Here is a 71,801-nt window from a genome sequence, read left to right as displayed (position 1 = left end):
GCCGGGTAATTACAAAGCAAACGGCACACAGGCCGTGAAAAAAAAAATACTTAAAGCTTAAGAAGGGGGCAGTTCAGTATCAGCAGCTGCCGCCTGGTCAGCACTCTTCTTGCTGGACTCGGCCTTAGCTGCACCCTCTTTTGATGCCTTACCCCCAAGTGGCACAAGCGCCACGACCGGCTCTTCCTCCTCCAACGCACCTTCCAATGCCTCTTCTTCAGCAGCCGCCAGGATCTGTTGATTATATGTTTCCGAAACACTGGCGGTACGTTCTTTCCCATGAGGCAAAGTCGGCACTGGGGAACAGTCGTTCCCAGGTCATGCGCTGGATTTGAGCGGAGTCTTCCACCATCTCCCGGACGAGCTCTTTCTTCTCTTGCTCGGCCTTTTCCGAGAGCTCTTGGGTAAGACTCTTCTCTTGGTTCACCAGGCGTTCTTTTACGTTGGCCAAAGATTTCTCCATGGCTTCGTAAGAGTGCATTTTTTGGCGAAGAGGTTTCAGCTCGGCCTTAAGGTTGGTGACGGTCGCCTCCAGCTCGTCAACCTTCTTTTGGGCCGCCTCTAACTGAGCCCGAACAGCGGCGGTAGCCTGCGCCTGATAATAAAGAAGATCAATGGTCAGTACTTCATTTTGGGCAATTTGAAACATTGCCTTATCACAGCTGGAGGCGGCCATAGCCTTTGCGGCCTTTACCTCTTTGTTTTTCCGATCAATCGGCTTGCGAAGGCTGTTGACTCGGAGCAGGGCCTAAGTACAAAGAAAAACAGGCGTCAGTTTCCAAACAAAAAAGATAACAGGCGTCCCGGAACTCAAAAGCTCAAAAATATGCTAAGTATACCTCAGCAAGGACCCCTGAAATCCCATCAAGGTCAAGGGTGCCGGCACCCCTGACCGCCTCCCTTTCAGATGGAGGAACTACTTTAACCATGGACTTGGCTACCTCAACCAAGTTAAGCCCCTGAGGGCCGGCTGCATTAAGTGAAAGGAAAAAACAAGTTAGACCTAGTCAAGAAGGAAGCAAGGGTGAGTGTCCATACATCTAGGCGGCCCCGCCGGGGTTTTAGAAGAAGTGGCCGGCTGCTTCTCAGCCGCCACTGTTTTCCTGGAAGACCCAGGAGAGCTTGCAACAGTCGTCCTCCGGGCCTTGGGGTCCGGCTGTTGCGAGGAAGAAGCCCTTGGAGTGCCAGACTGAAAACAAAAAGAGTTAGTATATGCATAAGACAACTAAAAGAGGAAGAGTTTTCGAAGCTTACCAAGGGTGCCTCCTTGTTGGGGGAGTCGGCATACGACTGTTTCATGAGCGAGGCCCGCAACATGGCCGCCGCAGTCTTGGATGCTGTTATTTTACTCATGGCGTCAGCTGCAAGAAATAAACAGCAAAGTTAGTAAAAATCCCAAGTAAACAAGGCGTGAAAAAACAGAGTATTTGTCAGGCCGGCTACCTCTAGAGCACCGACTGCTGAGGCCACAGGCGGCCAAAAAGTACTCGTCATAGAGCCACTTGAAGCTCGGGACGCAGTTTAGGGGTACTTGCTCTCGTACCCCTGAAGTAGATTTCACCCTAGTCTCTACTTTGAAGAGTCCTTTGTCTAGGATCTCTCTTTTAGCCTTTGGGGGAACAGGCGGCATGCTGCGGCCGCCTGCGAGAAGAGGCGGATCCCTATTCCACTTGTTAAAACGTTGGTTCAGCTCCGTGTCTGAACCCTCAATGATAAGGAAGGTGTTCCGCCAATCCTTCCATTTGTTCGCCTTACCTCTCGTCATGAGGTAACCCCTATGGCTTGTTAGTTGATACCAGCCGGTACCTCCCGACTTAGGGGTCCGGCTGAGATAGTTCATGTGGGCGAAAGCCTCAAAGCTTGGCTCCACCCCGTACATTTCGCACCCGGCCACATAGCCGAGTACGTTTACCCAAGAGTTGGGGGCTAACTGCCATAACCCCAGATCATACCCATCTAAAATCCGCTGAACAGCCGGATGTAATGGGAAGCGCAGTCCAGCTTTGATGGCCGCCACATAGCAGCCAAAGCAGCCGTCACCATAGCTGGTACCAGTCGGCCAGACGACAGTGTCTTCTGGATCCGGCACGAACAGTAAAAATTCCGGGCCCATTCTGTGGTTGGCAATAAAGCTCGCCACGTTGTCTTGCATGGTTGCGATCCGGCCCCGGGGTACCATGCAGTAGTAGGGGGCGTTTTCCTCTCTGTAAGAGGCGGACGGCTCCGCCCACTTGTCCCCCTTCTCAACTGCATGAGAAAGTCTCGCCTCTTGTAGGCGGCTATGTCTTTCTTCTGAGCCTGGAGAACTGTGGCCAGAAGAGCTGGACTCGGACTCGTCCTCTGACGAGTCCGAAGAGGACGACTCCTCCCCTCTCCCAGAGGGGCCCGCCTCCTCTCCCTTAGAAGGAGCAGGAGGAAAATTAGACATGTCAACGGTAAGATGGGAAGGGACCACCTTGGCCCCTCTCTCAGAACTGTCGGCTTGACAGTCGCCTCGTTTCAATTCTACATCTGGCGCCTGGTCAGATGTTTCACTAAGGAGCACCCTTTGGGAGGAGCCGTCTGAGTTTGATATCATAGCAGTCTGTTTCGTTCTGGCCATCACGTTCTGCATAGACACAGATACAGTCGGACTTTGTATAAAGGGCAAAGATGGGTCCAGAAAAGGGCAGGCGGCACTCCTAGTCCTAGATTCAGCCGTCCCCGGTGACCGGCTGATCACTAACTTAGGTCGTGTCGTGTGCTTCCGTGGTGCCATTTCAAAAAATAAAAAGAAAATTAAGAGTAAGAGAACTGAGTTACCTGAACGAGTGACGGTTGATGAAGTCCTGGAAGTCCGGTGCAGTCGGCTTGTCAGAACAGGCGGTAGGCAGAAAAGGTCCGAAATGTCAGAGCAAGTTCAGGGGTCGGAATGTTCTCGCAAAGTTCTCAAATGTGAAAATGACCGAAGTCAGCACTTCCTTATATAGGCAAGGTGAGAAGGCGAAAGGTCGCTTCCAAATTCAAAATTTGGGCGGGAAAATCTCTCGGCCGTTTGCAAGGTGACACCTGTAACAGGCCGTCGCCTGTCACCGTGCGACACCTGTCACAGGCGACACGTGACCAGTCACGTGCCACCTGTGAGGGGCAAATGATTAGGGGATTTTTATCCACCAATCACCGTCTGACAAGTGGACCAACCAGGTTCCGACACGTGTCCTTCACGAAGGCCAACAGGAGCCTGCCACGTGTCAATCACGGATACGTCCTCTACGGACCACTTTAGACACGCCACGTGTCCACCCATGCCAAATGGGAAAACCGGCCATCAAGGCCCAATCCAGTCTAGAGGCCCGATCAGCCCTAGGTTTACCTTAAACCTAGAGAGTGGCACGCTTCTCAAGGCTATAAATACTTAATTAATCCTCATTAGTTAGGTAATCGGAGAAATCAAGAAATCAAGCAGAGAAGAACAGAGTTATTACGGAACACCAACAATCGGCTAATCTCGCTAACGACGCAGATTACCAACACTAAGCACTCTCACCTAGAGAGATCTTATTACTTTAATTTCCGTATTAATTACTCCTTAATCAGGTACTAACTTGACCGTTGGAGGCGGAGCTCTCAGGAGTCTCCGTTATTTTGCAGGTACAGGCGTCCGGTTCCAGTCTCGGAATTGTAACTCTCCCGCAGGACATCAGAAAACCCCGAAACAGTTCTCATATAAGTCTTGGTTCTCACATGATCCCACCCCTATATATATATATATATATATATATATATATATATATATATATTAATGAGAATTAAGTCATGAGTTCATACAAATTCTACATAGTTATTACAACTTATATGTCAATTTTAACTTTTGAGACAATTAAATGATAAGAATTTATCTTTCTTTTTATTTGTTTGAGATTTTTGTTTGAGCTTACTTCATTTTTTTTTGCCAATAATCTTAGGTGTTAGGTGAATGAGCTTTGAGGAGAGAATTATTTGTCATTAAATGAGTATTATCATAAACAACAAATTTTCAAAAATTAAAACTAAAATAATAATTAAGCACTTGCTCCGACAAGAAAATAAAAATGATTAAATGTCACATTTGTTAATTTTTATACCAAATTATCGCCGATATTAATTTTTATGCCAACATGTCATTATGGTGCTAACTTTTATACCAATGTGGTTAATTGACCATTTTTCTCATATGAGGTACGAGTACATATACAATATATTTATTTTAAAGAAATTTTTTATATCGTGCATTGTACATGGCTAATCCAGTAATGGTATAATGTGAAATCCAGATAGAAATAGGATATCAAATGAAAAAACCCAAATTACAATAGTACCAAATCCAAAATCAATATCTAAAATGTCTTCCTATGTAAATTCACACTTATTACTCATTTCAAAACTCCGTATGAATCAAAGCTCTGTAAATATTCTCTTTCTTTTATCTCACTCACTCACCCCTACAAACTCCACAATTCCCACCTCGACCCCTGTGCAGCTCCTCTGAATCTGACTGCCATTCTCTTCTACGGCCGTCGCAACTCGCAAACCAACGGATCGAAGGTTGCTCTTAGCCGTCATTGATTTGCGAGTTTTCAACACTAGCATCCGTGTTCGTGATGTATAATGTATGTCAATTTTTTTAAACCTAAATACTTTATTTCTCTCAATGTTAATTCATCACTTGTTTTGTTATTATTAGTAGTAGTATAAAGTGTATGGAAGGATAAAATGTTCTTGAATTTTTATTGAATTTAATAAATTTTTACTTCCTGAATAGTCGGCTACATTCTTAATTTTTTTACTATATTAATTGTTACAAAATAATAGCCTGTTTTCTAAATATAGTTTAGGATACTTGTTGATACTAGAGTGAATTCGTGCATAATATACTGTTGATCAAATGTGAAAGTTATGGAAAGTGGGTTTTTATTTTATGTTAAATCTTGTAAAAGAAAGTTATCAACTTATCAAGGATTGTGGTTTGAAGTTGAAAAATTATTTGTTAAATTATTATATCTCATTCGTTTCAAACTAGTTGACATGTTTCTTTCATCCCGTTTGTCAACCAATCGTATATATTTCTAATTAGCAATACACGTAAATAAAAATCATAAGTTGATAATTTGAAAATACAGAATGAAAGGGATCTTGTTTTTACTGCATCGCTTTGATTATGCAATTCTACTTTGACTAGGTTTGATGATTTATACTATAGGAAATGTGTATTTATGTGGGATTATGTTAAATTTGTCTCACTGTATGCTTTCATTGATTCAACTTTATAGAATAATTATTGACAATTATAGATATTAATGATTGAAATAATGGATTGTAAAACATAAAACCAATATGATACAAGTAAATAAAAACAGAGAAATTACTCAACTACTTATAATGAAAATATACATTGTGACAAATCTGAAAATAATTTACATGATATCATTTATTTTTAAATATTTTATTATAAATATATATGGTCAGCTCGAAATTTACTACTTTAACAACCAGGCCCTTAGCTGCTAGTGATATGACTTGGCTGCCGTGTGGTGCTTATTTCAGATATTAGTTGTTAATTGCTGAGAGACTCTGGGCTTGCAAAAATAGTTTTGTATGAATATGGGTCGTCTTAAGCTGCAATCTTTTGTGAAGACAATTGAAGAAGAACCTGAAGAGCCTGAAATTACATCATCAAACAAAGCTGCTATATCATGTATGATCAACTCAGAGATTGGTGCTGTATTGGCAATCATGAGAAGAAATGTGAGATGGGGTGGTCGATATATGTCGGGGGATGACCAATTAGAACATTCTCTTATCCAGTCAATGAAAGCGTTACGAAAGCAAGTCTTTATGTGGCAGCAGCAGTGGTATAACATCAGTCCTATTTTGTACCTCCAGCCATTTTTAGATGTTATTCGGTCTGATGAAACTGGTGCCTCCATTACTAGTGTTGCCTTGTCATCTGTTTATAAGATCTTAGTACTTGATGTGCTTGATATAAACACTGAAAATATTGAAGATGCGATGCATTCTGTTGTTGATGCTGTCACCAGCTGCCGGTTTGAGGTGACTGATCCTGCATCAGAAGAGGTGGTACTGACAAAGATTCTTCAGGTTCTACTGGCTTGTATGGAAAGTAAAGCATCTGTTGTATTGAGTAATCAACATGTCTGCACTATAGTTAATACTTGTTTCCGGATTGTTCATCAAGCCACAACAAAAGGTGAATTGCTGTATAGAATGGCAGTGCACACAATGCGTGAACTTGTCAGGTGTATCTTCTCACATCTTCCCAAAGTTGAGGGCTTGGAGGATTTTGTGGCCAACAGAGTTTCAGTAAAATCAGAGGTATAGCCGTATATCCCATCTTTTATTCACTGTCTTGCTAACCTAATTGCTTTTGATAGGAAAAGGGTGCTTTTTATTTAAACTCAAAAATATTATCATTTTGTGGAACATAATGTGCTTATATTCATTTTCTATAAAATTGAACATTATTATCAACTCAGAAATCAAATATGCACATTCAAGTGAAAAAGTATGCCTATTCTAAAAAGTTGCGCATCAATCCTTTTCTTTAAGAAACATAGGCCCTAAGATCTTTGTAATTGGACAATCTTGGTGCTACCTTTGTCATTAATGACATTTTTGTATTTTGCGACTTTCACCTTTTTCTAACCTTTTTTCAATGCTTTGGTTCAAAATGTACAACAATGGTTTTGGAAAGCTTGTGGATTAGTTTGTACCAACTTTTAGAAAAGGTCTACTAAATTTTACCAGAACAGAATTTAATCTGAACACCATTCTTTAAGATAAAGATAGGTCTCACTTGAACCTAGGAAATGGGGTACACCATGCTCAGCAAAATGAAACAGGAAACATTTTTCTTTACTATATACAATAAAAAGTAAACCCAAAAGTACAATCATCTATAATAGGAAGCTGTTAAGTCTGTTAGACTAAAATTAGTAATTCTGTTAGAAATTCTGTAAATACGGAATTTGGCGGGAAAAAGCTGTAAGCTGTTAGTTCTGATCAGTTTTTTTGTAGCTCACAGTTTTGCAATCTTTAATTCACATGTAAAAGGGTATCAATAGAAGTATAGAACTATTATCACTTCCTCCGTCTATCTCTTTCCCTCTGTTACTTGAGTTGCTCAAGATTATCAAATCTGATTTCAAGCTTCTGTTACATCATTTCCACAATTTCTTTGGCCTTGCCAGCATACTTATAGTCTACAAAGATACTATATACACTTCCAGATATTTTTTTTTAGAAAAAAAAAATTTCTGCTGGAAGGAAAGAGTTAAATTAATTACTATAGAAAATAAGTTACAAGAGTTTCTAGAGATGGGACATAGTAGTACACTAGTACCTAAGTTATAACGTATATCCTTTCGAATTCATACATCTATGAGGTTCAACTAAATATAAACTAGCACAACAAAAGTTAGGGCTATGGAAAAGAATGGGTATGATATCAGATTCCTTTTCTTCTCTTCTTGCCAAAGCATCTGTTGCCATATTTGAACTCCTACCCTCAAATTGCAGTTGAATCCCTGCGAAGAGAGCTTTGAGTGCCCTGCAGTCCATAATCATATTAATAAGATCAGTCCCTGTTGAAAATCTCCATAAAATAATTCCACTTCTTTACAATATGATATCGTCCAAGCAACACTTGCTCTGCTGCAATTCAAGATTTCTTAAATATGAGGCATCAGGGAGTGGAGGGGGAGGGGGGGGGGGAGGAAGGACAATAAGCATCATGCCCAAGATATGCCACCCTTTCCTTTCCAATCACGCTTCATATTAGCATATAATTGGTGTAATGCTAAAGTTAGCAAGACTTGCTGTAAATGAGAGTAATGCTGGAACTGTCAGGACTACCCCCCCCCCCCTCCCAGGGAGATTGAGACGTTGACCATGAGTCTAGATCGGTAATTTGGGTATGGGGTTTTCCAAGTGGGTAAGCTTCCACTTGATTTGGGCCTTGCGCTGAGCTTCAATTTTTCTTCAACCCGCATAGATAGCTCCATGGCCTGGTCCAAAGTAACCGGATCTAAGATCCGAACCTCGACCCGTATTTCCTCCTTCAAACCATTTATATACTGCCCCTTCGCAATTTCCTCTAGCACCCCATCAATCGGAGCTAGTAGCTCAATGAAGCAGCGTCGAAATTCGACCACCGTGCCGGTCTGCTGGTGGGCTAGCCACTGCTCATGCAGCGCGCCGGTTGCGGTGGTCCTGAATCGCCGGAGTATCAGCTTCCTCAGCGCGGATGACGACGGTGCTCCCATTGATACCAGAGCAGCACGTCACCATCAAGTGCAACAATGGCGGCTTCCAATTGATCTTCCTCGCTAAGCCGATAGAAATGGAAGAATCGCTCACCATTTGGGTTAGTACCGTCAAAGAGAGGTAAGTCGAGCTTCCGCAATTTCTAGTTCGACTGCCCTCCTTGGAAACCACCTTCACCATAGTCCAGATGCGGTTGCACGGAGAATGGGTTGTCCCACTGATGCGGTGGCCCATTCAACATTGACGAGCAATTCTCTGATCGGAATTTCTTCTGCCTAGCAGCGAGCTGAGCAGTGAGGTCCGTTTTGAACGCCGCCAGTGCCGGTGTTCTCTTGAGCTACACGTGTAGGCACCTCAGCAATCTCCTGCTCAAGCAAATCCAGACGTTGACCATGAGTCAGGCGAGCCATGTCTTCTCCGGAGAGGATCGTGACGGCTCTAATACCACTTTGCTAGGATCTGGGATCAAAACAGAGAAAACACACAAGCACAATAGAGGGAAGATAGCCAAACTGATGATATGATGTATTGTTAATTAGTGTAATCAACAATACAACTCTCCTTCTTTTGAGAGGAAGGAAACTCTTCAAAACTTCTTACTACAACTTTCTGGATAATCCTCACCTCCTACCATCCTCCTCTTTATAATCCGTTCGCTAACAAACTTCTACAGCTAAGAAGGAATAACAAACTAATTCCAATAATTACTACATTACCCCAAAACCCACTAACAACCTCATAACAGAATTCCACCTCAGCATCAAGTTGCTGGAGAATTCTTTTTGGCCTTCCTGCAACCATAAGTAATTATGGGCCTGGGCTGATTCCTTGCAGGTTAATATGGGCTACCCAAGTTAAAATATACAACTAAAATAAGCTCTAATATGATCACATAAGTTTAGTAATCAATGCATGTGTAATATCCTCTTGGCCCTTTGAAGTAACTGTATGGTTCTTTAGTTCTGTTAGAGAGGCATGGTCAGTAATGTACTCTCTTTAACACCTGCCCTGCTCAGGTGTCAAGTAACTTTTCGATTGGAATTTTTCATGTTACATATATCAATTTGGGATTTGGATAAAGTTTTAATCTAGATGAAATTTCAATCATTTAAGTTATTGCTTTTCAATTTTTAATACAAAAAGGGTGCTGCAATTTATTTATATTCCAAATGATAATTTAAGGTGGATAGCAGACGATATCACTTTGCATAAATTTAATCTACCCATATTGTAACTATTTCCAACTTTTACTAGTAAGTCATTGCAATTGAACTCTTCTATCCTGATGCAGATCGGTAGCCTTGATAACGAATTCAATTTCTCCGTGAAGCAGCTCAGTAATGGAAACAGTAATTCTGAATGTGATGGTCAGTTGCCTTCTGGTAATTTTGGCACGACTGCTCCTACGAGTATGAATGCTGATGTGGTGGATGAAAATGGTGGTGGGAGTGGGAAGGAGTCAAGGCCATATGATTTGCATGTGATGACAGAGCCATATGGAGTACCCTCTATGTTTGAGATATTTCATTTCCTGTGTTCATTGCTGGTTGTCGACCACATTGGAATCAGTCCTAGATCTAATGGCATGGCAATTGATGAGGATGCACCACTCTTTGCCTTGGGTCTTATAAATTCAGCTATTGAGTTAGGTGGGGCTTCTTTTCTTAGGCATCCCAGCTTACTAAATTTGATACAGGATGAGCTCTTCCGCAATTTAATGCTTTTTGGTCTGTCACCGAGTCCTCTGATTCTCTCTATGGTATGTAGTATAGCTCTAAATCTATATCATCATTTACGAATGGAGCTTAAACTACAACTTGAGGCTTTCTTTTCTTGCGTGATATTAAGACTTGCACAGAGCAGATACGGTGCTTCTTATCAGCAGCAAGAGGCTGCAATGGAGGCCCTTGTTGATTTCTGCCGACAAAAAACATTTATGGTAGAGATGTATGCTAACCTAGATTGTGACATAACATGCAGCAATGTTTTTGAAGATCTTGCTAACTTGTTGTCAAAGAGTGCTTTTCCTGTTAACTCTCCATTGTCTTCTATGCACATTCTTGCTCTTGATGGGCTGATAGCTGTTATCCAGGGGATGGCTGAAAGGATCGGCAACGGATCTCATGGTTCAGAGCAGGCCCCTGTCAGTCTTGAGGAGTATGCTCCATTTTGGATGGTCAAATGTGACAATTATAGTGATCCTAATCATTGGGTTCCATATGTTCGTCGTAGGAAATATATTAAGAGAAGATTGATGATTGGTGCTGATCATTTCAATCGGGATCCAAAAAAGGGGTTAGAGTTTCTTCAAGGGACACACTTGTTGCCTGATAAACTTGATCCACAAAGTGTGGCTTGCTTCTTCAGATATACTGCTGGGTTAGATAAGAATCTTGTGGGTGACTTTCTAGGGAATCATGATGAATTTTGTGTTCAAGTTCTTCATGAGTTTGCTCAGACTTTTGATTTCCAAGACATGAATCTAGACATAGCTCTGAGGCTTTTTTTGGAAACTTTCAGACTTCCTGGAGAATCACAAAAGATACAAAGGGTACTCGAGGCATTCGCAGAGAGATACTACGAGCAGTCTTCTCTTATTTTAGCCAACAAGGATGTTGCCTTTATACTATCATATTCCCTTATAATGCTGAACACAGATTTGCACAATGTACAAGTTAAGAAAAAGATGACTGAAGATGACTTTATTCGCAATAATAGGCGCATTAATGGAGGCGAGGATCTCCCACGTGAATATCTGTTGGAATTATACCATTCTATCTGCAAAAATGAGATTCGCACGACACCTGAACAGGGTGCTGGTTTTGCGGAGATGAATCCCAGCCGGTGGATTGATCTAATGCACAAATGCAAGAAGACTGCCCCTTATATTGTGACGGATTCTAGGGCTTATCTTGATCATGATATGTTTGCCATAATGTCTGGTCCAACAATTGCTGCCATTTCTGTGGTATTTGATCATGCAGAGCAGGAAGACGTCTACCGAACTTGCATTGATGGCTTCTTAGCTGTTGCAAAAATATCAGCCTGCCACCATCTTGAAGATGTTCTTGATGATCTGGTTGTTTCTCTTTGCAAGTTCACTACTCTTTTGAATCCATCTTCTATCGAAGAACCTGTTTTGGCTTTTGGTGATGACATGAAAGCAAGGATGGCCACTGTTACGGTTTTCACCATTGCAAATCGATATGGTAACTATATTCGCGCAGGATGGAGAAATATCCTGGACTGTATCTTAAGGCTGCACAAGCTTGGTCTTCTTCCTGCTCGTGTGGCCAGTGACGCTGCAGATGACTCAGAATTAACTTCTGATCCTGGGCAAGGGAAGCCCCTTACAAATTCATTATCTGCATCTCATTTGCCATCCATGGGTACTCCTAGAAGGTCTTCCGGACTGATGGGACGGTTCAGCCAACTCTTATCTCTAGAGACAGAGGAGCCAAGGTCACAGCCCACTGAGCAACAACTTGCTGCTCATCAGCGTACACTACAGACAATTCAAAAGTGTCACATTGACACTATCTTTACAGAGAGCAAGTTTCTTCAAGCTGAATCTTTATTGCAGCTTGCTCGAGCACTTATATGGGCTGCTGGTAGGCCTCAGAAAGGGGCTGGTTCGCCAGAGGATGAAGACACTGCAGTTTTCTGCCTTGAATTATTAATTGCAATTACATTAAACAATCGGGATAGGATTGTTCTTCTCTGGCAGGGTGTCTATGAGCATATTGCAAATATTGTACAGTCTACTGTCATGCCTTGTGCCTTGGTGGAGAAGGCTGTCTTTGGACTTCTTCGAATTTGCCAGCGGCTGCTTCCTTATAAAGAGAACTTAGCTGATGAGCTTCTTAAATCTTTGCAGTTGGTGCTAAAGCTTGATGCTCGAGTAGCTGATGCTTACTGTGAGCAAGTCACCCAAGAAGTGACTCGTTTGGTCAAAGCAAATTCCACTCACATCCGATCACAAATGGGTTGGCGCACCATTACTTCTCTTCTTTCTGTCACAGCCCGACACCCAGAAGCTTCTGAACCAGGATTTGATGCTCTGGTTTTTATAATGTCTGAAGGGGCCCATATGCAGCCTTCTAATTTCATTCTCTGTGTAGATGCTGCTAGACAATTTGCTGAGTCTCGTGTTGGACAATCGGACCGATCCATTCGTGCTTTGGATCTTATGGCTGGTTCTGTGGGTTGTCTGGTGAAGTGGGTTCATCAGACTAAGGAAGCTGGGGAGGATGCTGTAAAGATGTCTCAAGATATTGGGGAGATGTGGCTGAGACTTGTGCAGGCCCTAAGAAAAGTTTGTTTGGACCAGAGGGAAGAGGTCAGAAACCATGCTGTTTCGTCTTTGCAAAAGTGTTTGACCGAAGTAGATGAAGTCCATCATGCACACACACTCTGGTTGCAGTGTTTCGACATGGTTATATTTACTATGCTTGATGATTTGCTTGAAATTGCCCAGGGGCATTCTCAGAAGGACTATCGTAATATGGAAGGGACACTTACATTTGCCGTGAAGCTCCTACCTAAGGTATTTTTGCAATTACTTCCTGAACTTTCTCAATTGACGACATTCTGCAAACTGTGGTTGGGTGTTCTTAGTCGGATGGAAAAGTACATGAAGGTTAAAATTCGAGGGAAGAAAAGTGAGAAGCTCCAGAATCTAGTGTTAGAACTCTTGAAGAAAACACTAGTAGAAATGAAGAACAGGGGAGTTCTTGTTCAAAGGAGTGCTTTAGGTGGAGATAGCTTATGGGAATTGACATGGTTACATGTTAACAATATCTCTCCATCGTTGCAGTCTGAAATATACCCAAGTGCAGAAGTTGATGGGAATAATAATGCAACCCCTCCCGAACCTGTGGTCTCCGAAGGTTGATATCATGATATATGCTCTCAAGCTTATCTTCATGCATTGAATGAGAGGCTGAAGTAGTGAAGTTCTATCTAACTACTGAAGTGTGTGGCTAATTGCTGGTTTAGATAAGGGAGGATGGTTGATGTGTTGGGGAGAGTGAGAAAACACAGTACGTAGTTTTGTCATGTGTATTAAAGATGGGATTTTCTTGTAGTACTGCAGTTTTTCTAGGTATATCAGACTATCAGCAAGTCTATATATAAGTGTATCTATGGATTATAAATCCGTGTATTAGACTACTAAGTATTAGCCGAGTCCTCAGTGAGACTTGGAGCTTATAAATCCGTGTTACTCATAGATGTGCAGATAGATATTCACCTTACAGTATCTAACCCTTAAATGTGAAATTACCATCTTGCATTTGGTAAATTGGTTTCGTATGTTAGCTACTATATTAACAAGGTAACTGTGGATTTTGTGTATTATTGTATTAGTTGAGTTATTTACCTGAAGCTTACAGTATATTCAGTAGCAATTTTACTGTGGAGCTTGATTTTAAGTTATTGATAAACATTTCTGTTTATAGGAATCAGATTAGTGTTAAAATTGCTGTAGTACAATATCTTCTGACTTTATTCAAAAAAAAATATTAATATTGAGTTTATGCTGGAAGAACAAGGGTTTTGGAAGATGTTGAAGAACTGCAAGAGTTGACCATGACTAACCCGCGGCTACAAAGGCAATCCGCAGCCTGGCCGTGGAGTACGCTGCCCCATGGTAGCTGCAAAATTCTTTACTCATATTAACTTGGTTGGGAAAAATTGCATTACATGCAAAGTATTTTTTTCTTAATATATAAGATACAAAAGATTTGAAATTATTTTTTAATTTAATATATATCGAAGAAACATAATGGTAAAATAGGAACATATAATAATGGATTAAATATTTTATAAGAAAATTTGCTTGACAAAGTAAATTTTTGGTTGAAATTTTTTTAATATTATAATGCATGGTGATAAATTTGCGAACATAAGTTTTTAGATGTATGTTGTTATATGCATCGGGTACATTAACCATTTTAAACTCTATGTAATTGGGAATTTTTACCAAATTAAGTCAACTTGGCAAATTAATTTGCAAAGTAGACTCGTGGCAATAGTATTTCCCAAACTAAGCTTCTGGGGTAAAACGCTATCTCGGACAGCGTTTTATAACCAGAGTTTTTAAAAAAAAAAATCCAAGACATAAAACGTTGTCTCAGACAACGTTTTATGGTAGTTGACTTTTATACAAAAAGTTCGTATTTTCTGGTTAAAGAAAAAAAAACAACTCAAATACAGTAAAACGCTGCCTCAGGCTGCGTTTATACCATTTAATGAAACGCTGCCTGAGGCTGCGTTTATTGTTCAAAAGAAAACGCTGCCTCAGGCAGCGTTTTTTGCGAGGAATATACTCATTTTGCATTCTTACTCTCATTCTCACAAACATATTCGTTCTCACTCTTACTCTTGTTCTCACTCTAACTCTCCTTCGCAACTCCTGCCACCGCCGCTGCCGGTACTGCCTCTGCCCCACTGTCACACTTACTCTCTCTCGCTCACTCAATTCGGGTAAACCCTAAATTCATAGTATAATGTTGAAATTTGCTTTGAATTGTTGTATATTGTAGCAATTTGTCATGTACATTGTATTAATTTGTTGGTTATTAGTAATGAAAATGTGGTAAATTGTTGATAATTATTGATGGTAATGTGGTAGATTGTTGATGAAAATGTAGACGAAACTGTTGATGAAATTGTTCATGGTAATGTGGTTTATTTTTGTGAAAATAATGATGAAATTGTTGATGGTAATGCGGTACTTGAATGTGAAATTTTATGATGAAATTGGTTATAGTAATCATTTTGCATTGCAACCTATACTAAGAGTTAATGAAATTGGTGATGAAATTGTTGATAGTGAAAATGGCCTTGTTTCATTGCTATGTATGTTATGTATGGTTCAATTAGGCCTTTTTTTACGTTGTTTTAGAGTTCGATTATCCTTAAATGTGATTTGGTTGTTATGTAGAATATGGCTACACAAAATGTAGTGTTGTTATGCCGGTGGGGAGGTGAAATTTTGTTCGATGGACCAAGTGTCGAGTACATTGGAGGAAATATGGAACCTATAACACTTGAACCTAACATGACAGTCATTGATTTGATGAATGAGGTTCATAGCAATATTGGTTCAAACCCAATGAATGTTGAACTGAACATTAAAATGAGGTTTAGGACTGGTCATGGGGTTCAAGTGTTACCTATCTCTACAAACAAACATTTGAAAGCTTTGAGGAGCATTGTTGCAATGAAGGGTGTTCCCCATGAGATATATGTAGAAACGGTGTCTAATGTACCCAACAAAGTACTCGGGCAGAACAACATGCTACATATGTCTCTGATTTCAACACCGCGTCCTTCCAAGTGCCCTCAAACCACATTCCATCGAATGAATATGGGATGGGAACTTTTAGTCGAATGGTGCATGACGATCAATTTCACATGCCGTTTAGTTCTCATATAGCATCACCTGTACAGGTGAGGGGATGTGTGACAATGTTCGGCCAATCTGGTCCTTCGACATAAAACATCGTGGCTCTTTCATCGATGCAAGATGAGGTGCAACCATCACCGTCTCGAGAAGAGCCAACTCATTTTGATAATATTATGAACAACGAATTGTCGGTCTACGATGTGTATGCGGATACAAATGATGAGGACGACAACGGGGAGGAGGATAATGGACTTGAGCTCATGGATGTTGAACCTGGCCAGATGGAAATTGATGAGCCCATGGTTAGAACTCCAGTACCTTGGTTTAGTCAAATAAACGAGAATTATGAAGTTGATGAGTATTGGTCCGATTCGGGTAGCCATACATCATTTGTTCCATGGGGAGAATTTGAGAAGGGCATGTACTTTGAAAGTAAGAAAGTGCTTCAAGAAATGGTGAAGATGTAATCTATACAGAGAAATCAATTCTACACCACAGTCACCTCAAATGAGAGTTTCCTTCATCTGCGTTGCAAGAAGAAATGTGGTTGGTCTTTACGGGGTACGAGGACAAGTGAGCACTCGCGTGGCTTCACCCTAGTCACATACAAAGGGCCGCACCAGGAGAACTGTGTTACCGAAGTACTATCTACTGATCACCCACACTTGGATTCGATTATAATATCTGAGTATGTGAAGTCCTTTGTGTAGAAAGATCCGACCCTAAAAGTTGAATTCATACAGGAACTCATCTCCAAGCAATTCCATTTTGAAATTCCGTATCGAAGAGCATGGTATGCCAAGGACAAAGCCATCACTCAAATATTTGGGGATTGGGAGAGTTCTTACAGTAGACTTCCTCAGTTCATGCAAGCATTGCAACAGTCAAACCCGGGAACCGCAGTCGTATGGAAACACAAAGCTCTAGTAGAGGGTAGGTATACCAGCAACATGGAAGTGTTTGAACGAGTGTTTTGGGCATTTGGTCCTTGTATCGATGGTTTTAAACATTGTATGCCTGTTATCTGTATCGATGGGACGCACTTGTACGGGAAGTATAAAGGAACACTTTTGGTTGCTACATGTGTGGATGCAAGCTTCCAAGTATTTCCGCTAGCATTTGCGTTGGTTGAGGGGGAAAACACTTCCAGCTGGTCTTGGTTTATGAGCTGCATTTGGGAAAGAGTTACTGTAATCCCCCATATTTTTTTTAATAATTGTATTTTTTTTTATATACCAATATTTTGAAATAATTTTATACTCGTATAAATATTTTCTTTTGAAAAGATTTGACAAAATAAAACCAAGGAAAAAATAAAAATAAAAATCTTTAAACCATATTTTTACTCCTAATTAAGTAAACTTACCTTATTTCTCCTTGTTTTTTTTAAAGTAAACCCCTCCCAAAAACCCTCCTAAATAGCTTCCCCCTTATTACTCCCTCATTCACTGTTTCCCCTCATTCACGAAACACACACACACAATAATAATAATAAAAAAATTTGCTGCTTCCTCCCCTTCGCTGCTGCCTCAACCGAAAACCACCACCGGCGACCTCGCTGCAGCCCCGTACCACCACAGCCGGTTCCTCTCATCTCCCTTCTCTTCTATCTTCCTCTCTTTTCTTGTTTAAATTCTTCAAAGCTTTAATCTTTACATGAATTTTTCGTTGATTAACAATTATTATAGTTTGATTATATTTTTGAGTTGTGAAAGATTGCAAATTTATCGAGTTTATGATATGTTAAGCATATAATTAATTTTTAGATTTCATAATTTGTGAGATTAGGGTTTAAAACCTGATTTCATGGTTTTAGGGCTTAATAACGTGTTGCTAAAGTTATTTAATTTGAGCATGATTTTGTTGTGATTTTGCTATGACTATGATAATTCTTAATTCAACAGCAAGTTCTTAATTTTTCGTAACTAATTTCTGAATTTCCGTTCGTAAAATTTCTTAATCACGTTTTAATCGCATTTTGACTGTAACTCGTCTGATTTTCGCAAATAAAATAGCGTTTTCGTGTGTAAATGACGTTCTAATCATAACTCACTACCTTTGGTAGTGAGCACCACCCTCTCGTGGCCAAATTCAGCTTTTAAGTATGGTTTTTGTGCAGTTTTTGATTTTTATCGAAGGTTTAATTGAGTTTTCATGAAACTAATTAAATTATAATTATATATTTCAAGTTTAGATTGTTGTAGTCCTATATTCTACTATTAAACTAAAATTTCAGATTTTAATCTTAACTTTAAATAGCTTTAAGTCATGGTTTTATGATGGGTTTTCAAGTTCTCAACATACTAACGTACTATATAACGATTATTTCAAATAAAAACGTTTATGCGGTTGTTTTATAATTTTAAACTAAATTTTCAGATTTATAATGTTACTTTAAAATGCTGAAATCTTATGCTATAAGCTATACTTTTATGATTTTAGCATATAAACTCATGGTTCAAGTACTAAATATTAACTCTGGCTATTGGGAATAATTTAAGAGCATTATTTCAATGATTTAAAGAATTTTAAAGTAGTTGGTATTGCTGTAAAATATATTGCTTGGGTGATTGATTGAATTACTGTAGTTTTGTTTAGGAGAGGACTTCGTAGAAGGTGACTTCTAGCTTTAAGGTGGCCAATCAATTTGTTTACTCAAGGTACGTACAAGAATACGAGGAACCTTGATTTTAGGAGCATGTTTAGGGACTTGGAAAAACCTAGAATCATGCTAGGGAACTTGTGGATTGGTTGGAATTGTTTGGTAATGAGTTGTTTGATGATGAATGTGATGGTTAGTTTAATTCATGCTTGAGAATGTGCATTGATTTTTCCTTATGAGCAGTATTTATGTAATAATGTTCAAAGTGAGCTTAGAAGCAAAGATATAATGAATTATTTTGATTACTTTTTCGTTTGTATTCGTTCTCAAATGCTATATTTCGGGGGCTTCGAAATGGAATGAGTAAAGGGAGAATTAAAGTCTTATAAGACAAAGTTGAGAATTTGTGGTGCCTTATGCACTTAAGGTGTTTATACACCGAGGTAGTTAAAGGATGCAATAATAAATGTTGTTTGTCACTGATAAATTGAGAATTTAATTGGAAACTTGAATGATTGATTGATTGGTTGAGTTGTTTGCCTATGAGTTATCACCAAATTTTAAACTGGTAAATCACGTAAAGTGCAAGAAGGATGAGCAATAAAACTCTGGATTTGTGCACATCTAGAGTAATGACAAACATGGGTTGGGGTTCATGGGGTATTAGCCGTGCACTTTTTCAGAGGTCGTCTGATCTACGAGTCTCTTGTTTTAAATTCTTTTAAAGTATAATGAGTTAGATGAGATCTCATACTAGCTATGGCCACGGAGTCGCGCCCGTCTTCCATTGGATGTTTATTAATGTCTTCCAAAAGGAGGCATAGGGTTTTCTTATTTATTGTTCCGGAACGGAGCACAGGGGGACAACCCGGTCTATTGCTTAATCCAATCAATTAATGAAGTGATCAATGCTATTTAAATAAAAACTTAATAATGAGTAACTATTGAGTCATGTGTTCGAGTCAATGACAATATTGTGAGTGTATGGAATGCTTGTTAGAATCATGCTAGGACTTTTTACTATATTTCGTAGCTTGTATGTACTCAACGTTGCTGATTGCGTGCTTTTGTGTGTTTTCTTTGGTCATGGCCTTCGCCTTCAATGACCCTGTAATGATCCAATTATTACACTTGTAATATTGGGGAGCAAATTCATCACAGGTTTTTGCATAAACTGTCTTGCATCAGGGTGATGGGATTTGAGTGGAGAGTTGGTTAACCAGATAGCTAATTTCATAACACAGATTGAATTTTATTTTGGTGTTGGTTCCATTACTTCCTATTTTACTGGATTTGAATAAGGGTCGTTATGGTTCCAACTTGTAAGACTTTGAGTTTTGACTTCCAGTTTTGAAGCTTATATTCTTTTTAAAAATAAGTTAGTTTCCGCTGCTGATTTCTGATACTAGCCTTAACGTTTGAACACGTGGCGGTAACACTCCAATAATTCTCTTACAGGTCTTACAGGTTATACAGGTCTTACAGGTCTTACAGGTTTTACAGGTTATACAGGCTTTACAGGTTATCACAGGTTTTTACAAGTTTTCTTTTAAAGAGAATTATTGGGGTGTTACAGTTACGCAACGAGATGGCCTATGTGTTATATCTGATCGACATGTAGGGATCATTGCAGCAATGAATATTCCTAACATTGGATACAGGTTTTGTGTTCGCCACTTGGCTTCAAACTTGAAATCTCATGTGCAAAGCAACAACACGAGAGATACGTTCAAGGCTGCTGCGTACCAAAGGCAAGAAAGAAAACTACAAGCTATTTTATATTCGATCGGTCAGGCATGTATCAAGTCGTTGGAGTATATTGCCCAAGTGTCGTTTCATATGTGGTCGTTGTTTCATGACGCTGGTCGCAGACATGGGATATGTACAATAAACTTTTCTGAGACATTTAACAATGTTTTGAAGGGAGCTCGGTTCATGCCAGTTATGTCCCTCGTCGAGTTAACTTTCCACAGAGTCAACAAGTACTTCACCTTAAGAAGGGAATCTGCTGAGTCAAGGGCTGAACAGGGACTAGCATACCCCCCTAAGGTCACTGCTAATCTGGAGAAGAACACAGCAAAAGCAAGATACCACAGGGTGGATGCTTATAACCGCCGATTGCACATTTACCAAGTTACAACATAAAGGGGAGAGCGAGTTGGTAGAAAGGGAGGCCATAGACACATTGTTAACTTTCAGTTGAGAACCTGTACATGCAACAAACCCCTCATATTCCACCTCCCATGCTCTCATGTTCTAGCGGTCTGTGCGACGTACTCACTATCAGAGAAGCCGTGGGTGGACCCTTTCCTGCAATCGGATGCCTATACGAACACGTACGCACCACAGTTCTAGCCTATCCCCTGTGAGACGACGTGGACATAGTGCACTGGTCCTAAACTCATCCCGGACGGCAGCATGGTAAGAGGAAAAGGTCGGCCAAAGTCAAAGTGCATATGCAATGAGATGGACAAGACCAACCGCCCTCGGACTAAATGCAGCCGCTGCCAACAGCAAGGTCACAACCGCACAACGTGTCCTTCTCGACCGACCGAGACCTAAGCTTGTATTTGTTATTTGTTGTAGTGGTGGAATAGTAGATTCATTTAGGATATGATTGTGTAGATTTTTCAACATATGTAATGCTACGATCATATGTATCTTATATTTTGGTTTTGATTACAAATTTTCCATCGTTGCCTTTTACTTGTCCAAATGATGTCAATTTCATAATCTAGTAATTGTGTTGTATAATTGGGGCGTTCATATAGATTTTAATGAACAAATATCATGGACGGACACGATAGGACACCCGAACCTCTTGACCGTTCTGTCCTTACACTGCAGGACAGCCATCGGAGCGTTGACATATGGGAGCAGACGGTAATATTTCATCTGGCATTATGTACTAATTTGTGTTGTTTTGATGTATTATCCAATATTATTTACGGTCATTCAATGATTTAACAGGTGGACGTAGCGGGGATGCTGGTTTGCAGGCACTTCACGACCATGGTTTTGGACAACTGGGTTCTCCATCCACGCGTTCTTCAGTATGTCGACTGGGCTGGCTTCGGTGGTATTCATCGTATGACTTACAGAGAAATCGATCAGGGGCTTATCACTACACTAGTTGAGAGATGGAGACAGGAGACGCACTCCTTCCATCTACCTGTTAGGGAGGCGACCGTCATGCTGCGAGACGTCGCGATACTCACGCGCCTTCCCATCCATGGGACTGCAGTGACAGGGGGTGTGTTGGTCGACCCCGCAGGTTTGGTAGCTCGGGTTCTAGGGGTTCAGCCAGATCCCAGTGAGATCAGGGGCACCAAGTGTTGAGGATCGGCTGGCTACGCAACACTTTTCGTGACCTACCTGGACACGCTGACGACGCCACAGTGCAGAGATACGCTAGAGCTTACTTGTTTCTGCTCATCTCTGGCGTGTTGTTTGGAAACAAGAGCGAAAGCCATCTACAGCTTATTTACCTGCAGCTGTTAGACCACGACTGGGATCAGATCCGTGGATATAGTTGGGGTAGTGCTTGTTTGGCGATCTTGTATCGCCAGCTGTGTAGAGCATCCCGCCATGGAGCAGCTGAGATCGGAGGTCCTTTGATTGTGCTACAGGTAACCTCATGATTATTCACAACCTAGTTTGGCAATGACTTACGTAATTTATACTTAACCTAGTTTTTAATATTTTAAATTCTAGTTATGGGCTTGGGAGCACATCCATGTGGGGAGACCAGGTAGGCCTGCTGTACATCGTGCTAGGAAGCAGGACCAGGACGAGCAGTACGCGTCGTACGATGCTCAACCGCTTCCTGCACCTGATGAGACGTACAGTTGTAGGTTCGTAACATTACACTTTTTTGCCTCATATTGTTCTAAATTGTTGGTTGAAACATTATACAATTTGTTGCCATAGGTGGGTGGTCCCCAGACTGACACATGCGCATGGAGCGAGGGGTCTTCCGTACTATCGAGACGTGCTCGATCGCACTGAGGAGCAGGTGGTATCTTAAAATAAATTTTTAACCATTTTTTTACTCCATTGCACTAACCTATTTATGATATTATTTTTGATGCCTTATTGCAGATGACATGGGATCCGTATGTTGCTCATTTGGTAGAGGCGATGCCTCCAGATTTGCTCGATCATCACGTAGAGTGGCGTGTCGGGACCCCCATGATCTGTTTCGAGGTCGTGGAGAGTCACCTACCGGACCGAGTGATGCGACAGTTTAGGCTACACCAGCCTATCCCCCTGGAGTGTGACACTAGTATTCGCCTCCACGGCATTGACCGTCGGGGAAAGGCGGAGACAAACTGGTCGCAGGAGCATTGGCGTTTCATTGAGCTTTGGGACCGGGTTGGAGTCCGTCGTCGCCGGTCATCCGTTTGAGGGTGTTATGGATCCTCGTGATCCTTACATGGTATGGTACAGGCAGATTACACGGTGTTTCATCAACCCTAGCTACACGCCACCATCCACACATTACCATCCAGCTTATGACGTTATTTGCGGCGTTGTGAGTTTATTTAATTTTCTTGTTTCCAAAAATATATGAATTTCTGTATCATATTAATAAGTGATAGATGATTAATGCAGGCGGGGGATGTGAGTGCGATGGTTGATGCACTATCAGATGCCTTAGCAGGCATACCCACCAGAGCCCAGGTGGAGCGGGTGCGAGATATGGGCATGGATACCATGTAGAGATTTGGCCATGGCCATCTCATCCAGCTGCGGGACGATCATAGACTCTAGTCGTTCCATTCACAGTTTGAGTTAGGACAGAGTAGTGGTGGAGGTGATACTACGGCCTCCACATAGGCAGAGGATTACATCATCCATGATACCGCTCCCGGCCATACCCAGGATGACCCATCGTCTAGCCAGCTGACTCCATCGCCCCGAGACCCACTCAACCCCATTCAGCATTACACGAGGCGTCTTCGTAGACGGAGGGAGGACACACAAGATGGAGATCAGTTACCTCCAATAAATGAGTCGGGATAGTATTAGTTGATTTATTTGTGGTACTCTTATTTTCTACAATGTTGTATATAACACTTACATTATTAATACAAGAAATGTTTTTTAAATGAATCTCTGTACAGTTTGATTTTTAATTTCCTTATTTGTCCGAATCAGACTTATGTCAGTAAAACTAGATCTTTTTTGGCCGATATATATCAAACAACATATATTTGGGCTCCATAATAAGAAACAGAGTTGAACTAATGGTCTGCTGTAGTTAATGTGATGTTTCACGGTGGTTGTAGTGCTATTGGGGTTGTTTCGAGTGTTTGATGGTTGTTGGTGGTGGTCGGTGATGGTGGAAAGGTTTAGGCTGGTGGTAGGAATGCTCGTGTATTGTTCGGGGTGTTTTGAAGTGCATAAGGGTGGTCGACAGTGGCGGCCGGTGGTGATCGGCGGTGGGGGCTGGTGGTTGAGGGTGCTGGTTGAGGCTGGTGGGTGAGGGTGCTGGTTGAGGGTGGTGTGTAGGGGGCAGAATTTGGACAGGAAGAGGAGCTGGCTGCTGGTGATGCAGTCCAGCAGAAAGACGTTGCCTCAGGTAGCGTTTTATGGTATACATACATTTGCTACAAATTTTTTTACAAAATACATACAAAAAAGTCAACTACCATAAAACGCTGTTTGAGACAGCGTTTTATGTCTTGGATTTTTTTTTTAAGAAACTCGGGTATAAAACACTGTCCGAGACAGCGTTTTACCCCAAAAGCTTAGTTTGGGAAATACTTTTGCCACGAGTCTACTTTGCAAATTAGTTTGCCAAGTTGGCTTAATTTGGTAAAAAGTCCATGTAATTGCACAGTAATGTACACTTTACATTGAAAGTAATTATATCTATAATCACATACCTATGTTTGTTTATTCCTTAAATACTAATTTTCTAGATTCAATACCAATCAAACAATAATTTATTAATTTATTATGTAAAGTAAAACGAATAAAAACCAACATTCATTAATCTTATTCTTTTGTTTCTGTAACTCATACGCCAATTCAAAGCAAATGCATGTTCAAAGTTTGTTTTTGATACTTATTTTACCCTTATAGTAGGGGTGTCCATAATAAGGATTAGGAAAAATTTTGTGTAGAAAGACTTGAGAACCCAAATCGATATCTATTTCCATAAGCTTCTTCCTCGATCTGCTTCATCTTCTTTTGCTTCGTCTTCTTCGTCAATTGACTTCGTCTTCTTCACCGTCGTCTTCTTCCTCATATCCATCAAAATCGAATCGACGAGAAGCTTCAAGAGCAAGGAGGGGTTTATATGGTTTGCGATTGGTGGCTGCTTTTTGGATGGCGAGGGTGGAGCAGCGATTGGTGGCTGCTTTGGGTGGCGAGGGTGGAGCGGCGATTGGTGGAGGACTGGAGGCTGAGCTCACAAGTGGTGCGCGGAGCAGGGGACTCAATTGCGTTAGCTGTGAATTTTAATTGCGTAAATATTAGAATTTTAATTGCGTAAATATTAGAGGTAGGAAGTGTGACGCCGCCATTGTGAACTTGCTCTCTTGTTTTTTGTTCCTAAAAATATTAATGTCAGAAATTAGAATATTATTGTCATATATTAAAATATTATTGTCATATATTAGAACATTATATTATTATTGTCAAATATTAAAATATTAATGTCATATTTTAGAATATTATTGTTAGATATTAGAATATTATTGTCATATATTAAAACATTTGATTATTAGAACACTAGGTTATTCTCGTGCGATACACGATTTAAACAATAAATTTGTTTTGCTTATTTGTATGTAATACGGAGTACATATTTAAGAAAAACATAATAAATCACGTGTCTTCTTACGAAGGATTAGATTTTTTTTTTTTTTTTAGGAAATGATGGAGAAATCTCCGTAGAACAATGATTGACCCACACTTGTTCTACTCCAAAATGCACTAACTTAGCAAGATGGTGAGCAACAGTATTACCCCCTTATTTTAAGATGAGACCAATTAAAAGACACAAAACTACTACTCAAAAACAAAATGTCTTCTAGCACACTATCAAAATCTGTAAAGAAAACTGTTGCCTTTGTGAGCCGATTAATGAGAACCTGGCAATCAGACTCGAGTATGATGTTTTCATAACCATATCGCTTTGCCAACTTGACTGCAAAAAGAAGAGCTCTCTCTTCTGCAACCTCAGCAAGCCATAGAGCACGTACCCTTTTGGTTGCTGCAAACTTTACTTCTCCCTTGTAGTCATGAACTACAACCCCCACACCAATCCATCCATCTACAGCTAAACAGGCATCAACATTTATTTTCAAGATTCCAGCAGGGGGGCAGCCCAAGAAGAGTAACTACGCTGTACAGGGGCAACATGTCCTTTGTAGATCATTTGGTTTTATTTACCAAATTCCTTTACTAGCCTGTGAACTCGAGCTATGAGCACCGAATTAGCAGTCTGTTTTCCTTCAAAAACCCACTTGTTGCGCTCAGACCAAATCACCCATGCGAGGTAGACAACCTTTTGCTTTAGCTTAGCACTAGAACCCCTCCAACGTACTAATAAATCACACATACTACCCTCCCTATCATGCAGCAGCTCAGCACATCCACATTCCTCCCATAAGTCACGAACTCGCAAACAATCAAAAAGAGCACGTTCACTTGTTTCATCCTCACTCCTACACCACAGGCATATTGCACTTTCCAGCATGTGTCTCGAATGAAGTAAAGCACAGGTAGGCAAAGTATTAGTGCATAGTCGCCATAGAAAATGTCTCACCTTTGGTGAAGCCTCCACTCTCCAAATTTCAACCCAGGCTAGATGGAAAGCATCAATTTTGCACCCCTTACCAAGCATGTAAGAGGTCTTGGTGGTATACAAGCCATCTTTCGAGAATGCCCATGTGATAACATCATTCGGAGCTCTCTCACTCAACGGGATGGACAATATACACTATTGATCTCTTTCATTAAAATTTTCTGCAATGATGTTATGATCCCTTTCCATAGTTTCCAAACTCACCATGCCTAAGCCCTCCACTTCCTCACTCGAAACAAACCTCCCTTCGGCATTAGCAAGCCAAGGGTCATGCCAAATGTTCACCTTCAATCCATTCCCAATCCGCCATATAAGTCCTTCTTTGACAAGAGCTTTTGCACTCCATATACTCCACCATGAATAACTCCCTGATACCCCCAAATAAGAGTCTTGAAAAGAGCTATTCGGGTAGTACTTTGCCTTCATAACTCTTCCCAAAAGAGAGTCATCAAAATGGATAAGTCTCCATGCTTGCTTTCCAAGGAGCGCATCATTGAAAACCTCAAGATCTTTGAATCCCATCCCACCTAAGCACTTCGAGGTGCACATATAATGCAAAGCTTTCTAGTGGACTTTTCGTTTTTGATCACTATGACCCCAATAAAATCGAGCCATGGCTGACCGAATGCTATGAATAATTGAGCTTGGAAATTTATACACCCCATCAAATATGTAGGGATTGCTTGAATCACTGCTTTGATAAGCACCTCCTTTCTAACTCTCGATAAAAGTTTTCCTTCCAACCCTGCAGTTTCTTCCAAATTCTGTTAGTTAAAGCACTAAAAATCGTCTTTTTTTTATCTCCCTGCTAAAGTCGGGATTCCCAAATATTTCCCGTGTCTGTCCACTTGACGCATATATAAAACACCCATCAACTCACTTTTTTGCTCGGCGCTTACTCCACTACTAAAAGAAACCTCAGACTTTTCATAATTAATTTTCTGACCAGATGCTACTTCATATTTGTTGACTATATCAACTATCACTTCGCATTCCCGTCTGTTTGCTCTAGCAAAAAGTAAGCTATCATCTGCGAACAATAAGTGAGAAACAATTAGGCCACTCCGAGATGCTTTTGCCCCATGAATATCTCCAGTCTGCACTTTATTAATCAACATATGAGAAAAAGCATCCGCTACTAGAATGAACATATACGGAGAAAGAGGGTCACCCTGGCGAAGCCCCCGAGAAGGAGACACCGCCCCATAAACTCTTCCATTTAATATGAAAGAATAAGAAACTGTCAAACACATCTCATGACAAGATTCACCCACCTACCTTCAAAGCCCATATTTAACAATAATTTCCGCAAGAAACCCCATTCAACACGGTCATAAACTTTACTCATGTCAAGCTTGAGAGCAATGGTGCCATTCTTTCCCTTACTCCTATTTTTCATCGTATGAAAAAGCTCCAGAGCTACTAAAGCATTATCAGTGATAAGTCTTCCGGGAACGAAAGCACTTTGATTTCTAGTCACCAAATCAGGAAGAATAGGTTTTAATCTAAGCACAATCGCTTTAAAGACAAGCTTATAGATCACATTACACAAACTAATAGGTCTAAATTCCGACATCAAAGTTGGATTTTTAACTTTCGGAATCAGGGCAATATTAGTGTTATTAATACATTCAGGCGACAAATTACCATGTATAATAGCACTAACAAAATTATAAACATCATCACTTACAATATGTCAAAATCTTTGATAAAAAAATTGGCATGCATACCGTCGGGACCCGGAGCCTTACAAGGATGCATTTGTTGCAAAGCCGTAAGAATTTCATCTTTAGAGTATAGGCAAAGCAACTCAACATTTTTCTCCTTCGACACCAAAGAAGTAACGTGTTGTAATACCTCCTGCACTTCAGAATCCAAAGCCTCCATCGAAGAAAAAATCCATGAATAGCAATTGCTCACAACTTCCTCAATCTTTTTCTCATCATCCTGCCACTGACCATCATCATCAAAGAGACCATCAATTGTGTTTTTATTTTTTCTTTGAGTTGCTTTATGATGAAAGTAACTTGCGCTCTTGTCTCCATCTCTGACTTCCAAGGCTCTCGAGCGAAGAAACCAATACGCGCTCATGTTTGCTATGAAGATCATCAAGGTCTTCTCAAGTTCAACTCGCTTGTCACAACTTGCCTGGGAAATGTCTTGTTGCTGAACCTCCTTTAAGGCTTGCTCAGTAGCTTCAATTTTTATCCCGAGATCATCAAAAATTTTCCTGCTCCATTGTAACAAGCTGCTGCCCATGGTGGTTAGTTTCCCCACCATGTCTAGACCACAAGCTGCACCCCACAACCTTTTTACCTCAGCTTCAAACTTCTCGTCCAGCAGCCAAGAGGTTTCAAATTTGAACCGTCTAGTCGCTTTCTTTTTCCTTCTTTCCGTATCCTTTGACCTGATCACAATGGGAGTGTGATAAGATCTCTATCTCAGAAAATGTTCAATGTATGTTTGCGGGAAGAGACGGAGCCAAGAAGGTGATGCAACAAAACGATCAAGCCTCTCTCGAACACAAGTATTTTCCGAGTTTTCACGCTCCTAAGTCCGCCACTGACCTTCAAACCCCAAATCTCGAAGTTCACAAACATCCAAGGTTTCCCGAAAATTTGTTAACTCGCCCTTCTCCCTATCCGCACCTCTCTCCTTCTCCTCATATGAAAGAATTTCATTGAAATCCCCACAAAATAAAATTGGTAAAGATGTCTCAGCACATAAATGCTTTATAAGAGCCCAAGTTTGAGGTTTATTACCTGTGTTCGGCCACCCATGAATTCCCACGAACCTCCACTTCACCTCCCCCTTCTTAATATCACCACATATATGATTCTGAGAGAAAGAGACAAGGGTGAAATCGATCACATCTTCATTCCAATATCATCATAAGCCTCTAGATTTACCTCGACTAGCCACCCCAAACGCATTGGTAAAACCAATTCTTTCCTTCAAATTCTCCACCACATCCTTACTGATCATGGTCTCCGAGATAAAGACAAGATTAGGAGCTATTTTATTCCTCCACTTACGGAGGCGACGAACTAACTCGGGGTTGCCCATCCTCTGGCAATTCCAGCATAAAGTACTCATGATGATTGACGGGGTTGGTCAAAGCCAACCTCCGTCGAAAATTTAGTAAAATGATCAGATAGGGAGTTTTTCTTGCTCTTCTTTCCCTCACCCATTCCCACAGTCCCCATAATCCCCACCATCTCCTCTGAACTCCTCTTTTTTATTCCCACTAGCAAATTTTCTCCCTCATCATTTACTTCCATTCCCACCTCAGGTTCTCTAGCTTTTCGTTTCCATTTCCTAGTCCCACCTTATTCTTCATAGCGTTAAAAACAAAAGGCAAAGCCTCTGGTAACTCTCCAGTCTCCTTTAGAAGAAGCCCTCTTTTCTCTCCCCTATCTCCCTCTTCTCCCTCCCCATTCCCTGCTGCAACAATAGTAAGAGCTAAAGGCTCAACTGTAGCCTCCTAAGTCTCATGCCCTTCCCCTGCCTCCCTTACATAGGATACCTCCCCTTCCTTCGTACTCTCTAGCATTGCACAATCCTTCACTGACTAGTCAGATTGCTTAGCCACAAAGAGCTGCTTGCGGGCGGATTTTATGCGGGCTAATTCTTCTATCTCCTTCACAAACTCCCTTCGTGGAGATGCTCTCAAGAACATCCCCACCCCATCCTCCTACTTTTCTCTTCCTTTGGTACCACCACACAGTCCTTCTCCGAGTGCCCTATCACTCCACACGCAAAGCAGAAGAAAGGTAGTCTCTCATATTTGTACTACATTTTCACCTTATTTCCATTTTTATCTTTGACCCATTGATGTCTTCGAAGAGGTTTGCGAATGTCCAACATTTTACGAACTCTGCGATATCGTTCCAGTCCCAATTGATCCTCCTCTAGGTCAATTAATTCTCCAAGGTTTGCAGTTAAGGCTTTAATGTAATCGTCAGATCGACAATTAAAGGGTAAATTGCAAACCCTAATCCAGAACGGTGATTGGTCTAATTGGACATTCTCTGGTTGTTCATCACCAGAAATTTCTTTCAAGAGCAAAAGGTTATTCTCCAAGCACCACGGTCTCCCTTTCAGAATTTTTCTTTGTCTTTCCAATGGAAAAATTGGAAGGCAAACAAATTTAGTCCAATTGCTCTGATTAATAGATTTGGGATCGCCCAAACCTTCATCATAGCTCTCTTGAAAGCTTCGAAATTGAAGGTTCTGTTCGTCAAAAGTTTCCCTACAAACATCAAGGTTATTTTTCCTTTAGTATCTGCAGTATCCGTACCTCCTTGATCCACCAATTCATTCTCGTCATCTTCCAGGCAGAGACATGAGCACTTATCAGCAAGATCATCGGCCATAGCCAGAAAAATGCGTTCGAGACGGAGCGGCGGCTTTTCTTTCAAAGTAGCGGAAACCCTCTCTTTCAAGGGAGTTTTTCTATGGAGTATTAGATAAGTTGAGTTATAACGAAAAATATGATGTTAAATACGGAGTATTATAATCATATATTATACTATATACTTTGTACTTCATAATTTAAATAAAGTTTAAAACTTATTTCTAATATGTTAGCATAAATTTACTTGTTTATCTTTCATTATTTTTTTTGAAGAACTAATATAGAATGAAAATCCGAAAAACATACAATCACTATAAATGTATAGAGTGGTTTCTCAAAAAATGAAATAGTTCAGCCACCAAATTTTTATTTTATTTTTTAACCCATGAAAAAAATGTGTAGTTAGTCAATTCAATTTAATCATAGAATATTTAGGAAATATGCAATTAATCTACTAATTTTAAACCTTTATTATCTTGAAAAAAAAATTGATGTTACCAAAGTTTTGGAGGGAATTTTTTTTTGAGAAGTTGACACTTGGACAGTGATGATGTCAGCAGTTATTACTTTAATTATATTTATTATAGATTAGATCATTATTGTCATATATTAGAATATTATTGTCAAATATTAGAATATTAATGTCATATATTAGAATATTATTGTCGGATATTAGAATATTATTGTCAGACTTATTGGACTCATGGTGAGTCCGATCTCACGCAAATCGTTTCCATAGGATTAAAACCGAAAATCCAATCAAACCCAAACCATCTAAATTTAATTTGTACTAATTTATATCCAAATAAGAAAGCTTAGATTTTATGGTCTAAAATTAATCAATAGCGTAAGTATTTAGCATGCATAGATTGAACCCCAAAGTTTTGGTTGTCAAAGAAATTTTTTTGATGAATACTTATAATACCATGTCTTTAGAAACTACAAGAATAACATTTTCAACTCATCACAATACAAGTCCCACAAGAAAATCATTTCTTCTTCATTAAGTAATCTCTTCTAGAGCAATTCAATGCTAAAATAATTTCCTTGATCATAATTCAAGCCTTCAAAAATGCTGACTAGTTACAATTTAAAAAATTACTAGAAGATATCATTCAAAAATTAAAAAATATAGCTAAAAATCCATTATAAAATTTGTACAGTATAAAAAAGGAAACCAACGTAGGCAAGAAATCCATTATTCCAAATTTATAAAATTTGTAAAATATGCTAAAAATTACCTAAAAATCTCACATGCAAATCTAACTAAACTACTACTTCCTTTGTCCTCTTTTCTTCTTCTACTCTCTTTTCACATGGAAAAAAATAAGCATTTTTGATTTGGGATTTTGAGTAAAAACAGAATATGCTCTTTTCTTGTTTTTTGCAGACATTCTCAAATACCAAGTTGGTTTCTTTTCTTTGATTTATTCAAAAATATTTTAAAAAAAATTAAGAACACCCACCGCCATTTTTTTCTGTGTTATATACTTTTTCTTCATCCAATTCCAAATGTTTCTCTCTGCATTGAGGTAATCATCTCTCCTATAATCTTGTTATTTCTATTCTGGGTTAAGAATTTGATCATTTCATATGATAATTGCGTTATTTTTTTTATTGATTTTTGAAGTATTATTGATTTGTGATTCTGGGTTTTTGCTGTTTTATTGGTTTATATGAGAAATTTGGTGGGTATCCTTTTGTTTAATTTTGATTTAGGAGTATGATCATGAATCTGGGTATTTTAGTTTTGATTTGGTTTGCGTTTTGTAACCCTAATTTGTGTTGAAATTGGGATTGAACTTTGTTATCTCAATTGGAATAGCGAATAGGTCATTAGAGAGTGTTTGTTACACAACAAAGAAGCTGAATCTATTAGAGGTTTTTCACTTGTGCGCTGCGTTGCTGCACCCATCCCTCTCTCTCTCTCCCCTCCATTGAACCGCACTCCAAATTCGCCGTTGAAGCGGCTTGTGAGCTTTCTCTTTTCCACTGAAGCAGCTTCTGAGGTAAGATGTTTTATCTTTTTTTTTAAAGTCGTCTAATATCAATTTGTTAATTTATTTATTTGTACAGTCAATTTTACGGAATTTCTAAGGTGAATTACTGAACTATTCAATCAATCAATCAAAACCTTAATACTATAAGTGGGGTCGGCTACATGATTTACTGAACTATTGATTATAATAATTGAAAGATTATAACGACAAATTTTATTGAACTATTAGTAATTTAACGTGATTTTTTGAGCCTAGTCTAGTAATTGAGTGAAATTTTGTTGCTAATGTGTTGTAGGCTTTTGTTTATATAACCCTTTAATTGTTAGAATGGAATTATGAAAATGGAATTATTCTCCCTGGGCCTAGAATGACCGCCCTTTCTGCCCTCTGGCTAAGGGACTGCCTGGGGCTACACAGGTAATAGAAGTGGAACATGCATTCACTTTGCTGCTGAACTTAAAAACATATAGATTCCTTTAACAAGCTTTACTTTTATGGATTTGTTTGCTGCATATGGGTATTATATATACTCCCTCCATTCCAATTTAAGTTAATTTATAATAATTGCACTATTTGCATAATATTTTTAGAAATTGAAAAAGTAGAGCGGAAAAATTGGCTGGTGGGTGTAGGCCAACTTACAGGAAAACTTGCATATAAATAGATTTAAACTTTTTTGTATTATCTCAAAATGGAATAGTTTACTTAAATCTTGGGACAAAGAATATTTTATAGGGTCAAGCATTGTTTTTAGATGCAGCGTTTAACTGTCATATGTTCCAGTAGTGATGCCTTCACCTGAGTTGTCCTATTTTAGTAATAATGGAAATCCATTATCAAAACTCCTCTGATGGCCAAAGCATAATGGCTTAAACATCCATTATTATTATTATTATTATTATTATTTTTTTTATTTTTATTTTTTCTTTTTCTTGTCAGCTCTGTTCAAGCATTTGTGGACATACTTCTTATGATTAACTCATTACTCAGCTCATTATCCTTTTATATATGAAAACTTTGATTTTGATATCTCAATTTGAATAGGTCAGTTGAGAAAGTTGGTTCCACAAGAAAGAAGCTGAAGCTATTATACAAACAAGTCCTGGTTTCTATTGCAGATGGGCTCTAACAGGTCGGCTGCTGGATTACTGGATACAATTAGAATGGAAAACTTCAGGACTATACTGCCTCATAGTTATCCTTATCCACATGAACATTCCCGTCATGCCATCATTGCAGTTGTCCTGGGATGCCTTTTTTTCATATCATTTGACAATATGAATACTTTCATACAAGGGTTTGACAACAACATTAAGTGGTGGTCTATGTATCTTTGTTTGTTTGGATTTTTCTATTTTTTCTCATCACCATTCATTGGGAAAACAATTAAACCAAGTTATTCAAATTTTAGTAAATGGTAAGTAGTGTGTACATTCTGCAATTATCTTTTTAGATGTTTGTTTTTCGTGTCCATAACTAATATTTAGTTCATTGTATGACTATACAGGTATATTGCCTGGATTTTTGTGGCAGCTGTATATCATCTCCCAAGTTTTCAATCAATGGGAGTTGATTTGAGGATGAACCTTTCTTTATTTATCACAATATATATATCCTCAATTTTGTTTCTTCTTGTTTTCCATCTTATTTTCTATGTGCTTTGGTACCTTGGTCTTGTTGCCCGTGTGGCTGGAAAGAGGCCGGAGTTCTGGACCATCCTTCAAAATTGTGCTGTAAGTTTGACACGCTGCTTGAGTACATTGTATGCCTTTGGTTCTTTTTATAATTCTGATGATTTGCAGGTAATTAGTGTTGCTTGCTGTGTATTCTATAGTCACTGTGGAAATCAAGCTATCGTGAAAGAGAGAAAGAACTTCAGCTGGTTTCCCTTTTGGAAGAAGGAGGAGAGGAATACGTGGCTTGCAAAATTTTTGCAAATGAATGAATTCAAGGACCAAGTGTGCTCTTCTTGGTTTGCTCCTGTAGGCTCTGCAAGTGACTATCCTTTATTGTCAAAGTGGGTGATTTATGGTGAGGTATGTGATCAATGTTTTAACTTTCTTGGTGAATTTATCTGTAAATTACCATAATTTTTGGCCTAATCTTTTGTTCATGGCAGCTAGCTTGCAGTGGCACATGTGCAGAGTCACCTGATGAAATTTCCCCTATATACTCCTTATGGGCAACATTTATAGGTCTATACATAGCTAATTATGTAGTTGAAAGGTCAACAGGGTGAGTTACTACTCTCTCATTCCCATTTTTGTTGCTAAGACTTCATTTTGCCTGTCCCATTTGTATTACTGTTAATTGTGAATTTTATCACCTTATGTCTGAACATTGTTTTTTTATCTCAAATATATATATGAAACTTGGGTTTAGTTCTGCGTGCTATTAATTTGGAGAAACATTTATCTTTCATTGGAAACATTGTTTAGTGTCATATGCTATACCAATATTAAGAATCTAACATGGCTTTCATTCAAAGCTTTAAATTCCCTTAGTAGTATGCGATACCCCAAATGAATTGGCTGTTGGCATGTGTGTGTGTGTGTGTGTGTGTTTTTTTATTTATTTATTTTTTTTCAGAAAACCAGAAGGTGATCTTTGCCAATTATTGCCTTTGGGAAAAAACACTTTTGCCACTTATTACCTTTTTAGGAAATAAAAATAAAAATTACAACCTTTTCTTATCATTTACATAGATAATGCTACCCTTATTGGGTTTTGTCTGGTTAGATCTGTGAAATTATTAAATTTTCAGGTTCCGGAATTTGAAATGTTTGTGATGAAAATAACCATTAAAAGTTGGCCAAAGGTAGATTCGCTGACTTTAGAGGTTATCTGCAAAAAAGACTACAAGTCACAAAGTAATTAGTAAATTTTCCAAACTAAAAAGGCATATGAAGAATACCCCTATCTGCAATAGTGATTGGTATCCAATGATCTAGCACTTAGCATCAATCTTCTTACTTTGTGGCGCTTTCATTGAAAATTTATATCCACTGAAAATATCAGATATTATATACGGAATACATCATAGTATGAGAAATGCATCACAGTAGCCAAAAATGGATGCTGATACATATAATTCTTTGCTAATGTTTGGTAAGTATTTGAGGATTTCTGATTTTTTTTTCTTTAATATTTCTTCCTATTCTGTTGACTACAAACAGATGGGCTCTTACTCACCCTTTGTCATTGAAAGAATACGAGAAATTGAAGAAGAAGCAGATGAAGCCTGAGTTCCTGGATATGGTTCCTTGGTATTCTGGGTATTAGTCCTTGCCTCATTTTATGTGTCACAGTTTGTTGAATTCTCTCTCTCTCTCTCTCTCTCTCTCTCTGGGGACTTCTGAAATTTATTTGACAGAAGTTATAATTTCAATATTTCAGGACATCAGCTGATTTATTTAAAACTGTATTTGACCTTCTGGTGTCTGTAACGGTGTTTCTTGGGCGATTTGACATGCGTATGATGCAGGTATATATTATATCCAAAACTTGATTCCTTAAATTTATGTTTTTTTTTTCCTGCTCACTTTCCGTTTGTGGTTGGGTTTTTTTTTTTGTTCTACTCACTTGACTTTATTTCATTTTTGGCATACCTTTATATTCATTTGTGTGTCTCTGTGTGTGTGTGTGAAACAATTATATCCTGTTTTGGCAAGAAAACTAGGTATTGGCCATGCCCCGGATCTTTATAAATTTGTTTTGATCAAAATGAAATTAAAAAAGGTTAATGTTCAACAATATTAATAAGTGAATGAAAATATCTATCTATCTATCTATATATATATATATATATATATATTTTTTCCAACAATAGGCTGAATCATATTGTTATTATTTTAATAATTATACTACTAAATAATACTCTATAACTATAATTATATTACGTATGATAAAATGCACAAATGAAAATGATTTAATTTTTGGTAAAAGATAATGAGTGAATATTATTCCCTCCGTTTTTTTAATTTGCATCACTTAAGGATGCGCGGAGTTTTAGGAGAGTGAATTTGCTACTTCCTCTGTTCTTTTTTACTTGACCTCTTTCATTAATCACGCTTGCCAATGCAAAACTTTAGTCATTAGTAACTTTAATTCTCCATAAGTAAAAATTATAAAATTTATATATTATGATAGTACTTATTTTGACTATTCCAATAAGATCCCACATGAATATATTTTTTCTTGCAAATAATTCACAAAAGACGGTCAAAGGAAAAGTGGTGAATAGTGTAAAAGTCAAAGCGGGTCAAGTAAAAAAGAACGGAGGAAGTATAATATAAAATTGTGAGTGGATTAATAATTTATTATAGTAAAAGTGATGTAAGGACCATGAAAGTGAAAATATGTGAGAGAGTAATGGGGACCATGAGAGAGAAATGATAAATTAATTTGAGTGGGGTTTAAAGTAAGAAAGAGAAATGATAAAATATAGTATAAAGTTACTATATATAGAAGTGATGCAATTAAAAAAAAACACCCATAAAAGGCAAGTGATGCAAATAAAAAAAAGAAAAAAAAAGGGAGTATTAGTAACTTATAGTGAAATTTTAATTGAATGTGCAATGTACCACGTAAGAATATTACCTGCATTATTAGAGATGAGAATAATCGAAACTTACTACCTTCATAGTATAAAACTATAAAAGTATAAACGAGAATTTTATGTTACGAAATCAAATAATAAATAATGAAATATTACTCTATGTAATTGCTTGATGGTTATTGAATCTAGAATATTAATATCCAAGGGATCACTACTGGCGTGATTAATTTCTTTCTAATTAAATTTTATTTTATTGTGCAATTACCAAGAGTTAAAAAAAATAAAATTGGAGGTTATATAAATATGAAGAGGTTTCTATTAGACTAAACATTATTATAGAGAGGTTACGCTTATGAAAAGTTTTCAAGTAGGTTAAATATTATTAGCCTCCCTGTCAGCTTTGTTTTTATAAGAAGGCTTAATGTAGCGCTATGTCATGCCAATACAAGGATGCCACATGTCATCGTAGCATGTAGTGGCTTGGGTTTTAATAATATTATAGATAGATTATAGATAGAAGATAGATAGATTTATATATTATAGATAGATTATAGATAGAAGATAGATAGATTTGTATCTAACCTTGTAATTCTTGTGAAATTTAACACACCTAAATAAATTCAATTATAGATACTTTTGTCATTAAGACTCAAGCAATCAAAAGTCTTTTAAATGAAATTCAAGAACCCTTAGGAAATTACTTCAACGTACATTATGATGAACATTAACCACCGAACAGTTTCTTTTCAAGATGCATGAACTTCTCCCTTTCTCCTTATCAATAACTTTTATTCTTCCTTTCTCTCACCCATGTGATACTTCTCTCAAGTGGATAGGTCTTCACTTTCTCTCACCTCTATCAAAAACATAGAAAAAAAACCACTACGTTTCTAATTCACCTTTAATCAATCAAATTTATCATATTTTTGCTCTCCTAAGATCGTAACAAAGTGGCTAAAGGGAATTTTAATTTAAGGACAAAAGGAGTATTAAAATTCAGGGGGGAGGAAGAAGATTGGGGATCTAAAAGGATATTTTAGGGATGATCCTAGAGAAAAAATCTGTGCAAGTCATGATGGGAATAATGAAAACAAGAATGTTGGTTTGAGCAATTTAAACAATTGTGAGATAGTTTGACCAAGTATAGTTTTGCTGCTCATCTTTGGCCTTTGCATGCTTGAAGAATAGTCGATTTTTAATAGTTGTCTTTCTAAAAGATCTCAGATTTTCTTTGGTGGAGCTGTTATGCACTTTTCTTTTTTTTTCGACTATTTTTTTTCTTTTCCCAAATAGATAGAAGTTATAAAATGTATTTAGTTGAGGAATAAATCCAACCTTATATCTTTTAGCTCTTTTCCAATCGCTTATAAAAATCCCTGCTTATATCCCTTCTTGTAACCCTTTTCCCCATTCCCACCTTCATTTAAAAACTCAGTTTTAAAGAAGTTAAAAGCTTTGCTTGGATAATTAAATTAGTTTGGTTTTGCACCATGATAAGATTTTTTTCTTTTTTTTTTTTTTACATGTGCTTATGTTTGCATCAAAGTTCTAACGTGTGTGATGAGAGGCTTGCATTTGAGGGATCCGGTGAGGATATGTCCATATGTGAGAACTCATACCTATATGAGAACTGATCTAAAATTTAGAACAAAAAAATTTAGAACACATGATTTAAAGCTTAGAACATATGAGTAAAATTTAGAACATCTACTTGAGTAATAATTTAGAACATCTTATTTTAGATTTAGAACGCGTGAGTAAATTTTTAAAAACCTGATTAAATTTTGAACATGTGATTAAAAATTTAGAACATGTGATTAAAAATTTAGAACATCTGTTTAAGATTTGAACATGTGAGTAAAAATTTAGAACATACGAGTAAAAATATAGAACACCTGATTTAAAATTTAGACCATATAAGTAAAATTTAGAACATGTGAATAAAAATTTGGAACATATGAGTAATAATTTAGAACATTTGATTTAATATCAGGAACATATGATAAAAAATCTTATAACACAATTTAGAACATACGAGTAAAAATTTTAGAACATAAGAGTGTTCTCACATATGAAAGACTTCTCACATATAGGAGTGGTTCTCACGAGAGCCTTATATATATATATATATATATATATATATATATATATATATATATATATATATATATATATATATATATCTTACATTGTGTGATTATTTATAAGTTTGTGGCAGATAAAGAATTGTAAGTTATGGAGGTTGGCGTGCATGTTGTACTTTGCTATATGGCCTTTTCTTTAAAAGAAAAAAATGGGTGTTATAATGGCCACAACTTGCAGTCTGGCACAATTTTGTTAGCTAGGAGGAGATAGGGAAGCCCAAATCATAAGGATCATTCATCGTTCAAACTAGAACACATTCCCACAAAGTAACCACCACATATCCCTTCCTACAAAAGTTGGGATGATAAGAAACATACTCCTACAGTCCTACCTCACGGTTGGGAGGTGGGGGCTCTACTATTGAGCTCCCACTTAATTCTCTTTTGGTTGTGGACTATAGAAAAGTGTTGCCTTTTATAATCTAAAGTTCTAAACATGCTAATTATTTATTTATTATATCTAATGAAGTTATTATAATTATTTTTGTTGCTTAACTTTAGTTTCAATGATCAGGCAGCAATGAACACTGCTCAAGAGACAGAGCAAGGGGATCCTTTTTATGATCATTTCAAAGAAAAGGATGACTTTTGGTTCGATTTCATGGCAGATACTGGTGATGGGGGGAACTCTTCATATTCTATCGCACGACTACTTGCTCAACCTAATTTATATCTGAAAGATGGCGACTCTGTACGACCTCTTCCACGTGGAAATTTACTCCTCATTGGAGGAGATCTCGCGTAAGCTCATGTCTCTGCATGTGTTATTTGATATCTGCCCATATAGTAAGCTATACAAAATTGGCTCTTGTACTTCCCTAATATGTTATGGGTACATGTGACTACAAGCTATATAAACATATTTGTTGGTAAAGGGTGTTTTTGTCATGGTTTCATTTAATATAAGAAATATATTGTGTGAGAACATTTTTAGTGAGTACAAAATGTGGTGAGATGAGAAAACTCATATGAGTGAACTCAGAGATGATTACTTCTAACTTGATCTTCTCACTTAGCAATAATCCAAAGCAGAAATGACCTGGTTCAAGTGTTCAATTCTTTTTTCATTAGCCTAACTAGGTTTTTGAGTGAAAGTAGCATAACTTATCTGATTAGTGAATACAGCTAGTAGAGTGTATTGTCTTCTGTGTAGTTGCCTCTTGCCATTGGCCCAACCCTAGCTTTTCTTAACTAATACCTACAAAAACCAACATGACAATGACTTGAACTGTAGCTTGCCTGACTTGAACTTGACTAGATGAGTTGTTCTTGTTCTCACACAGTCATACAGCAATGACCCATAGCAGAGAGCCAGAGATGATCTGATTCTGCTCATTTTGGCTTGATCTGCGGTGTTTCTGAGAAAAACTAGCACCTCTTTCAGATTAGAGTGTATTATCTGGAATGTAGCTGACTTATTCATTCAATGCCTGCTACTAAATCATTTTAGTCTGCATTATTGGTGCAAATTGAATTTGTAGTGTGATTGGACTACATACACACATCTGCTCATTTGCAAAAAGTTCATGCATAGTTTGTTATCATCATTTTGATCTGATGGCCTTTTCCTTTCTTTACATCCTTTGCTTATGAACTGATTCAATGCAGTGGTAGTCATTCCATATTTGGCAAGATGCTGAACACTTTATACATTCTCTCTACCCGCTTTTCACTCAAACCTCTTCATCACCATGCCTATACCTTTTCTAGACAGATCCACATCTAATTATTCTTTTTATGAGTAGTTTGGTGCAATTTAAAATAACTAACGGATGTTAACTACAATTCTAACTTGTTTGTTGTAGGTACCCCAACCCATCTGAATTCACATATGAGAGCCGCTTCTTTCGCCCCTTTGAATACGCACTCCAGCCTCCTTCCTGGTATAAAGAAGAGCATATAGCTGTAAAGAAGCCAGAACTACCCTGTGATGTGCCTGATTTGAAACATTATGATGGACCTCAATGTTTCATTATCCCTGGAAATCATGGTTTGTGCTGATTTCTCTTAGAAACTACGTATTCTTTATATATATATATAGATTTCTTGTAGTTTTTATGGTGCAATATCATTCCAAGTCTTTTTCACATTCTGATATTAATTAATGGCTATGGCAAGTAGGATGATTTTGTCCTTTTTTATCACTCACAGATTGGTTTGATGGCCTCAACACCTTTATGAGATACATATGCCATAAGAGTTGGTTTGGTGGTTGGCTTATGCCTCAGAAGAAGAGTTACTTTGCTTTGCAGCTTCCTAAAGGATGGTGGGTATTTGGTCTTGATTTAGCACTCCATGGTGATATTGATGTTTATCAGTTTAAGTTCTTTTCAGAACTAATAAAGGAAAAGGTACCTATCTCCTATTTTGGTTTATATTTATGTGTATCTTATCTGGGCCTTTTAGTTTGCAACTCTGATGCTTTGAATTACTTTTCATGTACATGATGAAATTCATGGAGATACTTTCTTAAAGATAATTATTTATGCAACTTCTTTAATATGCATGTTTTCGTTGATGACTTCAAATGGCTGAGATTCTTGAGATAGTGCGCGTTACATGCATGATTAATGCAAATTAAAGAGCATTTGATTTACATGTATTGCTCCTGTTGTTATTTATATGTGGTTTCTAAATGAGTTTGCTGTAAATAGAAAGGGTTGAGTAGTGAGTTGCTTTCTAGATAGCTATATATGGCTGTGTGCCTGTGTGTCACGAGATGAGTACATATTCCACGTGTGACGCTTAACTCTTGGAGGCTTGATCTAGGCTAGCACATGACAAACTTCTTCTTATAAGCAAAAAAACATTCTTGTTATGGCGCTTAGAGGCCTCTTGTGAGCGCAACTAGTGGACTACACATTACTTGAGCCGCTTTCGTACAACATAAGTGACATGTCTATAACACGCTCACCAAACACGGAAGCTACTCGCCAGCACAATGCATCCCCTTTCTTAGCACCACAACCCGAATCGTGAATCCTCTTTGACACACTGCTTCACCATTTTTCAGTGCCTCGTCCATTCTTGATCGGCTCAACATGTAACCTTAAATTAGGATCCGCCATGTACGTATTCCTCGTCAAGAGCGCTCCCTCCCCATGGTTAGTGCACCAACCACAATGATTTGATGCCACACCAAGTATCGAATTTTTAGTTGCCCTTTATACCTGTGCCAAACCAGGTTGTGGTGTCTTCCTCTGTGTTGGTGCGTCACAATTCAAGATGGTGGTCCTTTATGATTTCGAATGTGAATGGAATCTCGTCCTCTTGAAAGATATTCTGATGCCATTTGTCATGGGATGAGCGCAAACACACTAACCTGCAACAAGATCCATGCATTGATATAGCCACATAGATGTAGGGAGTTGCCTCATATAGGGTTTGTTGTACTATGTGTAGAGAGGTATGAGAACAGAATGGAAGAATTGGAGGAAAAATAAGAGATAAATTGGAAAGAAAATTCATTGAAGTTAAAAGGTTATTTTATTCATTTAATTGTTGTATTTTAGTTGTTTGAATTTAGTAGTTTTTATTGGGAGGCTAACTCCTTAATATGTTTCCCATTTTTAAAAAGTGTACTAGAATTTTTGAAAAAGTTTCTTTCGCAAAAAATAATCATATCATTATCATAATATTAGAGCTTTTCAACTTTTCAAGTGTAAAATGACAGAAAGGACATTAGAAATTTTGAAAAGGGTGGAACAGATTCCTTTGCAAATAATTTGAATGGAATTGAAATTAAAATTTTTCGTTCTTGCTAGTATTTAATTTAAGTGAGCCGGAATAAATTTGTTTCACCATATATCTTTGGTATGGGTTTTGATTTTGGTCGGTCAATAAGAAACACCTATCATATTACACCCACATTATGGTGTAGTTTATGATATTATGACTTAGCAAGTTAGTATACTTAGTTATACATAGGTTGTAGCTGAACTTGATATCTTTTTTATTTTTCCACTTATATAGGATATGGCATCATAGTTGAATTCGTTCTTAATTGCGGGTATGTAAATGATCATTCCCATCTACTACATATTGTTCTTTTTTTCTCAACCTCTTGAGCATTCATTACCAAATCTTTTATTCGAAGCAACTAAATTGATATTCATATGCTATTTTCATCCTTTCAATTCACAATGCATGTGCATAATTATGTGTATAGGTATGTGTGCGAGTTTGTGTGTATGTCTTGCTTGCATGCGTGTAAATATCATAATTGATGAATTTATTTATTTGCATGCGTTTGTGCTGTCCCTTTTATGCTTAACATTTTGTTAGTATATATCTAGACTACACCCTCACCAACCTTTTGTTGTTGGCGTTTTTCACTTATCTCTTAGGTTGGCCTAAGAATTTTTTACTATTGCACACATGTATTACTTGATGACGGAGTCGTCCCAGAACTGTCTCCCTTTTATATTTGCATTACCATAGCAGACTAACAGAGAAGAACCTCAAGCCTCATATAAGACTGATTTTTTCAACTTGGCCCCCCTTCCAGTTTAGCCCTAGGCAGTTGAACTCCCCGCCCAGGGCAGGGCCTGTTTGTATTCTTACGTGATTTCTTTACTGGTGCTTTTTTCTGCAAGCTATAGAGATTGAGCTGTAAGTTGAGTGCATAACTAATTATAGAAAGTCATTAGTTTATGGCACTATAATTGCCTATAATTATTATTATTATTTTTTATTCTTTGATTTTGATAGAAAGTATCTAGTACTACCCTTCTGGAGTCTCTTTACTTTATTGCTGACTAAATGTTCTCTCCTTGCTGCCACTGGTTTAGGTCGAAGAAAATGATAATGTAATTATCATGACACATGAACCAAATTGGCTACTGGATTGGTATTGGAATCATTCTTCTGGAAAGAATGTGGCACACCTAATCCGTGACCATCTAAAAGGAAGGTGCAAGCTCCGTATGGCTGGTGATTTGCATCATTATATGCGTCATTCCTATGTCCCATCTGATAAACCTGTTTATGTGCATCACCTCCTAGTAAATGGCTGTGGTGGGGCTTTTTTGCATCCCACCCACACCTTCAGTAATTTTAGAAAATTTTATGGTACCCTGTATGAAATGAAAGCTGCATATCCTTCATATGAAGATTCAAGCAAGGTAAGACTAAACTTCCAGAGTCCGTTTATTACTTGTTATTGACTAATAACTACTCTAAGCTGTCTACTTGCAACACATTGGCAGATAGCTTTAGGAAATATATTGAAGTTCAGAAAGAAGAATTGGCAATTTGACTTCATTGGTGGAATCATCTATTTTGTTCTAGCCTTTTCTATGTTTCCACAGGTAACTATCACCTTCTATTACTTACACACGACATGATGATGTATTGATTAATTCCTACCCCTCTATACTTCAAACTTCTTCTTTGGGTTGAATTCTCCTACAAACTTACAGTATAAGCTGTATAACTAGGCTGCCTGCTTTCCACACTGTATAGATTTGTCTGGCCAACTTCCAGAATCTTGGTTCTGATACTTTATTATTCTTATATAGTGTCAGCTTAATCATATCTTGCGAGAAGATTCCTATTCTGGTCATCTGAGAAGTTTCTTTTCTACCGTGCTGGATTTATTATCATATGTGCTGGAACACTCTTACGTGTCTTTCATAGGGACTATGCTGCTGTTAATAACAGCAATATCTTTTGTCCCAACAAAATTCTCACGTAAAAGGCGGGTAGTCATAGGAATCCTCCATGTATCAGCACATGTGTTTTCTGCTCTGATCTTAATGTTGCTGCTGGAGCTGGGTGTTGAGATGTGTATTCGGCATCAGCTGCTGGCAACCTCTGGTAGGTTTATTCTTATTGGTTCCTATGATAGTTTTATAATTGTAATGTAAAGTAAAATGTTCCTACTTATTTTTTTTCTAAGTAACTTTTTTGAAATGCACAATAATATAAAATGTTCAGTAGGGGACTTTTTTTTGCTCAGCTTTGAGTCATAAGGTGGTCTAGCTGTGGTGTGGTTAATATGCCACTATTGGCACTCCTGTGCTGATTTTCAAAAGCCTGGTTATGTTTTATGCATTAAACTGCATTCCTTACAGGCTATCACACTTTATACGAGTGGTATAGACAAATGGAGAGAGAGCACTTTCCTGACCCAACTGGCCTTCGAGCACGTATTGAACAGTGGACTTTTGGGCTTTATCCTGCATGCATCAAGTATTTAATGTTTGCCTTTGATGTCCCTGAGGTACATAGCTTTGAATAATCGAATACAAATGTCACTCTCTTTCTTTTGTTTTATTCTTTTTTTGTTTTGTATACCTAGTCTAAAACTGTGGGAAAAAATAGGTCATGGCTGTCACAAGGAGCAACATCTGCAAGATTGGGATGCAGTCACTGTCTAGAGGCTATGCTGTAATATATTATGCCTCTGTTTTCCTCTATTACTGGGTATTCTCAACCCCAATTGTGTCTTTGGTATTTGGAAGTTATCTGTATGTTTGCATCAATTGGCTTCACATCCATTTTGATGAAGCCTTCTCCTCCTTGCGTATTGCAAACTACAAGTCATTCACTCGCTTCCACATCGACCGTAATGGTGACTTGGAAGTCTTTACCCTAGCTGTTGATAAGGTATGCCGCGTAATGTTTCATCCTATTTTCAACTTATATTTTTGCCTGTAATTTTACTGCATTGTGGCTTGTGAGAGATTATTTTTAGATCCCATTATAAGTTAGGACTTTTTCAATTTTGCTACCACCAAAAGGCAGGCACCTCAGTTTTGCTACCCCTCCAATTTTTTATTTTATTTTACTACCACCTATATCACAGTTGTTAAAAATTGCTACCACTTAACGGAATGGGTTAGGATTCTGTTAAGTTTATTAAAAAAAAAAAAAAAGTAAATTAAATTAAATTAAAAAAAAGATAAATAAAAAACAATAACCCAGATTTCCGGCAGCCCCTACCACCCGCCCCCTACCCCATTCCAGCCACGATTTCCGGCCACCAACTCCCTTCCCTTCCCGATTCCGGCCATCCCCTCCATTCCCCACCCCGTTTCCGGCCACCTCATCCCTTTTCCTCCCCGATTTCGTCCACCCTCCCTCCCCCTAGCCCACCACCGAAACCACCTCCCTACCTAGCCATCGCCAAAAGCCCACCCCTTCCTCAGTCCCAAAATCCCACCACCTCCCCTTCTCCAGCCCGAAATCTCACCCAAAAACCGCACCTCTAACCCATAAACACCAGCCCGAAACCAAACGGGTTTTAGGGTTTCGCTTATGGTGGTTTAGGGGTGGTGTTTATGGGTTAGGGGTGCCGGTTTTTGGGTGGGGGAAGGGGAGGTGGGGTCGATTCAGGGTGGGGGAAGGGGAGGGGGGCCGATTCCGGTGGGGGGGATGGGGAGGGAGGGTGTTTTCCGGTTTCGGGTGGGGGTTGGGGCAGCGAGAAAGGGATAAGGGAGGGGGGGTGGGTTGCGTTGGTGGGGAAAGGGATTGGGGTGGGGTCGCCGGCGCCGGCCAAAGCGTTGGGCGCCGGTCGCCGGCAGGGGGGAGGGTGGCTGGCAGTTGAGGGTGGTGGGCTGCAAAGGTGGAGGAAAGGGAGGGGGAGGGTGGCTGGGTTTTTCTTTTTAAAAAAAAACATTTTAATTTTTTTTTTTTTTTTTTTTTTTTTTTGAATAAACTTAACGGATTCCGTAAAGTGGTAGCAATTTTTAACAACTGTGATTTAGGTGGTAGTAAAATAAAATAAAAAAATTGGAGGGGTAGCAAAACTGAGGTGCATGCCTTTTGGTGGTAGCAAAATTGAAAAAGTCCTATAAGTTACTGTATACAAAAAGGTCATATAGGCATATAGAAAACGTAGCATTAGTAAATATTGTTTCTGCTGAATTGATTAGCAGAGAATTGGTGGTTGTCATAGAGAGTTGTATAAAAGGTCATCGTAAAATTTCCATGTATTTGTAATTTTGTTGAAACTTCTGTCAAGGTAAATTCTTGCTTCAACTTTAGACAGCCACACCTTTCAACTTATAAAACCTGATTTACTCCTGTAAGTCCAATCCTCTAAATTTTCTATGATACACTTCAAAATAGCAAATTATCTAGCCAAATATCTTTTTTTTTTTTTCCTTGAAAAATATCTGGCCAAATATCTTAATGTACGTAGAATCTTCTAATCTTGTCCAGAATGTAGTTTGTCACATAAGGTCTTAAAGTTGTCATTGGAGGCATGCTTTTTACTTCCATTCAATTATATACTGTTCTCAGTCTTTTGCTAACCTAGACAGTATAGACCTAAGAATTGTTCTTTGATTTCATTATACAGGTTCCAAAGACATGGAAGTTGGATCCGAAATGGGATGGGGAGCCAAAACAACCCCAGCAGCTAAACCACTATAGAAAGCACCCCAGCAAATGGACTGCCACTATTAAACACCAGGATCCATTATCCACGGTTAGGATTGTAGACCAATTTGTTATCCGCAAGACTGAAAACAGTGACATGCTCAATAATGGACCAGTACAGATCCAAGACCCGTAGGACAATTGGCAACATATGTAGATTTTATGCTTAGATAGTTGCTTAGGATAATTTACAGGTAAATAGTTAGGAGGGGGGGAGGGTGTCAGAAATAGATTATTCTCCCCCCTCCCCCCACCCTTTTTGTATATATATGTTTTCTGGTTAATTTGAAAGTTCGAAAATATCAACTGTTGTATCTTCACGATTGGCAGATGTAGTTTTGCTAGAAATGAAATCATCGTCTTGTTTGAACTGCTTATTACTCTGTCATTTCAAAGTAAAACTGCAAATTTGTAGCAGAATGTAATAAGGATGCTATATATAATGTATCAGGTAGCTAATTACAATTGCTCTCCCTTCAGAGATTGTAAAAAACTTGCACCTATTTCCTTTTGTGGACAAAATATGGCAAAAGGATGAATACATTATCAGCAAATACATTTTAACTTATCTTTATCTATAATCAGCATGAAGGAACCTCTCATATGATGTCTTCTTAAGTATGCTTTCTAACTCATCCCAGTTCTCGACTTGGTTTGCCAATGGCCCTCCGTGTATTTTCACTTGTCGGCTTGTCAGGTTTCTGTGAGGTACGCTGAGAAACTCTTGGATTTCCTGCAATTTCTGCTGTAATTTATGTTTGGATTGAGAAATCAGTTAATACATTTGATATGAAATATATATAACTCTTGGACTTCCTGCAATTTCTGCTGTAATTTATGTTTGGATTGAGAAATCAGTTAATACATTTGTTATGAAATATATATATCTCTGGGGTTTCGAAGAAGAAAAACTCACTGTGCAGTTGGATATTAGATCTTCATAGTGGAGCACGATGTGTCGTGTGCTGTTGAAAAACTCCAAGGCCTGAGCTATGATTGCTTCTTCCTGTTTTAGTTTAGGTTCAATTTCTGTGGCATTTATTTTCGGCTTGTAACTTGCCAATACTTGAGCCTGTGATATCATTGAACCAAAGAGGAGATAAGAAAATATGAGTCAGTAATTTGGGTAAAATAAACCCTTTTCTAAGATGATTTTTAAGATGTACAAAATATTTAGTGTATGCTAATCACTAAAAAAAATTGCTTAAAAAGAGCCCTTATTGATTAAAATATCAGAAATGATTCGGGGTATGTTTCAAATTTTTTTTTTTCCAAATATACTAACATCTTTTAGACAAAACGCGTTTAGACAATCTAAAATAAGATGAAAATAATTTCAAACAAAATAATTTAAAACAAATACGGAGTACTTCAAGCACCAAAAACTTTCTTTTTGTAACGAAATGAAAATAGAGTAATGAAATAAGGACCTCAATAGACGAATGCACATGAGATTTATGAGTTCCATTGAGCAGCTTAGTATTTTTGTCATAAGAATTTGCCAACACTGATATCATTCTCCTCAGTAAATTTCTTCTGAATAAAAATATTACAGAAACACCTTTCAGGTTGAAATACTTCACTATTTCTTCTTGGTTCTCCATCAAACCCTGAAACCAAAGCCAAATGATTTTGTAACTAAAAACAACTATGAAACATAAACCAACTCCCAAGCCGAAAAATTGCTACATCAGTCGGGTCTTAGTTGTCATGCTGCAAGTTTAAACTAGACTTCGAGTATTATTTTCTTTATCATTTTCTCAATAGTACCTGATTGAGCATCCACTTGAGTCCAACAGCAGCTGAGCACTCATTCTTTGAAGCACTATTGAACCAATCCAAATTGTAGACTTGATCTAAAGTTTTCAGAATCATTGACACATTATTTCTTCTCTCCTTAACTGAAAATACTTCACCATTCGAGCTTACGTTTATGTGGCTGTTCAACATTGTCTCAAACCATCCGCTACCTGATCTCTGCATTGATAAGATTGCGAATGGCCGGACTGGATTGCATTCACATTCTTCCCTATTGTATCACATTTGAATCACTATTATATAGACATTGTAGAGCATAGTTATGTAGCTTAAATCCCAAAAAATGATTAGTTTTCTTGGTTTAACCATAAAAAAGATATGCACATGTAATTAAAGTCATATTAAGGCTTACATCAAAGTACTGACTTGTTCAAACCTTTTTACTTAATTGACAATCTAGTTGAATGTACTTAGGTTGAAGCACGTTAGAGATTATTTCGAAATAATATCTTAACAAATTATAGAATGATGTTTCAAGTTAGATTAATACTCCGTACTTTGTACTAAACATAGATAAATAGTTTATACAAAGTAACAAAGAAAAGGGGTTAGTTATATCCAATTGTTTCTTACCATTCTTGCTCATTAAAAGCTAGCCGTAATTATCTTGTCGAAGGACTAACTCAACCAAAAGCTTAAGGTGATGGTTGAAGTCCCTCGTATTTATGTTTTATCACATCCAACTATTTATAATCCAAATACGACTACATAAGGCACTTTTACAAAAAATAAAAAAATAAATAAATAAAATTAAAAAAAAAAAAAGAAAAAAAAAAGTGAAATAAGCTGAGTACTATAACATCTATTGGAGGATCGGAGAACCCATTTTTATTGGAGGTTGACGAACCAATAAAAGCGCTTTAAAAAAAAACCCCGAAAAGGGGGGAAAATGAAGGAATATAAACTATGTTAAATGTAAGAAGAGAAATTATGAAATCACCTGGTAAAAGTAAGAGGCTTAGGGTAATGTATATAAGGAGATTCTGATGAATTACTTTGATATTGCAGAAAATTGACTTGAAAATTGTTACTTTTGATGAATTTGGAGGTTGTGATAATTATGGTAGGAGTGTTTACTACATTTAAACAGCCTGTTAAACCAATGTATACCCCACAAACCATAATCATCACTAACACTCCCATTCTCATTAGTAATGGTGATCTTTTCCCTCCTTTTATCACCCATTTTTCCTGTCATATACATCACATACATCAGAACAAAACACATAACTATCCTAAATCAAAAGTCGTGCATGTTGGTCGTGTAAATTTGTACTGTCAGACGTGACAACTAAATCAGTAGTTTGTGCATAACATGTGAGCGAAATTAACAAGTTCGAAAATTTACCTTGTCAAAGATACCATTCTCTTGAGCCCTCTTCATTTGAATGAGATTTTTTTTTTTTTTTTTTTTTTTTTTGACAAGATATTATATAAGCTTTTTATTTTAGTGTATAAAATTAATCGCCGGCAATTGCACGCTCTCTTTTATAATTGTAGTCAGCTTTTCTGTTTTTTTGCCCTTTTTTTTTAGTATTTTTGCATTAATTTAATTAACTAAGCATCTGTGATCTCTATATCTGCCTACTTTGCATAGACATAGTCAACTCTGACTCAAATAAACTTAAGTTATTGTAAAAAGAAAAATCAATTAGGATTAGTCAGTCACTTAAAGATAGCGATTAACCACTAAGTTTATGACTTTCATCGATCTAATCTTATTATTGGATTATTCTACATTTTTCCATTGGATAATATATTGTTAAAGATAGAGGTTGAAAAACACGAAGAATTATAAATTGTTGAGTTAAATTTCATTTTATTTTTACGGTTGTCTTTATGTAGACAATTTTCCGATTTATATATCTTACAATAGATGTGATTATCTTATTAGCGGCTTAAAGAAAGGTAAGGTTACTTTAAACTACTAGCATCAAACCAAATGTATCATTGCCTTTATAATCATGGAAAATTGTCCAACAATTTCCATAATTAGCGAGTTATGTCAATTAACCCTTTCGTAATTAAATTGAAAAAATATACAAACTACTTATTTTGTGTTTGGGAATTTGAATAGTTCTATGGAAAAATTAATTTTATTATTTTCTAACATCAACTAGATGAAATTACATATTTTTAACTTAAAAAATGAACAACTTGTAAAACGAATCTTGTAAGGATTATAGAAAATGACATAGGCTTGTACTTCTTTTTAAGGTTAAACTAGTGAGTAGTCCGGGCGTTGTCTGGGTTGTTATGGTTGTTGATGTGCAATCAATAAATTTTTTTTAAAGGTTTTTTAAAATTGTAATTGTCATTGTCAAACTAAAATTGAGTTTTTTTTAATATATATATTTTTTAATTGAACCTTGTAGTTTGCACTTATATAATTTTTTTTACGTATTATTGGCTAAGATGGTGAAATAGTTATTGTTCTTATAAGAGGTTGAGGGTTTGATCCTCTTTATCCTTACGTTTTTATATGGAGTAATGTTGGTTGCTTGGGTGATGTGGCATTGTTTGAGTGATAATGTTGGAAAGATGACGTGGTGAAATAAAAAAGGGACTACGTGACACACCAACGTTCTTAGAAACGCCTTTTAATATAATATAGATTGCGTCAAAATAAATCACATTAAGAGTAAGACAAACTAACATATGTACTAATTACGATTTAATAGATGTTTTAATGTTTACATACTAAATTTGTTACTGACAAGAAGCTTTGATACACGAAACCACATGACTATTTTTCCTTCGAACATTGTTTCCGGAATTCAAGTTATCTAACCAAGGCCTAAGCTACAACAAGACCCTAAATTGTCTCGTCTTTTGATTAAACCAAGCAACGTATTGAGCACTTCGAAAATAAGCAAATAAGGAAATTTACGAGAGAGCCCCGATTAATATTCATGATAAACAAAAAATCATTTATTTAGTGGTATCTTTGTAAATAAATCAACAAAATATTTTGTTAGTATGATATTTTCATAATTCAACATATGTGGGACCCGCATTTAATAAAAATTGATGACTTATTTACAGAAATGTCACTAGATAAACACATTTTTGTTTATCATGAATATTAACTTGTATTTTCTCGAAATTTACTTTCTTTGCTTTCGTAACAAAAATGATTGCTATAATTCATAACGCAAAACTTTAGTTATTATTCTATCCGTCCCATAACAAAGCGAAAAGGTTGCACATACGTGTGGTTTGTGTGAAGCCCAAATACACAAGCACTCTCATCAATGTGATTGGTTTGGGTAAAGAGTCTTATGGTAAACATACTTCAAATCACATTTTAAAAAAGTAAAAAGAAATTTGAAATTCAAATCATAAATTGGCTCGTTTAGATTGTATTAGTATCAAAATGGAAACTGTGCAACATATAAAACAAAAATGTTGTCAACCTACAAGGTAGTTGTCTACGTGGGTAACACATAAACTAAATGCTTGTTTCTCATTTGGAAAAATTGTTCTTAATAATACAAACTTTGGGCGATTATTTTTAAACATGACAATATTTTATTTAGTATTGAATATTACAACCTTTGAGACCCTTTGGGTGTCTCAATTTTAAACAAGATAAAAAACTTGTAACCGAGTTGACCATAATATGTGTCGTCATAAAATTGGTCTAAATTAATAATTTTTGATTTTTTTTTTTAAAATAAACATTTTTGACTAAACAAGTTGACTATGATACGTGTCGTTATAAATAAATAATTTTTAATTTTTTTTTTAAAATAAACATTTTTGACTAAACAAGTTGACCATAATACGTGTTGTTATAAAATTGGTCTAAATTAATAATTTTTGATTTTTTTTAAAAAAAAAAAAAAAAAAAAAAAAACCCAAACCCCAACTAGTAGCCCATGCCCAACCCCCTCTCCCGATGATCCCCCCTTCTCGTCGAACACCACACACCCGACCCTTTCCCCCGACGACCCCTTCCCCGTCGAACACCACACACCCAACCCCTTCCCTGGCGAACGCCATGACGGCAGCACGAACGCAAGGAAGGGGTTTGGTCTAGGGAAAGAATTGGGTACGACGACGGTTTTTTAGAGTAAAGAAGGAGAGGGGGTTGTTTTCGAGGCTAGGGACAGTTATTAGGGGCTAAGGAAGGGGAGGGATGGTTTTTCGAGGGCTAGGGGAAGGGGAGGTGTGGTTATCGCGGTTGCTGGGGAAGGGGATGGGGCAGTATGCGGGGTAGGGGAAAGGAAGGGGAGGAGATGAGATGAGTTTTCGGTGGTGGGGCTGGGGTAAGGGGCTGCTGGTGGTGGAGCTATGGTGGTGTGGAGGTGGAGCAATGGTGGTTTTGGATGGGAGGATAGAGCGAGAAAAAAAAAGAAAAAACAAAAAATTTAAACCAATCATAGAGCGACACGTGACATGGATAACTTGCTTAACATATTATATCAGGTTTTGTCTTGTTTAAAATTGAGCCCCCCAAAGGAGGTAATATTTAGGAATAATTAAAAGGTTGTCTAATTTAAAAACAACTTTCCATTATTAATGACAACTTTTCCTTTTCATTTTGAACAGAAATTAATGAAAAATGAAATTCCTTTTTGCATATAATGATAAGTACATTATGTATTTATGTGCTAGTACCTTTTCATTTAAAAAAAGGTGCACCACTTTTATTCACGTGGAGATGCTACCTGTATCTTGTTAAAGCTTTCTTGAAAGAGAGATATATAGCCGATAATGCTAGATGTTCCTGGTGTAGCCACAAAATTTTTAAATGCTCCAGAGGCCCAGAGTAGAAGCATTATTGGACAAGATGGGCTGTGCCACTTTGATCCAACTTGCCAGAAGAATGATTGAAAGATGGGGCGAGGCCGGATGTGGGCTTGAAACAATGTGTTGCAAGTCTTGCGACATTAGATTCTGTATACTGGGGTAGCGAAACCACCGAGTCTGAGAACAAGATCACACTTGACTGCAGGTTTGCACAACGGGTTCACAAACTAATAGAATTGCAGGGCAAATACAGCAAGCACATCCACGGGCAGACACAAAAGAAGCAACAGCTGTGTCCGAGGAGATGGACAACTAGATCAGGGGAAAATTAAGACAACAGTAGATCAGAGATGAAAAAATGTAGAAGTATCTATACTACAAGGCTACGAGCATAATGCTAAACTGAAAGATTTCCATTTATATCCAACTGTTCACACTCTGCACTCTGCACTCCAGATTGGCAGAAATAATAAAAGATGCCAATTTTTGGCTTTCTAATCATGGGTGTGAGGTGAATAGGTGTAAACACGACAACTCAGCAAATAAGTGATACATGTCTAAAATGGGAGAGGAATTGAGAGATGTTAAGAATTAGTTTCAGAACAACACTATGTATTACAAGTGCCTACTTAATGAACACATCATTACATCAGATCAATTCTACCCTTCAGAAATTTCTCCCCTAACCCCGCCCCAACAATGGAAACAAAAGCAGAAGGAATCCAGGACTATGTAAACAGAAGCCAGATTAACATAAATAACAGTAAAATAAAAGGTGATTTTAGCTTACCTTATAAGATGATGATTAAGCGCAAAATTTGACCAAGGTACCTAAATGATTTTGTAGTCTCTTTTAAGCATTTGTTTTTGTCATCACGAGACCAATGCTGCAATATAAGCATATCATTACTCCTCAAGTGAGTTCAAACAGGCTAAACAAAAACAGAAAGCCCTTGAAGGAAACTGATGTGATAATCTCAGGCACCCACCTCCGCAAGCCTATTAAGTGTTTCTCTAATCCCTTGCAGGAATACTTGCTCATCTCCATCCCAGTTAAAGAACTCCAATTGCCTTTCCTTTAGAAGCTTATCAGCAACCTGATCAAGATTAGGTGCGAAAAAAGGCCAGTATGTGTTCATTATTACTTGGATGAGAAGATTCATCCATTAAAAGACTTAGATAACTGCGAGAAATGGTGGAAACTGATCAAATCATTGACAAACAAACAATGCAAGCAAAGATTAAAAATCATCAACAAAGCCCAGATCAGGAAGATAATTCATAGTAGTTAGTTGCAAATGTGTGCCATAAGCAGCATAAAGTGGACATGGTTCTCCAGCACCTAAAGTTTTCTATCCAGCCTAGTAATAGGGGAACCCCTATAATGTACTTGGATACACCTAAGAGCTACGTGCACCCAATGGTATTTTGCTTATTAGCTTTTTACTTTTTTTAATCATTTGGAGAGATACAATTAACCAAAATCTTATCTGGGTGCATCTCAGAATTTGTATGGTATTATAGTAGCCTACAACTAAAAGGCGAAGAGCAATAAGGTTCCGACAGTTGACAGGTTCTGTGAGTCTTCAGATACACGAATATACCTTACTAGTAGAGACTATCAGTCTAGTAATGCATCGAATTTTAGAGGACTTGCAGAAAGAAAGGTTGGAAAGCAAAAGTTTTATTTAATAAAAAAAGCTACAAATAGTCAGAACATTTTTCTACCAAAAATTAAATTTAAAAAAAAAAAAAAAAAAAAAAAAAAAAAAAAAAAAAAAACCATTCAAAACATTTTTCTTTCAAGTTTACAAATGCATGAAAAAAAGAAAAAAAGAAAAAGGAAAAAAAAAACACACACACATGCAAACACTGAAAATGACATTATGACATTATCACATTATACAAGAAACTCGCCTTTCCATCCAGGAGTGTAAGGAAATAGCCACATCAATGAAAAAATATACAGCTCCTTTATTATCCAATTATTTCATTTGCAAAACATTGAAACAGTTGTGCAAGTTGCAAGATAATCATGGATAAATGACTCCTAAAATTTAACACTTGCTGACACTTAAACTATTTTCATGACAGTACATAGTGTAAAGTTTTACATAACGAAGTAAAAGGCCAACTCAGCTAGCATACAATCTACATGTTTTCTTATGATACACAACATTCTCAGTTATCAGAAAAGTGGCCAACACACCTGCTTTGCTATCACTTGCCCAGCAGCTATGTGAGAGAAGTACACATTGTAAAAGTGGGAGAGAAATAATGGGGCACTTGTTTCTGCAAGCTCCTTCAAATATGAGGCATAAGAAATTCCAGGATTGCTAGGCTCAGGAATTGCCATCCCTTGTTGGCTGAACCATTCTAGGTCCTGGGCCAAACCCTCTGATCTTTCTAATCCAGTTCTCCTAAAGTATGCATCTGTTCATCAATAGCCAAAAGTCAATATTAAAGACCATCAAAATCAACTAAGTTTACATTATCGTACAATCTTTATGTATAATAAGGCGCCAGTCTTATCAAAAAGCTTAAACAATGGAGAAGTAGCAGCATTCTGGTATATTATTGCAGCTCCAATGCAACAGTGCTTCAAGCCACCTTGTTTTAACATGAGTACATGATCAATAAGGCATCCACTTCTCAATCTACTTCTGGAGGAATATGAAGGATATTCAGCATGAAACAAAATACACTACAAGTAGTAGCCTGGACTTAGTTTCCCAATTCCATTTGATGTCATGGTGCATTGTGCCAAGCTTTTTAAGATAAGGAAGCCTATGGACAAAATTAGATTCCTATCAGAATGAGGGGACTGTAGATGACCACCAAATACTTAATGTTATTATGATGAGGGTAAATATAGTTTCTTATAGAAGCCATTTTTTCCACTGGTGCAATCAGGGATATGGAGCACCCCTTCACCCCCTTTGCCCCAAAAGATTAGCAAACCACTCCTATACTGTGAGTCTTGAACTTGAGACTCCTAATGATTATATCACCAAGAAAAATAAGGATTCACTGATAACTCAGATAATGAAATAATACCTTTTTGCAAAAACGGAGAATCCTTACAATAATTCCTACCATCAAGCAACTGTCATTCCTCATCACAGCCACTACTATTACTTAGTCTCCACAAAACCTAATTGCCAAAATCTCATCACAGCATCACCATTTGTATCTGTAATAGGTCCCACCATGATGTACGTTTGATGCCAATTGCAACCGGCCATCACCACTTTTATCTGTTTAGGAGGTTAGCCTCTTTCCTCTCTCCACCTTGACTATATTCTATCAACCATAACAACATTTAACTCCTGGATTATAATAATATTAGCTTACACGTGTAATCTATTATGCAAAACTTTTGGTTAAACACTATAAGTTCTATCATTAGTATGTAGAAAAAGGGCCATGGAACTATGGAAGTTCTCATTGCTCCCATTATTACCTATTGGTGGAAATAGTGGCGTTAGTGACCAAGATTGAAGTCCATCCATTTAGTTGACGATAGATTCCATTGGTGATACTACCAATTAAGGTGAATTTGGTGAAACAAAGAAGGGTTATGTGAATGTCTTGACATGCAATATTATGCACACTATCATCTTTGAGACTAGGGTAAAACAATATTCTTGGCTAATTCATAAATATAGTAGTTCCATATTAATTAGAGCATGAAGCATGAATCTTAAATAGACCTGGTTCACATTAATTTACCGTGGACTATACTAGAGACACTATGGCCGTTTTATTAATAAAAAAGGTCACTATGTTAAAATACATGTTATTATGTTAAATTAAAAGTCCATTGTATATATAAAGGTCATAAGAGGTTAATTTTATTTTATAAAAGTTTTAATATACGTGTCATTATGAATAATAAGGTCACTATGTTAAAACTAGGGTCATTATGTTCGATATAACGTCGATTGACACGTGTGTACCTCAACCGCAAATAATATTAAAGATCACAAAATTTTTAATAAAGGTCACTATGTTAAAATTAGGGTCACTACGTTCAACATAACATCAGTTGTGAGTGCATGGACCTCAAGTTCACACACCTACTTTCCTCCCTTATATTTTTTTTTTTTTTTTTTGGGTTTGATTAGTTTTGACATGTTCAAATAAAATAAGATAAAGGCTAATAAATTCAATTACGATAAGATAAGGGACATTAAGTTGAGATAAGATATAACAAAGGCTAATAAGTCGTAAAAAGATAAGTAAGGGCTAATAAATTCAAATATAGTTAAGTTGCCATAAGGCCCAATAATACCTTGCTAACAAATGCCACTATTTCATTCCTGGCTCTTATCTACTATCAACTAAATGGATAAGGGCCAATAAAACTCCAAAGCACTAGGCTACACATGTTAAATAAGGGCTAAAAAATTCAAACTTCACATATCTTGCTAACGACCACCCCTGGGGTGTTAGATAATCATTTAAAATATTTTCTAAAATGGTATTAACATGGAAATGCATGCCTAAACACGAGTCAATCGGTGTAATTAATGTTCATTTTGATTTAATATCTCTACTTTTAGTTATCTTATTTGGGTGCTCGTGAGCTTTTGCCATAAGTTTATTTAAGGTTAAATAAGTTTAGGGTTAATAATATGATACAATATAAGGTCTAAAGATAAGATTAGTGAGAACACTACTTACACCTACATATGTGAAGTTTCTCTCAAATTGAGAGGTTATTCCAAAAGCATTTGGAGCCATTTTTTTTCCTTATGGGTGCAACTCATGTCTTGCGAAAAGTATCCTTGGGCTGTTATAAGAATCTACACTACACAGTCTTAATTCAAACTACAATCGATAGTACGTAGCAAGTCTGATAAAAGCCACGCCTACAAACTACAAACAGGAATAAGTAGCAATTCCAATAAACTTAACCTGTGATCTAGCCAATAAATCCACAATCATGCAGTCAACTCAAACTACAAACATAAGTACCATTTCCAATAAATTTTCTGAGTAGTCTAGCATAACAGTCTCGACTCAACTACAAACCACGGTAAGTAACAATTCCAATAAAATTTACCAAGTAGTCTAGCTAACCATCTCGACTCAAACTAAAAACCACAGTTAGTAACAATTCCCAATAAACTTTCCCTAGTAGTCTCCGACTTTAGCATTCACAACAATATCCAGTATCCACACAATCTTAACTCAAACAACAAACTAGTAAGTAGCAATTCCAAAAGAATCCACACAGTCTTAACTCGAACTACAAATGAAAGTAAGTAGCAATTCCAATAGCAATTCCAATAGAATCCACACAATCTTAACTCGAACTACAAACGAAAGTAAGAAGCAATTCCAATAGAATCCACACAGTCTCAACTCAAACTACAAACTACAAACAAGAGCAACTACCAATATAATTCCACATTATAAAAGTAAACAAAGTTCGAAAACTCACAAGAAACATCGTTCGAATCCTCGACAACACGTTCAATTGTTTCAAACACGAGCTTACTATCAACCAAATACTTGAGAAACCCTTCAATACTAGGCTCCCAAGTCCCATCAGACTCATCCCCATTATCAGACACATCATTCTTAGAAGACCCTTTATCATTGCGAAGTTTCATGGCAACAAACCTCATCTCTTCAGTAATCCCTTTACTTTCACCTGGGTACTCTTTCCTGTACCTCTTCCTCTTCTTCAGCACAGGTGGAGGTAACCCACCATTTGAAGACGACGTCGTTGAGGGAAATGGATTTGATTCTCTCTCCTCAATTTGGTGTTCTTGTTCTAGTTCTTCTTCTGTATCTGATTGTGAAGAAGAAGTTGTAGTTGTTGTGAATGTGGGAATGGTGGTTTCAGAGGAGCAACATATTTTGGCTGAAAATTTGTTGAAATTTAATGGGGTTTTGAGAAATTTGAGTGAAGTGAGGGAATTTAGGGGGTGTTTGTATTGGGTTGATAATGGGGATATGATGTTGTTTGAGGAGAGAGAAAATGCAATTGTCGCCATTTTTGAGCCAGCTTTTGGAAATTGGCGTCTCGTCTCGTAAGGACTGCAATTAGATAGAGCACCATGAGCATTGGCAATTGCAGTACTACGAGTACCTTAATCAGTTTCGTAATAGTCCATTTGTCCGTAATTGACATTGTAACACTTTTGGGTCCGTTTTATAATAATTGCAAAAAATATTGTTTATTGATTTTGCTTGATAATGAGTTACATGTACTAATTTGACTTAGAAGCATACAAGCAAGTTATAATCATGACTTTACGAGTTAGCATCACATGTGCTTTTGAACCCGAGAAAAATTTACTGAAGACACGCAAAGTAATTACTTTGGATGATTGATCTAAAAGCTTCAAATTTTCTTTACATGTAGCCCAAAATATTTTAAAATTTACATTTACAGCCTATCTAAAGTGAGATATCGAAAAGTGAATACATTGTTGGTCATTTTAGACAAGATCCTTAATCTATCTAAATCTATCATCTATATTATATACTTCGTAATAAAGTAATCACCGGATATGACACTTAGCATAATCTTGTGAAAAAAATTCCCTCCAAAAAGCTATTTATTTTTTAAAAAAATTCTATTAAATTTTTTTTGAAATTCTTTTAATATTTCTTTTTATATATATGTGTAAGGGTAATTATCACTGATACACTCCAACTTCTGACTTTTAACTTTGGTACACCTCATTAAATTTTCATTATCAGCGGTACACTCATAATTAGCACCTAATTACTACAATAACTAAAACGTTAAACAAACGTTTAGGTAGTTAATGACAAGGATTTTGCTTAGACTTAACTTGACTAAAATGCCCTCCCACTCATTCAATCTCCCTCTAAGCCCAAGTGTCAACATTAATTCCAAATTTTTTGATCATTCATCTCCTTCACTTTCTCCCATGTTCTTATTCTTCCCTAAAACACTAATTAACGCGCAAGTGAAGCAAAATTCGTGGAGATTCAGGCCTGCTTTGTGGATTGTAAAAGGTTAGTGGTTATTTCTTGTTGTAATTTCCGAATTATTCGCTTTAAATTGCTAGGTTTTAGATGAAGTTTGCGATTTCTTATGAGTGGTTGAATTATGTTGACTGGTTGAATTATGCTCTAATGTTGCTTAATTTAGCCTTGATTTATGTTCGATTTGCCTATGAACATGTATGCTTGCTAAATTTTGTACTCTCTGAGTTACTTTATTCAAAATTGATAGACTTTGAGTTTGCATGCTACAGTGTTAATGATTGTATGCTTAATCTAGGTTTAAATATGTGTTCTTGAGTTTGTGATCTACTGTTGTGCTTAAACCATGGTAGTGTAATTTACTTTGCAGAATGGATGACATGGTTACACTGAGATTAAGTATAAGCAGCATAATGTTGATATTGATGTGGACTGTGATAAGTGCAACTTGATGGACTTAATGATAGTAATTTGAAGATGTTTTACAAAAGAAGGGAGTAGTTATTTTGAACCCTATACTTGCTTATGCATATAGGGGCAAACATTGGCCAATAGATGATGATGGTGGTCTGATTAGGATGTTTAGGACACTCCCTGATGCTAAGATGTATGAGATTTTCGTTGGGACTACTTTAAATTCAACTTTTATGAATGACTTAGTATCTGAGTTTAGGAGGAACAAATTAGTTGCTGAACTAGCTAGCCAGGGTGTACATGAAGAACCAGAATCACCACCTGTACATGAAAAACCGGAATCACCACCTCTAAACCAACCATCCCTACTGTGAGTGAGAATTCCCAGCCTTCTGTAGAAAATACCACTCCTTCTGAGATAGGGAATGAGAACACCAAATTAAAGCCTAGGAGGAGATTGAGATTGAAATACTCTGAGGATGCTACTGCCCCTACTAGTGTGGTTACTCTTAGTAGGCCTCCATTACGTGAGATTTTTGGGATTGAATTTAATCATGCCCAAACACTACCTTTGCTAATATACAAAATGAGTTTGAAGAGTGTCATGGTCAGCAGTCTAGCAATGAATACACTAAGGGTAGGAAGGAGTTTGAGAAATACTGTGAAAAGGCTCAGGATAAGGGAAAGGTCGGTTCTGGAGGTGGGAAGGGTAAGAGCAATGCTGGTTCTGGTGGTGGAAAGGGTAAGGGCAAGTCCAAACAATTGGAGTCAGTTGGGTCTGGGAGTGAGAAGTTACCTCCTTCTCTAATTTCACCACACGTTGTCTTTAAAAGACTTGTTGTGATAAGAAGTCCTAGGTTTTCACCAACCGAAGTCATAGCTAATCACACCACTCCCCTTCCCAGATCAAGTCCAAATAGCCAACCATCAAATATTATCACTGACCCTAACCTATTTGCTAGAAAAATTCCTAAGAGTACTCAATTTAGGAAGGGTATATGGAGTGGTCAGAAAGGGAGAGTGCCTAAACAAGGTATAGAACTCATAAAGCTAGGGGAGAGGAGTGCACCTAGTGCTAGAAGAAGAGTTACATATGGTTTGAGTGGTGCTGGTGGTGATCCTAATGGTTTTGGTGATGATTCTGGTGATGAATCTGGTGGTGATGATTCTTCTGATGGTGATTATGAGGTTGGTGTGCATGATGATGAACCAGTAGACTCAGATGGAGAAGTAATCCCTGATGGTGATGTTCCTGAGGATGAGTTGCATGATTTAAGCACTGTTCCCCACATAGAAGACAACTGGGAACCTACCTTTTGGTCAGCTTTCATTGATGATTCTGATGATGACAATTATAAGGATAAGCTTTATAAGCATGCTAGTAGGCTGCCAGATGGCAAGACTTGGGCTATAAAGAAGATTTGGCCAGATGTGCGTAACTGCAGGGGGTCAAAAATGTATAACCCAATTTGTAGAGTTAAATGGGCTGCTCAAAAGGTAATGGAAGACATAAGGGTAAATCCAGAAATTCCAGGAAAGACCCTTAATGAGCTTCTATTTCAAAGTTTTGGCATTTACTTGAAGCAAGCCACCTTGTATAGGTTGAAGAGATATGTTGTTCATGAGATATTTGGAGGACATGATGAGTCATACAACCATTTACCTAGATATGCTGAAGTTATAATGAGCACCAAACCAGGTTTTAAGGCTTTTGTGGCATGGCATGAGAGTGAAAACATTCCAAGGGTAAACTTGTTCAGCAGCATATTCATCTCATTTGCTGGACAGTGGCAAGGCTTTCTAGCAGGTTGTAGGCCATTGATTGGAGTTGATGGTGCTCATTTGAAAGGCAATTATGGTGGAATTTTACTATCTGTTGTTGCCTTGGATGGTAACAACGAGATATACTCAGTTGCATATGCAATTGTCAACAGTGAAGACAAAGATAGCTGGAGTTAATTTTTCTGGCACATCCACAACATAGTCAAAGATTCAGGGAAGACGAACTGGACAATCATTTTTGACACACAGAAGGTATGTATATATTTCCTTTTTTATTGCTATATTTAATTACATCTCCATGGCATGCATTGATAAATGTGATTGTTGTAGGGTGTTGATGTTGCATTGAAAACTGTTTGGCCTGAAGCTAAGAGAAGGTACTGTTGCAGACACTTAAGTAGAAATTACAAGAAAGCTTTCCCGGGTCCACTTATGTACATCCTTTTTTGGAGAGCTTGCAATGCTACTAACAAATTCACATTCAGAAAGGCAATGGAGAGACTTAAAAAGGAAGGTATGGAGGATGTCATGAAATGGTTTGCAGATTTAGGCCATCAATCTAAGTGGAGTAAACACAAATTTGATCCAAATGTGTGCAATGACTCCAACACTTCAAACTTTGTTGAGAGTTTTAACTCAACACTTGGAGCTGACAGATGCAGGTTGGTATTGACTTTACTAGAAGGTAATGATCAAGCTGACTTGCATTTCACACTATTTTTGAATGATTACATTACTAATTTGATTGTTATGTTATGATAGGCATAAGGAGAGTGTGCATGGTCAGGATAACTTCAAGGCATGAGGCTAAAATGGCCTTAAATAATGATGAAATCTGCCCCAAGATAGCAAGATTGGTCAGAGAGATCAACAAAGCCACTACAACCTGTAGAGCTTTCCAATCAAGACCAGGGGAATATGAGATTCATGAGGGTAAATCACAGTTCCCTCTTAGCCTAAACAGTAAGATTTGCTCATGTGGAGCTTGGCAATTGTCTGGCATACCTTGCAGACATGCTATAAGGGTAATGACTCATGCAAAAGTTGACCCTCACAATTATGTTAGTTCCTGGTATTCTGCACAGACCTACAAAAAGGTGTACAATCATTGCATAACTCCTATCCCAGATCTTAGTCAGTGGCCTAAATCTGCTGCTAAGAACCCTCATCATGTTCACCCACCATAGATGAAAAGGGGGGTTGGTAGACCTAGCAGAAACAGGAAAAAGGAAGAAGGAGAGGACCAGCCAGGAAAAATGTCAAGAACTGTGAGATGCTCAAGCTGTGGTTGTTTTGGACATAACAAAAAAACTTGCAAAGGAGGGCTGACTGGAAAAGTGCTAAGGGCTGGAGAAGCACTTGTGATACAAAACCCAAGAGTGAGAGATCAAACAAATGCTGCAAAAAAAGCAAGAGCAAAATCAAAGGGTGAAGGGTCTGGTGCAACTGAGCTCACAAGCTTACAACTGTCAAGTCAGCCACAAGACTTGTCACAGTGCCAACTGAGACAAGGATGTAATTCTGAGATATGCATATGCTTTTTAGTCTATTTTGATGTATATATAAACCAAAGTTTGGTGTTGTTTGATCAAACAATTGGTTAAGTTTTTTTTGTGAAACAAGTGTACTTGTTGGGAACTTGGTACAAGTTTTTCGTTATGTTTGTCTTACTTTTGATGTAACCTCCTGAAACAATATCTTTGGGTTGCAGTGCTTTTGCTATAACAATATATGCCTTTTCTCTATGTCACTTCATTTTCCCTAATTTTACTACTTTATTCTTGTTAGTGCACCATTACGTGTTCATAATTAAAGAAACAGGGGAGTATAACATAAAGCAAACACTTTTATTAATATCAATTACATCTCACAACTAAGTTCTCATTGCAACTCACACACCCACTCTTGAACTGGATCTATTACAAAACAACAACCAATAAGACCAAATACATAACAACAACAATCTTAACAACCATATGAACAAAATCAGCAAAGTCATCTGTCTTCTTCATGACTCAATGAATTTTGCCCTTAATAGTTGAACATATGCTGATTATGACATGTCACCAGGTCTGCCACCAGCATCCTTTACAATATGTTCATCAGTCAGCCACAAGAACAAATCACAGAGCCTTCACTTGTAATAGGGCCTTCCAGGATTAGCTGTTGAGTTTGAGAACCTAATGTCTGTAGATCTTGGAGGATTACAGTTGCAGGTAATGGTTTTAACCCACACACCTCTTATATTTCTGTTTCTTGAAATAGAATCTTGTGCCAGAAGAGGAAGCCATTGCAGATTTGAACTTAAAAGTGAGAAAGCAAAAAAAACGAAAGAGAAAGAGATTGTAAAAAAAAGTATGGAGAAGAGCATGTATTTATAAGGTTTAATGTGGTGGGAATTGATTTTCTTTTCAAAATAAAGGAGGGAAATGTTGGAGGGAAAGGTTGGAGGGAGATTAAATGGGAGGGCATTGAGGTCTTTTCCTCTTTTTTTCAACTAAAACGTTTTAGATTAACTACCTAAATGTTTGATTAACGTTTTAGTTACTGTAGTAATTAGGTGCTAATTATGAGTGTACCGTTGATAATGAAAATTTAATGAGGTGTACTAAAGATAAAAGCCAGAAGCTGGAGTGTACCAGTGATAATTATCCTATATGTAACACAAGAATTTTAAGAGTAGACATTAAATAAATTGAAATTTTTACAGTAGTCATCCTTAGAATAACTGCCACCATACTTAATTTTCATTGGTAGATTTGATTTATTTTTGAAATATTTTTATTATTTTTATAGTTAATTTCCGGAAAAAAAGAATTTTTTTTTTAAAAAAAAAATAAAAAAAGAAATTTCATTTTTAATAAGTTTGACCAACAAAAAATAAATTAAAAATCGGCCAATGAAAATTAAGTATGATGGTAGTCATTTTAAGGGTGACTAACATAGAAACATCCTATATAAATTTCAATTTTCAAAATAAAAAGTGTTACATAGGTCATTTAATTTCAATTGACTATTATTATTAATAAATCTTATAATTATGAATCTGTGCATTGCACGAGGCCAAAATTATTTAGTCCTTGCCTTGTTTGGTTGACAAGGAAAATAAATTCCCGTAGGTAGTTGTATTTCATGGGAAATTATTTTCCAAATGAAATTCCTAAGAGTTTCCTTAAGTTGTTTGGTTGTGACAATGGGAAGTTAGAATTTCCATGAATTTTGATTGACTAAGGGGGACCTAGGTAATTTACTTTCTATGTTTTGTGGGAAGTAGAAATTCCCATGATTTTCAACTTCCCCCATTTTGTCTTTTTTGTGTCAACCAAACAACTACCCCAATTACAAGATCCCATGAAGATTCACTTCCCCTATTTTATTTTGCCAACCAAACAAGCCCCTTGTGTTGTTGTGTACTTAATTTGAGCATATAAATTTTAATATTTTGGAAGGTTCTCAACACGATCAAGATTCATTGTTATAATATTTCAAGGCATGGCATAGCTCACGCCAATAACAAGTTTGATGATCAAATAAGTAATAATCATTAATTTTTAAAAAATCTTAGATTTACCTTGCAACTAGGTGCATATATATTTGATCGCATTGACTACAAATAATACTCCCTATGTTTTTCTTAGGTACCCGATTGATAATTTTTGCACTATGCACATGATCTACTTGGACAAATGACAGTGATTTATACATAAGAAAAAATATACAACCATGTGGATACTTGTTGGAATTGTCTCAATGATTACTTTTTGAATATAGACTTTTTATAATTTACATTTATTGATAATTAAAAATATTATCAATCAAAGTATGCATCGGCATCCGTGCCCAGTTAAATAAAATAATTGAGTTTACATAAAAATCAAGCCCTAAACTTTGCCCAAAGTTGCAGATGAGATACTGAATTTTGCAAAGTTGCAAATAGGGTGCTCAAACATGTAATCAGGCCAAAAAAACCTGTTCCAACCGGTTAACCAAGCCAAAATAAAAAGGAAAATTATAATTCTGATATATTAATGCAAAGTACTAAAATTTGCATCTTTATTGTTAATGGTATTAACACAAAAAGTTAGGTATTACACTCTTCTCTTTCCTCCATTAGAGCGTACAATGAATTCTCCATTAAAACAGCTTGAGAGCTTTCTCTCCATTGAAGCATCTACATAGGTAAAGATGTATATATTTTTAATGATCGAATCAATTTCAAATAACATACTTAAATTGAATATATCAATTTCAAGTGATAACCCTTAACTAGATGCAAAATCAGCTCCTTTTTCTCCTATTCTTCCTAATTAATTAATCAATGAATAAAGCTTCCATAATTATATAATTTAATTCCATTTCTATAAATTTTACCTAGCATAAATTATAGCCAATATGAGCTAGCTAAATCATACATACCTAAAAAAATTAAGTGGAAAACAACTAGACAATTGCAACGATAAATATGCGACTTTGATTATCAAAACATAGATCAGCACAAATTCACCTAGAAAAAGATGAGCAAAAATAAACAAAACCTAGAAAATTTAATCCTTAAAATCTAAATCTAAAGGAGGAGAACGATTAATAGTCACAAATTAAACCTAACATTAAGAAAATTCAAATAACAATAACCCTCACTTGTGTGAAAATAATTAGGGTAACAATTCAGGCATAATTAAAGTGAAAAATTTGAAATTACCGGCAACTAATAGCAACGAAACTCATTAATATCTGTGGAATTAGTTGTGTTTGATCTGAATTAGATTCGAGTAAATTGATTAATAAAATAGTCAGGTCTAGGTCTTCATTTTTGTGAAAATCAAAAAGCAATTGATGATGGAAATGGATTACCATGAAGAAAATTAATAATAAAAAAACTTTTTTATTGTAATTGCATACAAGACAAAGAAGAAAGGTATTAGGAGTAGAAAGAAAGAGAAGCAGGAAGACGAAGAAATATATTTCTGGCATTAACAAAAGTTGAAGCTTTCATTAGGTGTCAATAGATACCTATACATAAATACAAGTAAAAGATATTGATTTTAATTTTTTCCCCTACCTTTTTAAAAAATGATAAAACACTTGTGAATAGTGTGATGACAATTATATCCGTAAAATAAATGTTTGTTTACCTATATGCCCCTATTAATATTAATTGCCTCTAAGTTTTTCTTGTGTGATTTAATAATTTAACTCTTATGAATAGTGTTCAGACAATTATACCATCTAAAATGTTAATTTACTTATTTACCCTTATTAATGTTAATTGCCTTTTTTTAAACACTTAAGAATACTTGTAGTTCATTAAGGGTTTCAAGGTTTGTCCACCCTTAGACTTGTAGCTCATTGTCTCATACCAATAAGCACTAGATTTCAAATTACTTGTGTAATATCTATGTGTTATGTACTAATCTCCTCTTATGCCCAATATGTTGTTTCTCATCTCTTTGTTGGTTTTGCTTTTCCTCCCTTAAGTGTGGGAATTGTTGGAGTAAAGAGAGTAAAAGCCATGTTTCTTGGTAGGTTATAACTTTCTAGAGTATGATTAGTCTACTCCAAAAGTAGGTTGTGGCCTACCATGTTTGCCCACAGGTGGGTTGTGCAGTATACTTTTTCCATGTCTAGATTCATTCTCTTGGCTTTCTTATTCTCTAGCTTTATTGGGCTTCCTTTGTAACCTACACTTAACTCCTTTCTTAATGGGATATTTATGGGTCAGTTAATTCTCTTAATTTCTAATTAATATCTTTGTCTTTCATCTTCTTCATCCTTTCATATTACCGTGAATGATATATATTCCTTGGTTGAGAAAATCAGTGATTACATAACATACACATTGTACATATCAAAAAGAGCTAAACACATTCTTCTTCTTTGGGCATAAGTTTATATGGCTCCACCTCTCACCCAAAAGTCCTTTGAGTGAGAGTGGTGTGTAACTTTAGGGAACGTACCGGTGATACAATGTGCACTTCGGCTGCGCTAAAAATTGTTTTCAAATTCAGTGACAAAATGTCACGCCACACCATTTTCCTTTGATCAAACAAACACATTATTCTTATTTTTTTTAGCCTTTGAAACACTAATTTTACAACAATTTTGAAAACGAATTATTAATTTCATGGCTACATATTGGGTATTGATCGGAAGCTTAAATGTGCGAAGAAAAATAATTTTTGAAGGAAAAATACTGTTCACATATTACTAAGAGCAGTCCCGAAAATGGCCCCCGATTGAAGGTCATTTGTTGTCGATTTTGGCTGAAATTTTGTGAGGTTATTCATGACATACAAGGTCTCATTTTCAACAGTCGGATTGTTGTTAGCTGCTCATGTTTGGGAGTTATGGCTTCAAGGTTGAGCTGCATTTATTGGAGAGGATATTTGGGCCGGGCGTACTAAGGAGAATGCTCATCTTCGTCACTTGAATTAATTCAAGGGAGGTCCTTTCTAAACTAATTTTAATTTTGATTATGCTTAGCATGTGATTTTTAATTCTAATAATCATCTTGAAAAATATATGTGTTGTGATTTTTTGGCATTATAATGTTGGATGATTATTTTGTCCATAATGTATTATTTGTTATATGATTATTAGTTTATAGGTTAAAGTATAATCCATGTTATATATGTGTGATATTACATGGTATGATTATTTCTATCTCTTTGTTCTATGCTTGTGGCTTGAACTTAGTACTTACAAATATGTTAATTGGTTTTATTTACCAATTTGTCGGTTTTTTGAACATATGTATTGTTTTTTTCATTGAGAAAGTAAATTTTAAATTAGGCTATTGTTTTAGATTAATTTCTATTAGCAATATGTTGAGTACCTAATGTTTACATGTCTATGTTGGTAGATAATTCATGGTTATTTAAGACCTGTTATATTGTAGGTTTTATAAGTTTTACCATGGATTTTGTGTTACGTTGAGTATGATATCAAAGATTATTATTTTTAGCAAATATATAAGTTGATAGGTATATGTCATGCTCGTGGAAATTTTGTTCATGCTCAATGCTAAATGACTACATTTCCATGATATTTCGTGAACTTGTATTAGTTTTATGATTTCTTAAGTGAGTGAAGGTTTGAATAGAATCATGTAATATTATTTGTGAAGAGTTATACGCTTTGTCCTCTAAGAGTACTATTTATTTTAATGGTTGTTGCTCTTGAGATTCTTAGGTGTGTTAAGCTTCCATAACTCTTGTTGGGTGAAACTTGACTACTATTATTTATTTTACTCTTGATATTCTTTGGGTGACAATATTTTATTTTTAATGTGTTAACAAAATTGTGTTAACATTATGATGTAAATTTTGAAGTAAAATATATTTAAATTATTATTTTCAATTCAATGGTTAGATTATTTTATTTCATTAGTGTCACCATAGAAGAGAGTTTTCAAGAGTTATATTCTTGTTGCATGTTTTGCTCATTTTTTGTTCATACTTAGTTCAATTTGGTTTAGTATTGACATTTGTTTAAAGAATCATTATCGATTTCTTTATGGGTGGAAAGTGATTCTTAAGAATTTTATTTCTTTTGATGTTATGTCTAGTAAATCTCCACATGATGCCAATATAATTCAAGTAAAGACACATGGGTTCAAGTGTGTTTCAAGAGTTCAAAATACTTACTGGATGCACAATCACTACAAGTGGTGGTCATTGGGTTGTTCATCATTGATCGCTAAGGTAAATTATTAAAGGCACCATAGAGGTATGTTCGCATATTCCTTTCTCCATAATTAACTATGTTTTATTTTTAGACTTAACTTTGGCATGTGGGGGTTATGATTTTATGATTGTATAGAATATTGTAGTAGGAATATAGTCCTTATGTGCCCCATGTGAAAGGAGTAGAGTTTACCATGTCTAATTTCAATACTTAGTTGAAGACTTCTATCGTCCAATGTGGGGGGAAAAGTATAATATTAGAATAAGTGTTGGACTCAAAGTCTTGGTGTGGTTGTGAAGCATTTCAGTTTTGATTTTTAAGCAATTTTTGTATGCCTCATCACTTTGTGTGTGAATGTTGGGTTATCTCCATGTAGCACAATAATTAGCATCCTTTACTATAATAATTTGTTTTTAGCAATTTTACGCTTATGCCATGTTTAAATGACAAGTGATTTGGCTATGTATATTGTAATTATCATGTCTCTTAATTGTTATATTCCCATCTTATTATGTATTTATTTTGTTTATTGAGTAAACAATTTGACTATAAGAGGAATAAGAGGCATCAATTTTGGTTTCTCTTCTATTTGATGCAAAGCATGACAAAGACTAACTTTGCTAAAGACAATAATTACTTGTTTGCCTTGATGTTAAGAGAGTATCTTTTGAACTTAGTGAATTCCGTGAGTGAACGGTTACCTTGGAAGAACCATTGAGAATTGAATAAGTTAGAACTTGTCTAACATACTTAGAGCCTTACAACCTTATAAGGAGTATGTTTCTTAATGGTTCTTCTAA

The 71,801-nt window shown here is 36.9% G+C and overlaps 4 protein-coding genes across 8 annotated transcripts; 2 read left to right on the top strand and 2 right to left on the bottom strand.

Annotated features, from left to right (window-relative positions):
- Nucleotides 1-4,324: 4,324 nt before the first annotated feature.
- LOC110696589 (ARF guanine-nucleotide exchange factor GNOM-like) lies at nt 4,325-13,696 on the top strand. Its single transcript, XM_021873927.1, has 3 exons — nt 4,325-4,628; nt 5,563-6,351; nt 9,593-13,696. Exons 2-3 carry the CDS (start codon nt 5,614-5,616, stop codon nt 13,193-13,195), a joined length of 4,341 nt encoding a protein of 1,446 aa, XP_021729619.1. The 5' UTR covers nt 4,325-4,628; nt 5,563-5,613; the 3' UTR covers nt 13,196-13,696.
- Nucleotides 13,697-31,635: 17,939 nt separating this feature from the next.
- On the top strand, nt 31,636-48,070 carry LOC110696586. Of its 3 annotated transcripts, none has more exons than XM_021873923.1 (17): nt 31,636-32,022; nt 32,316-32,499; nt 33,540-33,907; nt 33,998-34,223; nt 34,293-34,526; nt 34,610-34,725; nt 35,667-35,765; nt 35,887-35,974; nt 39,707-39,933; nt 40,998-41,182; nt 41,344-41,543; nt 43,983-44,315; nt 44,400-44,501; nt 44,712-45,009; nt 45,267-45,415; nt 45,517-45,801; nt 47,498-48,070. In XM_021873923.1, exons 3-17 carry the CDS (start codon nt 33,609-33,611, stop codon nt 47,711-47,713), a joined length of 3,057 nt encoding a protein of 1,018 aa, XP_021729615.1. In that variant the 5' UTR covers nt 31,636-32,022; nt 32,316-32,499; nt 33,540-33,608; the 3' UTR covers nt 47,714-48,070. The 3 variants fall into 3 exon arrangements, with proteins under 3 accessions (XP_021729615.1, XP_021729613.1, XP_021729616.1); XM_021873921.1 differs by having other exon boundaries at nt 33,535-33,907; XM_021873924.1 differs by lacking the exons at nt 31,636-32,022; nt 32,316-32,499; nt 33,540-33,907 and having other exon boundaries at nt 34,013-34,223; nt 34,325-34,526.
- LOC110696588 (nodulation protein H-like) lies at nt 47,986-51,038 on the bottom strand. 2 transcript variants are annotated; one of them, XM_021873925.1, is made up of 6 exons: nt 50,744-51,038; nt 50,336-50,586; nt 49,348-49,606; nt 49,008-49,187; nt 48,494-48,649; nt 47,986-48,322 (listed from the first exon to the last, which is right to left on the bottom strand). In XM_021873925.1, the coding sequence occupies exons 1-6, from the start codon at nt 50,777-50,779 to the stop codon at nt 48,149-48,151; spliced, it is 1,056 nt and encodes a 351-aa protein (XP_021729617.1). In that variant the 5' UTR covers nt 50,780-51,038; the 3' UTR covers nt 47,986-48,148. The 2 variants fall into 2 exon arrangements, with proteins under 2 accessions (XP_021729617.1, XP_021729618.1); XM_021873926.1 differs by having other exon boundaries at nt 47,986-48,319.
- A 2,195-nt stretch (nt 51,039-53,233) lies between these two features.
- LOC110696585 (probable inactive heme oxygenase 2, chloroplastic) lies at nt 53,234-60,280 on the bottom strand. Of its 2 annotated transcripts, none has more exons than XM_021873919.1 (5): nt 59,600-60,280; nt 56,360-56,583; nt 55,140-55,247; nt 54,941-55,037; nt 53,234-54,462 (listed from the first exon to the last, which is right to left on the bottom strand). In XM_021873919.1, the coding sequence occupies exons 1-4, from the start codon at nt 60,156-60,158 to the stop codon at nt 54,942-54,944; spliced, it is 987 nt and encodes a 328-aa protein (XP_021729611.1). In that variant the 5' UTR covers nt 60,159-60,280; the 3' UTR covers nt 53,234-54,462; nt 54,941. The 2 variants fall into 2 exon arrangements, with proteins under 2 accessions (XP_021729611.1, XP_021729612.1); XM_021873920.1 differs by having other exon boundaries at nt 53,234-54,440.
- Nucleotides 60,281-71,801: the final 11,521 nt, after the last annotated feature.

This window comes from Chenopodium quinoa, unplaced genomic scaffold (assembly GCF_001683475.1).
Source record: "Chenopodium quinoa cultivar QQ74 unplaced genomic scaffold, ASM168347v1, whole genome shotgun sequence".
NCBI lineage: Eukaryota > Viridiplantae > Streptophyta > Magnoliopsida > Caryophyllales > Amaranthaceae > Chenopodium > Chenopodium quinoa.
This window is presented reverse-complemented; position numbering and strand designations above follow the sequence as displayed.

Excerpts from the sequence above, each read along its gene's own strand:
- LOC110696589 (XM_021873927.1), top strand. The coding sequence starts at position 5,614 with ATGAATATGGGTCGTCTTAAGCTGCAATCTTTTGTGAAGACAATTGAA. Across the intron at positions 6,352-9,592 it reads GAGTTTCAGTAAAATCAGAG|ATCGGTAGCCTTGATAACGA; the intron begins GTATAGCCGTAT and ends ATCCTGATGCAG.
- LOC110696586 (XM_021873923.1), top strand. The coding sequence starts at position 33,609 with ATGGGCTCTAACAGGTCGGCTGCTGGATTACTGGATACAATTAGAATG. Across the intron at positions 39,934-40,997 it reads CTCATTGGAGGAGATCTCGC|GTACCCCAACCCATCTGAAT; the intron begins GTAAGCTCATGT and ends TGTTTGTTGTAG. Across the intron at positions 41,183-41,343 it reads CATTATCCCTGGAAATCATG|ATTGGTTTGATGGCCTCAAC; the intron begins GTTTGTGCTGAT and ends TATCACTCACAG.
- LOC110696588 (XM_021873925.1), bottom strand. The coding sequence starts at position 50,779 with ATGAAGAGGGCTCAAGAGAATGGTATCTTTGACAAG. Across the intron at positions 49,607-50,335 it reads AAGCCTCTTACTTTTACCAG|GGAAGAATGTGAATGCAATC; the intron begins GTGATTTCATAA and ends GTGATACAATAG. Across the intron at positions 48,650-49,007 it reads ATGTGCATTCGTCTATTGAG|GCTCAAGTATTGGCAAGTTA; the intron begins GTCCTTATTTCA and ends ATGATATCACAG.
- LOC110696585 (XM_021873919.1), bottom strand. The coding sequence starts at position 60,158 with ATGGCGACAATTGCATTTTCTCTCTCCTCAAACAACATCATATCCCCA. Across the intron at positions 56,584-59,599 it reads GGATTCGAACGATGTTTCTT|ATGCATACTTTAGGAGAACT; the intron begins GTGAGTTTTCGA and ends ATTGATGAACAG. Across the intron at positions 55,038-55,139 it reads CACTTAATAGGCTTGCGGAG|CATTGGTCTCGTGATGACAA; the intron begins GTGGGTGCCTGA and ends CTTATATTGCAG.